The 67,555-nt window shown below is 37.7% G+C and overlaps 1 protein-coding gene across 1 annotated transcript; it reads right to left on the bottom strand.

Annotated features, from left to right (window-relative positions):
- Window positions 1-33,209: 33,209 nt before the first annotated feature.
- On the bottom strand, window positions 33,210-64,717 carry LOC119700464 (cytosolic beta-glucosidase-like). Its single transcript, XM_038135633.1, has 3 exons — window positions 64,648-64,717; window positions 60,259-60,486; window positions 33,210-33,316 (listed from the first exon to the last, which is right to left on the bottom strand). The coding sequence occupies exons 1-3, from the start codon at window positions 64,715-64,717 to the stop codon at window positions 33,210-33,212; spliced, it is 405 nt and encodes a 134-aa protein (XP_037991561.1).
- Window positions 64,718-67,555: the final 2,838 nt, after the last annotated feature.

The raw sequence follows: 67,555 nt of genomic DNA, 5'->3' as shown, positions 1-67,555 counted from the left end.
CCTGATTCAAATATAAAATAGATAGAAATATTTCTTATTTTTCTTGCTTCAGAATGATTGCTTCATTTAGAAATATTAATAATCTGATAACTTAGTCTCTTCATTATAACATAATGCTCAGTTGCATAGGGAGCTATTCTTTATTCAGTGGGTTACACTGCAGGGTATCATGGGGAGAGAAGATGTATTAGCCTGTATTCAGAGTTTATATAAAAAAATGAAACTGCCGAATAATAGAATTGCATCTTTTATATAGCGCTGCTATTTGAAAACAGAAGGACAAGTTTTAAATGGGAAATTCTAATCACTGTCTGCTAGAAAAGTCACATGTGCCTTTACCCATGTGCCTGTCTGCCTTGCCACACAGTTGGAGTATGTCAGGTAACCAGTTCCTAATAACAATCATTCAAAACAGAGGAGCCACTAGAAATTGTTCTTGTCTATACAATTTTATGGCTTCTGTCACATGTTTCTCATACCCCAAATATTTTTCATGTATTTCAGAGGGAGAATTTGTTCTGCTAAACAGGTTTGAGTATTATAGTATATATGATGAACAAAGGCAGAGATAGAATGATGAAAGGGATGAACCAAAAAAACAGACCAACCACAAATTTACTGCAGTTAAACACACCCATATCGTACATTTTCAGAGCATAGGGATGGTCTGCACTGAGGAATGCTGCATCCAGAGGTCTACACATTAGACTCAGAACTACACAGGTACTGCAGATGTGAACGGCAGAAATAGTAGCTGAATATAAGAAGCAGCCGCTCGCTGCTCTTCCAGAGTTAATTAGCTCTTCTCTTCAAATGAGCTAATTAGCCCGGGCACAGCCCTGCACCAACATAACCATACCAGTCCTAGAGCTGACTCATTATCTGGCTTGATATCCTCTTCATTCATTTATGTGAATTCTTGCACAGCTCTGAAGAAAAGTGTGCCTTGGTAGTTAGGTGCCAACTTCTGCACTAATTAGTGTCTGAACATTTCATGAAATGTGGAACAATTTCAAAAGGGAAAAAAATTCAATGTCTCAATACTTAGTGGTTAGAACACTCACTTATAAGGAGAGAGGAAAGCAGAGCAAATTATTGTTTTCAGAAGCAAGTGTAGGTAACACCCTTTTAGGTTCTTTTTTTCATGGTTAACAAAAATGCTCTCAAAAGAGACAGAATCATAGAATCTAAAATAAAGGGAGTTATGGGGCGTTTGTTTTGTTTTGTTTTGTTTTGAATTTTTTTATTTTTCTTTGAAATTGTTGGTTCTTCCACTAAACAAATATTCAATTACTAGCAGAGCCCTAATAGCAAATGCAGATTATTGACTGCACTTGAGGCCAACCACAATGAACTACTGCCTGAGGGTTAAAGCCATTCCTGGGATTAGGTAATATTACCTGAAGCCAATTGTAAAGAGCATTTTAATACTTTTGAGCAATAGTTTGCTGCAATTTCCCTCAGACACAGTCAGTGATTAATTAACCTTTTAGAATCTTCTGGGTTAATGGAAAGTTTGCTCTGGAAAGCTCCACAGATTGAAACAGGAACCAAGATCATCTGCAATACCAGAATATACATGATCTTGGAAGAGGAACCACAGTCGTCAATGCTTGTTAGGCTCTTGCTTCAGCCTGAGGGCAGTAATATCCCCTGTTTGTAGTCAAATATCTTATGGGACATTATCTCAAATACTAAGAAGGGTTTTGCATGTATAAAATAACCACTGTTTATCTTATAACAGATAATTATCTAAAATATGTCAGCTCAAATTCTACATGTTTTTAATCAACACAGGAATAAGAGGGTCAGAAAATAGCTTCATGAGAGATACACAGTGGAGGCAGGAAGCTCAAATGAATGATCATCCATACTTCTACCCACCTCAAATACTGTGGATGTTTGGGTGTGGATTTGTGCTGTGTCCAAGACAAGGAAAGATGTTTGTGAGTTGTATTTGATCAATTGTGTGCCTTCCAAATCCTAGGTTTATCTGTGTAAATAAGGTTTTGAGGTAAAACCAAACTCCAAGCATGTGTTGGGAAAATAACTGTACTCCTTAATAACAGCATCCTTAAAAGATTATCAGCTCAACAAGTGTCAAGAATAAGTAAAACAATGCAATCCTACCAGATGCCTGCTTGTCAGTAGCATGCTTATTGAAGATTTCAGTATTCCTGAGTTCTGAATTGGCTGCAAGTTAAGAGCCTGTATTAAATGCAGATCATTTCCGAATCCCTAACTCCAGCACTGCAGCAAGACATTTCAATGATGACACAATGAGTTACAGTCTGCCAGCTTGGCACAGATTCAAAGTGGCAGCAGCTGAGGTGTGCTTTAAAAATTGGAATTTTTAAATTGGATTCAAAATCAATTAAAATCCCATTACAAACATAATTTTAGTGATACAAATCATGAAATAATATCTTTTACAATAAACTATAAAACTGAGGAAGCTTACATAATTAATACTGTCTATTGCACAGATAGACCCATACCTTTCAATCATGTACAACCTACATGTCAAGAGAATGCCTTTGGAAAGTACAGAGTGCATTTTCAACAGGAGGTCAACATGTATTTCATAGGATTTTGAGTAGGTATCACTAGGTAGATTTGATTTCCCTCCCCTCCTCAAAGTTCCATATTAACCATTGCTTTTGGAGATTAAATGCCAGCATATCTAGACTGTAAAACAATGAGACATGCAACATGATGGTCAGCAACTCAGTAAAGCTACTGGCCATACATCGCATTTTTGATCCCTGAATGAGAAAATAATCAGCCAATTTTCTGCTGGTGCAAAGTCAGTGCATGTCTTAAACAATGAAATCACATCCTTTTTTATTGTGCAAGAATGTGCTTTAGTTGCTTTCTGAGGTGAAAATAAGGAAGCAGGTAAAGAAAAAGCAAACATCTCTTATATCAAATAGCAATATTAAATTTTTAGTCTATTCCATCATTAATTCCAGTTTTTCTGAGCTGTCAGACTTATTTGGCCTCTTCTAGTAAAACCACCCCCATAGTTTTACGTGCTGGCATTCAGTTCTTACACAGCATGCTCCAGTCAAAGAGGGATAATTTTCTGTTTATTTTTGCGGTCTTGTAGATCTTTATGCTAATGTTTGTACTATGGCGAGGAAATTAATGACTCAGCCATTTTCCAAAAAGGTAAAATGAGACAGACACCTTTAAATACAACTCTTCAAATTTATAGTCAACTTAGCTTTTCAGTTTCTTCCTCACTAATCTTGTTTAATACAGCATTTTTAAAAACAATATTGCATTAGTAAAAGCTGCCAGTCACAATAAATTATCAAATTTTCATTTTTAATATTTTGCGATGATGCTTTAAATACATATTCCTGTAAAGATTAGGCATATAATTTAATTGTCCTTGTATCAGATGAAAAAAACCATGATTCCCCACAGCAGCCTATTGACTCCTTCAACCTTGCCTCTTGAAACCTTACTGAACACAGAAGCTGATACTGCAGGTTTTATATTTATAATGATTAATTAATTCTGCACTAAGCAATGTTCCTGACTGCAAGAACAAAATCCACTTTAGAAAACATAAATGACAGCTTGCCTAAAATAATTAACACCAGTGCTGATAGAATTGGGATGTTCTCCCTCTGCTTTACACTAGCGTATTTGAGAGAATTTAATTACTAATATTTCTGACTAGCAGAAGAATTGCATTAAAAAAGCACTTGATGTGGCAGGATTGAAAGCTCATTCAAAATATGTTACAGAAATATAATGGGGATGGGATAAACCCTGGATAAAAATGGAGATATAATTAACCCACAGTTAAACATACTAGACTATTTCTAGTTTTTCAAGGAAAGCAGATCGCATTAAAAATAACCTGCGTGGAAGTATCATCTCATTTCTCTGCTAGCCAAACAGCCAGGTTGGGTTTGGCTGTGCTGCACAGCAACCTTGAACCCTGTTACCTCTGTGCAGAGTAAGTCAGGTAAGGTCTGTCCTGGTAACAGGATGGTTCCACCCGTGAGCAAAGCATGCTTGGATTCACAGCCTGGGAAGGACCATCCTTCCTCCATAGCTGCAGCAGGAGCTCTGTTCTCCCTTTTCATTAGGGAGGGAGTTTTGCCTTTAGCATGCTGAAAAATGTTAACCTACATGTTATTTTATATGGAGTCTTGAAACAGAACAACTCTTCCCTGGAAGGGGGCAGTGGGTGTTTTTTGTGGGTGAAATGGCCTTATCCACCAATTTTAGCATTGTGAAACTGCTTACAGAATTTATTAAGTTGCAAGCTCAAGTGACTGGTTCCTGTGATATAAACAAATGAGTTAGGAACACAGGAGATTGCTGTATTTCCCTTCAAATTTCTGGAAAGATTACATAAAATTATGGTGAAAATGCAGACTCTCAGCCAGAGAAACTAACACAGGGTTGTTGTCACATACTCTCACTCAAAGTTAGGACTACTGTGGGTAAAATATGTGATTGTCCCATCATGGCTTCCTGCTTGTCAATCTTTACCACACTACAACCTCCCTATTTCACATGTTTATGGTTTAAAAATAGGAGGATGGTCAATGAAATTCCTGTGAGTCCATCATTATCCTTTTGTGCAAACCCATATGGGTGATTGTTGATGAGGACTGACATACATTTCCACATTACCACATTTGTACCAAGAGCTACTTGTTCCCTGGATGGGGCTCAGGAACTGCAACATCAGAAGGACAAGGTTATGAACATGTGAATACACAAAGCATGCCCAGTTCTTTTTTCTTAGATATTTTCTTCCTCGGTAGATGAAGGTCCTGAGAGGTGAGGAAATCAGATATTGTAGTGTGTCCTTCCTGCCACAGGTAGATTTTTACCACAAATGTCATCCTTTCCTCTTTTATTGGTTACAGCTATCACAGAAAATCTCATAAAGAGTGAATGGGCAGCCAGCTGGCCTATTTTCCAACATGTTCCATCTCCTCTAGTGCCTTGTAGGAAAATGTTTTGCCTGCACACAGCCTTGCTTAAAGGTGCAATTTTGCATTGCCTGTAAACTCATCCCTCTCACTTGTGAGTAGAAAAAGGGAGAACCAGAAGGCTTGATTTACTGAAACAAATGCAGGCAGATATAAATTGTCTTCCTAAGGCAGGACATTCTCTACACCGTGGGTGGGATTCCTCCTAATGAGCAGTAGGGATTGGAAAGGGCATAAGAAGCAATCTGTAACCTCTCTTTAGCTATTCCTGCTTAATACTAATTATTACTTAATAATGCAAAGCACTTGTATTTCCTTTTAAATGTTAAAAGTGCTGTAAAAGAATTAACTGTTTAATTCTCAGGACACCCTTAAGAGGCGGGCATATGAGTATCATCTCCATTCCATACTTCTTTCCATAATAAGGGAACAATTAAAATTAAATTGATCAGCTAACTTTATAGAGACCCTAATTCCTACAAATAGGAAATAATAGTCCTAAATGAGTATACTTCTGCGTGTTTAAAAGCAGTATTCATCAGATGGATTACAGCTGATTTTTCAATGTAATTAACTTTGAATCCAAAAATCAACTTTATTGGTTCACTTCTAGTATATTAAGCACAATAGGAGGGATGCCCCATTTTCTCTGGCAATAATCAGGTTCCCTTCAGCCTTGTAATTGATTCAAGCAGGAACCATATTATTGTCTAGTAAAACAGAGCATCCCTCCTATTATCCCTTAAGTAGCAGTCAGTCTGGGAAGAAAACAGTTACAATGATATATGAAGTTAAGACAGATGCCAACTAAATAGATATCTGAGTAAGCTAAAAAGAAAGAATTAAATAGTTTGAAAAATCAATAAAAGGTACTACTTCAGCTAACCGCTGTGCATCTCATCAACTAAACTCTCATTATTGTTCATATCCTGACTGCCCCAATAACATTATACCCTGCACAAACATAGCAAGCCCAATGGCCTCACAATCTAATTTGTCAGCTTTCACTTCTTTCTCACCGTTTTTTGTATTCTCTCTCCTGTACTCTCTGTACTCTCCACTTCCCTCTATTTTGAAGTCTCCACACCATTATGCTAGTGCACCCTGCTGCCAAAGGATCAGAGGAGAAAAGAACTGATCCCACTGCACCCTCTGTTACAGAGGCTCAGGTGCAGAGTTCTGGCAGAACCAGCTTGGTCAGTATTATTTACATCTTTTTGGCTTTAATTAAATTATAAGTGCATGGTGATGCTGATAAGAATACTGCAGTTCTGCTGGGAAATAAGCATAAGGGTACATTTCTGCCAGGCAAACGGATCTCTGATGGATGATGGGTGTTACGTGTAGCTAACAGAGCTTGGACACAGCAAGAAGAATGAGGGAAATGTGTCTCTTCTGGACATGAATCTTGTAAGTGGCTCATTTTCAATATCTACAGTGCAGTCTCTGAAAATTGAATCCATAGCAGTGAGTGACTCCTTTAAGAATTTCCAGGACTACCTAGGCTAGCACTGACAAAGAAAAACAGGAATCTGACAAGTACTGTTTTAGCCAGAACATAAGGATGCCTGTTTCTTAATAGTGGAATGAACTTTTCTGACATAAGAACAGGCAGTACATGTTTCTAATTTTGAGTTTGTTCCTGATCAAGTTTGGACAACAGACTCAGAGGAGAGGAGAGGTAAGTGACCTGCCGGAGTTGCTCTGGTCAGCAGAGAAACCTGTGCTACATATTCTGGTACTGAGCTTGTGCTTGAAATTGTCACATCTTCACACAAGATAAGTCATAAGCCTAAGTTATGTTTCAACATATGTATTGTCTAATTAGACCCCTGTGGCTTACAGGTTAAAAAAATTCCATCTTTCTGGAGAACCTGGAAGCTCAGGCTGTAATTGGTGAACAACTCTCTATGGGACGTAGCTAAAGCACACCACATCCCAAGTGAGATAGTGCTGTCTTCACATGTGGTTCTCTTATGATGCGGTCTGGTAAGAAATAAAGCCCATGAACCCTCCCCTCCCAAGCCTTCAGCCAGGTCACACCACTTAACATGAAGAGAGGGCACCCCCCTGAGACACTCTGCTTGCATCACTGAACAGGAGCAGGGCACAGTAAGCTTGTAACACCAGCCACTGCCAGACATGAAACACATTCTCCACTTCCCATGTGAAGACAAGCAGGTTAGGATAAGTCATGTGCAACATCAGTTGTCTCATTTCATTGTTTTGGAAAATCCGGGGAAAACCCAGGGATAGACACTGCACCCAGCTGGGAAACACCAGCTTTCTTCCCTGTCTGAGCTGGGGGTGTGAATGTCTCTGTCCTAATTTGGATACAGCAGAAGGCTCTCAGTGCCAAAGCCCACAGCTCAGACCCTGCCATGCACAAGGTGCACATATACTTAATGCAACTTCTAGTGGAGAGGAGGGAGAAAAATACTCCCTTTTCAGCAGATTTGGCAACATTGCATTTATACTTATTCTGATCTGTCCCTGAGTAGCTTTTATGCTTTTCTTTCTTCTTTGTCCCTTACAATCCCCTCTTTGAAAGAAAAATCTTCATCTGTTCATTCTCAAAACAGACTTAAGAGCCATTATTTGTGGGAACCAGATGTTAATGATTCCAGGGCAGTTATTTTACTTTGCTAAATCTTAAGTAAGAGCATGACATGTAAAGTGGGGAGGAGTGAGGCCTGTTATTTTCTTGCAGCTAAATGTGATGCACTTGACTTTTGTAACTGCCATCACTATTTGGCAGAGTTGCACATTTAGGAGGACATTTGAAATATTTACGAGCTTCCCTTTCACTCTCTCCAAGCCACCAGTTTGCAGCAAATAATCAAAGGGATGAGTTAAAAGACAATTGAATAATGCCAGTTCAGTTCAGTACTGTTCTGCAGCTTGCATAATTCAAATATAGCTACTAAATTTGCTTAACACAATCCCTACTGTCTTCTCCTTTAGACATGGTGTGATAGCTGCAGTCATTCAGCCTTCTAATTTCCCTCACTTATCCATGAGAGCAGGAATATCAAGTCCATTCCATTTGTCAAAAAGGTTTATTTAGGATAATTTGGCCCCAAAAGTTCAGATCAAGCAGATGCACACAGCAGGGGGATTGCAAACCTAAAGCCAAAAGACTATTCTTGAAGGAACATAAGGCATTATTGTGCTTAATCTATCTAAAATTTCCTTTTTGCTTTACAATATTAAACATAATAAATGCTCCCCAGGAGGGTTATTGACCAGGGCAGAACATCAAGAACATTATCTCAGTCTTGTACCACAATTTAAGAATAAAGAATGATATTTCATTGTACCTTTCATCTTTTCTGTGAAACAGAAGGCCAAATCCTTTCCCATTTAATTTCAGAAGGAGGAAGTCTTTTCCACCCTTTATCTGAGATGCTTCTTAAAACCTTGATTATTATACTAAGCAACTCCATTTTATACTAGTTTTAAGGCATTATCTTACTGATTCTACCAAATCCTTTCAGGGATTCTCCTCTTGAAAGTTTTGAGGTGATGTTGTTACTCCTAATAAAGCTAGATGTAAATATAAAGAAAAAAATACAAATAACTCCTCAACATTTTGATTCTTATATTAAGAAGTTACATTTTATACATTTCTTTCTTTGGTTCTGCACTGCCCAAATTTTTCCAGATTAGTGATGAATGTTAATTCAAGCATGGAAAAGTTATTATTCCCGTGTACAAGTGAATAGGTACTTGGATAACAAAGTGACAGGCAAACCCTTTTCATTAGAGTGCATCATTTTCCTAGACAGGTCTGTGAAGAGTCCAACTGTGTAAAGTGTTACCAGGAGCATAATGGCTGTGTTGTTTCTTCATTTCATCTGTACAAAAGGTTCAGCCAAGAAATCAGGCCAGAAAAGCAGTCAATATCAATGAGACATCTTCTTTCCAAAAAAAACTGATCATTTTCTTTGTCAATGAGGTATAGGCAGGTATTTACTGAGTATCATTATCTGCATCTCCCAAAGCATTTTGGTGTAAAAATACAGAAAGCTTTCCTGTACTTAGTTTCCCACATTTTCTGAATCCTGCTTTAATTTTCAATGTCTAAATTATTTGGGAGCTGTTTCTTTAATGTTCAAAGGTGAATGTTACCTGTTACCATGTTTATAGCTTACCACAGCAGCATTAAAAGACAAGCTAATCATGTCAGATATTCAGATAGTGTTTATGTCTGAAAGATGTGGGGACACCTGATTAGGTGGGATCATCTGCTGAATATGACTGAAAGTTTGCACGTGATTTCTTTTTTTCTTTTCCTGCCAGAATTAGGGTTTTCTTCTGAAAGCAAGTTACTGGGATTCTTTTTAAATTTTGTTTTAAGGTGAATTTTTGAGCTTCAGTGAATACCAAAAAGGATGCTATTTTGTTACTAACAACAAATCAAAACACCTTTTCCCCAGATAGTTCATCTTTGCTACCATTAATTGTGACTTCATCAATGGCTGTCCTCTTACCCACAGTGGAAGCAATTAACCTGCTTTATGAACAAAGCCATTGGACAAGCAACTGAGAGACGTGGGCATCCAAGTAGTTCAAACAAAGCTACAAGGTTCTGTCCTGGAAGCAAAGGAAGTGACCTGGAATCTAAACTTAGCCTGCTGCAAGTAAAATCCTTATGAAAAGAGGTTGTAAGCTGGAAGAAAAGAGACTGAGCTTATTTGGTACAAAGTGATGTGAAGCTTCAAGGGTCAAGGAAACTGCTTGTGGTTTCTCTCCTTTCTTGAAGAACAGATGATATGTGCATGGGGCTAAATAAAACAGATTATACAAAGAATATATTTGAGTTTTAGCACTGATTTCTTAGCTCAGCAAAACTAAACCAGAACACCACAAATCCATAAGACCTTGGAAATGGGTAAAAGGGAGCAAAATTATTGTAACCTGTCTGCCCTCTTTTCACTGATGCAGCCAGAACTTAGCAAGCTTCAGACTCCATTTTGCTAAAAGCCTAGAGATTTAGAATCACAAAAATATGTGGAATTCAGACTAAAACACACTTAAGCAAGGCCATTGTAGTTTACTGGCCTTTGGTACACAGTAACCTTAGTATAAAGCACTGAAGTTTTATGAGATTTGACAGAATAAATAGATTTGTATCAGAGCATACCTCTCCTCTCCTTTCCTGTGAAGCTCAATTAATGGCAAAGGCAGTTAAATGCAGAGGAGCTCATTAATCTGTCTGTATGTGGAGTGTCTTACACAGATACCATGCTAATCAATGCCTGCGAGGTAGTTAGCATTGTGCTTATGTAAGCAGCACTATACAAGCACAAAGTCTACTGTTCTTTACTTGCACAGTGTTTGAACTAATATTTATTTAATTTTGTTTAATAGTGTCAGTAGGCAGTCAGAAACTGTTAGCCTTTTTTTGTAGGAGGTGAGTAAATTGAAATCATAAAACAACACAATTAACCGAAGATCATTTTACTCTGAAAATTTCTCACTCTGAATAGAGTTTAAATGCTGAAGAACAGTAATGCAGGAAAAAATATTGCACTTTACCCCCATTTCTGGTGCTGTGAGAAACCTATGTGAAGGAGACAAACTCTTACTGTTGCTTTTAATATGGTTAAATATTTTCTACCTTTCCAGTTTATAAGGCAGGAAATTGTAAGTGTATTTTTCATGGCATAAAATAAATGCTGTACATCTTTAATTAGCAGTGTCTATAAGTGTTGAGGGTAATGCAGACATAAATAAAAGCTACACATGCTGCTACATATTCAGCATAAAGCAGAGCCTAGATGTAAAGATTAATAAACGAAAGGAAATCAAAAAGTTTCTGCTGAGTGCCACAAACAACTGCACTGAGAACAGCTACTCGTTCACTGAGGCATTAAGCTCAAAGCATTACAAATATGACAAAAAATGAAAGATTTTTATACAGAACTAAGTATTGTTCAGTGATAAAAATAGCTTTCTTCATTCTTAGTTAAACAGAAGGGAAGCACCCTAACAGTAGTAAAGGTCCTTATCAGCAGAGAACAATAAAAAACTGATGGAGGGAAGTGATCTTTCTCATCTCAGAGGACTACTACAATTGTTATATTATGCTTCTTGCAAATTATCTATATGCAAGACTCTACAGTATCTTTCAGATTAATTTAGCAGTTTAGGAATCCATTACACCTTTTGGGGAAGTGACTCATTTTGGAGATTCCCAGTGAGTGGAAATAAAGGCAGTAGCTTTCATCTCAGTACAGCCTCCATGCCATAAACATTTGAATGATGTGATGCAGCTGTGAGTTTTTTATAAATATTTGACAGCAGCAGTTATATAAATCTCCAATATGATTTTGACACAAAAAATCAATAACATAAAAGAGTTGAATTTCATATTTGCGGAAGTGAAGGACTGAGAATCTCTCTCTCTGCTGCAGGCTGTCTACAAGGCTCCTATTGCCACAGACCCAGGCACAGGGACCCCACTTAGTGCCTCAGATGGGCTTCTGTCCCATTGCCTTTGAAGTCCAGGGGCACAAGCTGTACTGATTGTATCACATCAGGGTGAGGCAGCAGCTCTTGAGAGACTGAAGAGCAAGGCTTTCCTGCTCCAAACAGAATTGGGTCCCTCGGTGTCAGAGCCATGGGAAAATTTCTGAACACATTTGTATGAGTTCATCCTACACACGGCTACCATTGCTTCTGCTATCCAACCCAGAATAAGTGCTTTTAAGGCAGCAGGTGCTGCTTTGAGTTGCTTGCCAAACTTCACAGTTCAATTGAGGCATAGACATCCAGCTGTTTATACCTCTCTCTAAGAAATCTTTTATATTAACCTCACCATATTTGCCCTTAGCCCAAGATCTGATGTCCCTAAAACTTTATTTAAAGTCCATTGATCAAGTGGTAGATCAGAAACGTTGAGAATAATGGATTTATTGTGCTGCATGCAGAGTTTTGGACACAGCTTTGCCGTATATATTCCAAAGGGAAAGGTATGTGACATTTATAAATGTAATCTCCCAACAGACAGATCTAGACTAAATGTGCTATGATGATTATTGAGATAAATAATCAGAATTATTATAAAATGGAGAGTTGGTTTGCATACATGGAGGATGAATTTTATGTCAAATTAATGTAGAAGTAACTGTCTAAGGAGAGAAAGCAAATACTTTACTTGCACAGTGCATGGTGTTTTGTCTGTTGTTTAACTCTACAGTCATATATCAGACTGATTAGTGAATTTTAAATACAGAACCAGATACTGCTATAGCTTCTGAGAAATAATCCCCTAACTAAAGGAAGAGAGGCATTCAGACAACCAAAGCTATCAGTCATAAACTGGCAGCCAAACTGGGGCACTTCCCCAGCACTAATAAAAATGCTTCTGTTTCAACTGCATGGAGTTCTCTTTGCTCTGGACCCATACATACTTCTCAGGAGAAGATAAATTCATGTGTAATGTATCACTGGTTTTCAATTTCATCATGATGAACCCACAGGGTGAATTACATAGTCCATCCTGTGTTTTACAGAAAAGCTAAATTACAATGTGCCCTCTATGTGGTCCAGGGGATATTGATTAAACTGCTTCAGAGTTTGAAGAAGAAGAAAAAAATAATGTACTGACTATCCTCATCTACATCTTTTCTTCTCATCTTCCCATTTTATGGCAGTAATTAATTTGCAGTAGTCAACAAGACTTATTCTCTTGCTTGAAATACCACACTTCTGATATTATAAGAGACTTCAGGAGATCTGGGAGTGTATTCTTCACCTAACAGAATGACTTTGGGAATTCTTGTTCCTCATTCTTTTCTTACCTTGAATAGCAGACATCGTCTTAATGCCTGTTTGCTTGCAACTTGTAAGCACACAGATATGTGAAAAAAGAAAGCCCACAGAGGCACTCCAATATTGCAGGGTAAGCTGAAGTGAGAAATACTTAAGGCCATTCCAGAGATTCACTGGCAAAAAGCTGCAAATGAAAATTATTACAATGAGTATAAAATTATTATAAAACTGTCACATTTCTAATATTTCATATCACTTCTGACCATAAGCTCCACAGCTATAAAAGCAATATCTTTTGCTCTTCCATGTGCACAGATGATGGTTTGCATTCTTCAGGGCTTATCATGTTAAAATGCCTTTAATTATGTCCCAGACAGCTGTTCAGAATGTGCTCTTAAACCTCTTCAAGGTCAAAACCTTACTTCTTTCTGATCCTCTGATCATCATTCTATGATTTCTGTTTCATTCACACAATATCTCTACTGTTCTTGGGAATCACTGTGCAGCCCCATAGCTCACACTGCCATATGACTTCATCAACTGCCCCTGCAGGTTCAGATGCTGATGTGCTGATGTGCTGAGGATCCTCTGCTAATCCTTAAAGGTCAGATAGATTGAAAACTTATGCATGGTCTTATTTCATATTTGAAAAAGGTAGTAATATTGTTAAGGTACCCTTTCTCTTCCCCCTGTCTTCTCCTGCCCCTGGGGACATGAATATCAAACGTATGGTAAACAGAAGGAGCATCTTACAAACTTGGGTTTCAATGACATATTGCAATGAAAATGTGGAAGAAAGCATGGGTTCCAGAACCTTGTGAACCCCAGCCTGGGCATGGTTTGTGTTGAATTCAAAGAATTGCTAGCTTTGTGGCGCATGCTATTAGACTCTATTCCCAAACTATTAATTTAAACTCAGACACAAAAACTCAAGAATCTTCTTCATGGATCACTGCACTTGTTAACAAGTATCAAATAGGATAAATTGCGTGTTATAGCACTGTCTACTAGCTCTGCTATATTTAAGTCTTTCAGTGTTTCTATTATTATAACGCTCCTTTCTAAGGGATTGATAGCATCCATCAATTAAAAAAAAAGTGATATAAATTGATATTTTCCCTTTAAGTAGATATGCTCCTTATGAAATATCCTGACCTGTGTATATGCTAGGAACTTCAAGGAAGGAAACTTCTACAATCTGAAGCAATTCCAAACTTCCCCAGTCTTTAAAACCTCTCTTGCAGTGTCCTCAGATAGACACAGAGGCCCATTGTGAATAAATTACTGCAAATATGCTTCAGTTCATTAATTGTATCCATAATAAAATGAACTTCTTAAAAAGTGCAAGCTACTATACACAGTAAGATAAACAAATGCATTGACTCTCTTAAATATAAAATTAAGGGCTATCATTAAAACCAAACTGAATGTACGTCTAAATTTCATTCATATAGCTATGAGTCAGAAAAGGAACCGTGCCTTTGAAATTAATAAAAATTAGCATAACAATGAAATAAAATGCAGTCTTTGGAAAAAAATGACCTTAACTTTCATTTAATACAATAACTAAGTATAACAACCTTCCCAGTCCCAACAAACTTTCCAGTATGTATATCACATTCAAACAAATAACAAGTCATGTCTTATCAAATTCATCTTATACAAGCTTTATACCATTATTCAAAAAGAAAATTACTATTTTATTCTTCTGGTCGCTTAAAGGACAGTTTTCCCTACCAGAAATTTAAACAGGGCTGTAATTTTTAGTGTAATTTTTATACTGGGAGGAAATAAAAACATGTATTCTTGTATTCTTTAGAAAATGGAATTTTATAATTTCCTTTCTTGATAACAGTTACAGACTTACTTTTTTTTCCCTAAAAAAATTGGGTAATTCTACTAAAATTTGAATGCAATTTTATTTTAAGTGTTATCTTCAGAAGACAGATCTAATCCAAAAAGAAAAACACAAGCAGTATGCATGATGCAATGTCAATAAGAAAACATAATAGGTCACAATGGATAAGATAATAAATCATTGTTTAACTTGTTTATCAATGGCTTGGATGAAGGTCCAGATGCCTCCTCAGCAAGTTCTTCGATGACACAAAGTGGGTAGAAGCTTGGGCTGATCCCCCTGAGTGCTGTGCCACCCTTCAGGAGGACCTGGGCAGGTTGGAGAGATGGGCAGGAAGGGACCATTTGAAATTCAACAAAGACAAATATAGAGCCCTGCACCTGGGGAACAATAACCCCAGGCACCAACACATGCTTTGGGCCAAACTTCTGGAAAGCAGCTCTGCAAAGAAGAGTCTGGTGGACACCAAGGATTCATGAGCCAGCAGTGTCCTTGTGGCCAGGAGGGCCAGTGGTGCCCTGGGGTGCATTAGGGAGAGCATTGACAGTAGGTTGAGGGAGGTGATCCTGCCCCTCTATTCAGCCCTGGTGAGGTGCATCTGGAGTGCTGTGTCCAGTTCTGGGCTCCTCAGTACAAGGGAGACATGGAGCTCCTGGAACAGGCTCAGAGGAGGAGGACAAAGATGATGAAGGGACTGGAATATCTCTGTTATGAGGACAGGCTGAGGGAGCTGGGCCTGTTCAGCCTCAAGAAGACACAACTGAGAGGGGAGCTCATCAATGTCTGTCAGTACCTGAAGGGAGGGTGGCAGGAGGATGGAGCCAGGCTCTGCCCAGTGGAGCCAAGCAACAGGACAAGAGGCAATGGGCAGAAACTGATGCCCAGGAAGTTCTACCTGAGCATGGTGAAGACTTCTGTGCATGTGACTGCACATGAAACAGGTTGCCCAGAGAGGCTGTGGAGTCTCCCTCATTGGAAATATTCAAGAACCACCCCCGACACAACCCTGTGCCATGTGCTCTAGGATGGCCCTGCTTGAGCAGGTGGGCTGGATCAGATAACCAACACATTGTAATCCCTTCCAATCTGACTCATTCTGTGATTACTGAATTGGTGCATATATGGACACAAACATCAGCTAGATATACTTGTGAACTATTCCTGAGTTGACTATGACTTACTTTTGTATTTTTGTATATAATTTTTTTTGAAACCTTCATGGTCAGGTGTGACTGGTCCCCATCTATTAAACAATCCGAGAAATAAATCTAAAACATGAGTAAGTTCTTTTAAAACTCTGGTTATATAGGGTTTGTTAATTTACATTTTTGTGGTGTCAAGTTGAAAAGGATGGATCAATGATGCAGCTGATTACTCAAAAGACAGTAGTCTATTTTTACAATAATTCCCCCTTCTCTTCCTAACCTCCAGTAATATTAAATAATTAGATTTTAAATGTCCTTTGTGGTATTTTTTTCTAGATGATACCATGCCCTTTAAAACCAAACATTATTTATAGCACAAAAAGCACAAAGATTCCTGACCCAGAACTATATCATTAGAGGAGACTGAAAGAAGCTAGTCCATCAAAATGTAGGATATTAAACAGCTTTGTTTGTCTAGAAAATGCATAATCAGCCCTTCAAACTTTTGTTGTGTTACCTGTGATTAATACTAATTAAGGCTGAGGCTGTCAAATATGAAATGGTTGAGAAGATCTGCAGGGCTTGGTTTCCTATTTGTCAACTTTTATTTGAAAACAGCAGGTTAAATTCCGATCTGAGGAATGTTTAGCCTCAAACTATCACACAGATTGTTTTGTTTCTATGTAATTGCCGGACTGCTTTGGTCAAAACTCCTTAACATTTTTATTGCTAATTTTGGCAATAAACCTGTTAATTAGTTAATTGCAAAACATTAGTGAATCAAGTAAAAAGGATCCATCTGTTTATAAAATAAGATTTCTTCTGGGCATAACAATTACGAACCACAGTGGTAGACACCATACCTCTATTTTTTGATAAAGTCTCACTTCTTTTAGAGCTAAAATGTAACTTCAAAGGAGATTTGTAATACATCACACGGTTAATACCATCACAATCTTAATATCATCAGGGGGACTTGAGAGAGCAGTGAAGAGACAAAGTCCCTCTCCTCTTTATGTCACTGACGTGAACCTGGTGTAGACTGATAGCAGCCACAGAGGTGGCTGCATGAAAGGCTCAGTTCTCAGAGCACACTCACAATATATCCAGTTGGAGAAGAGTTTTAAGACTACAGCACACCTACCGTTGTCATAAGGATTATTTTCATGGGCAGACTTAGAAGCCAAATGAAGTACCATGTTTGAGGGAATTTTACTATTGACTTGAATGGGAGCAGGATCACAGATTTTTTCAGGTGAATGTGTAAGTAGTCTAGGAATCTTACACCGCTGCTACTTATCTCTTCCATGGCCAATTAAATAGGCTTCTTTTCTCAGAACTGTCAATGTGGCAGCTTTCATGAGCACTAAATTAATCCTTTAAAGGAAAAATATGTTAAAAAATTTAATATCTTTTCTGATTTAAAGATACTGTAAAAAAGACCTATTTTCAATAGAGAAAACAAATCTCTTGTATATTCATGTGGATTACAGAGTAGTTTCGTTACCAAAGTATTACATTTCTTTTATCAGAGCAAAGTAAAGATGATACAATATTCTCAACTGAGATTAAAATATGTAAGAATGGAATATTGATAGCAACATATAACATAAAGGAGGATTGGATGATGTACTATGGGAGCTGATAAGAATTATATGGCTTCTAGCAGAAAAGTAAAATGACATAAAAAGATACAGACTGATGGCAATAGGAAATGCATCTATAAGGGGATCACAGGAGTAAACAGAGAATAGTTTGTATAACAGCACACAGGCATTTAAGGGATAACGCTAATTGAATTATGCATTGTAGCCAGGTAGAGTAGACTCATGCTTCTAAATGCTAAAAAGAGTGCTGAGGCATCTCAGCCTGGAGTGGTAGCCCCCATTACCCTAGGTCTTTCCCCAAGAGTTTAACAACCCATATAAAATGCATTGCTAACAGCTGTTTTATTGGTGCCCATTGGGGCCCGCTAATTCCACTTTGCATGCAAGGAAGCTACAAATGGATCCTTAAGAAGATGGGTGAATAGACCAAGTATAAGAGTGGAAAATCCCCACTCCAGAAGCTGTGGGGAAACCTACTATACATTTCCCATGGAGAGAGAAAATGTTGCCTTAGCATGTGACTCATCTAAACCTCATCATCTAAAATCAGACACCTAATGAAAGCTATTCAGTCAGACACCCTGCAAGATTAAAAGAAAGATCTGAGGACACTTTTAAAGCATGCTTTAGGCTCTCCATCCTTCATTTCAGTCTTGGGGTGGATACGTTCTTCAGGCTGCTGTTCATGTTGAGGTAGAAACCAGTGGAGAAACCCGAGATCATGTATAAGAAATGACTGACATGATTTGAAATTAAGAGGCAGGTGCAGCTCACCTGCAGCTCACCCACGCTGACTATGCCCCAGAGAGTGGCTGGAGTGGGTTAGATGATACAGCCTGGGAGGTCCTGGCCACACCCCCTCAGTAACTCCCTCTCCTAGCTCATGAAAAAATTTACCCCTATCTTGGTTTAAAGCACTTCTCACTTCCCTGGTGAGATGCAGGATTAGTGGCACATTACTGCATGAAGGAGGTGATGGAAACACCCAGCAGCACACCGAGCCGTGTGCAGTTCTGGAGCAGGACCTGCAGCACGGAGACCTTGAGACAACTACCAAAATAAAGGAAGACCAGGCTGGCATTAAACAAATCCACAGAATAAGGGATGAACACCTTTCTGGCAGAAATTTCTTTACAAGCACTCAATCATTGAGACTGCTCCTCAGGTATGACCAGTCTTTGAACTAGGACATGAGACCCACTGCCATGAAGTTTCTGATGGAGAGCAAAATGAATTATTTGTGAGAAGAGGTAAGGAACAACTCACAGCCCGAATCTTAAGTTGGAAAAATGCTGTTTTCACAATGTCAGAATTTTAAATGGGGAAATATTAATTCGATCTTAAACCACTGATGTGCTTTTGAAACAGTCTGCAGGAGGCTGCAGTCATCCAGTGAGGCTGCAACTGCTACAGGTGGCTTGGGGAGTAGGGGCACAAGTAGATCTACAGAAAGTATGGGTAGCAGGATGGAGCTGAGAGGCTCATTTTTAAATTTCAGCTCTGGGAATGCACGGTCAGAATATGTTTCACTGACATTTGAAGTTAACTTTGGCTTCTCATATCTTCTTGAGCAATATTTCCCAGCTCAGGCTTTGTAAGAAGGGGGCACAGTATGCTGCTTTATTGCAGCTGCCTGGAATGGAACCTATTGTGTAAAAACAAAAGAAAAACCTCAACCAGAACACACACAAAATGTCACACTACATGATAGACTTGTTTCAGAGTGGAAAACCAAACCATTCTGTATTCATCAGTCAAGGAATTTTAGAAGTCACCTTAGGCACCTTAATTTGGAAGAACAGCAAGTAATACTTCTCCAAATATCATCGTTGTTTGTCAGCTTGAAATGCACATGTTTTACTAGCTACTTTTCCTGCAACTCCTGTTCCACTATATATAATTTACATTATTATATAACTTATAAAATTTGGTGACTGAGAGTCTTAGCTTTCAATATAAGCATCATTTAGTGCATTAATTTTTGAATATATTGGCTATTCTTTTTTAAACAAGTTAGTGATATTTTAGGACAGGTTGGGAAGCTACCATCCTTGACAAGACTAATTTAATAACTATCATAAAATTGGTGACAGAGTAAAAAGAATGGAATTACAGGAGGAGATTCACCAGTAAGAGCTATAGACTATTCAGAAATGTACTATGAAGAAATCAGGTCTATAAATTTCTGTCAATGTAGATTACCCATACAAGGTCTCATGCATCAGCCAAACTTAAACAGGGTCCTTGTACAGACCCTGTGAAAAGGAGTGAATTTCACCCTCAACAGTTGAAAAACTATCTTTCATTCTGATTGCATCAGAAAATTAATTTGCTCCTTTCTCCAGCAAAATGGAAACTGGCTCTGTCATCTATACAGTTGTTTGAATAACACAGTTTATACTACATTCACAAGTAATCTGCTTTCAGGCTAAATAGAGGATATTTACCATTTCCTTTGTAAAATCTGGTTAATAAAAGTATTGACACGCACAGTGCATTAACTGATATAAGTGGGAGTTATATAATGAAATAAGACTTTGACAATAACTTTTTTTAGACACGTGAAAACATGCTAGTGCAGAAGAAAATGAAGTAAAATGTCATGAAAATTACTGAAACCAAGAAACCAGAGATTTAGTAAAATGAACAGTAAAGAGAGAATGAATGAACATAGAAAATGCAGCATTCTGGAGTTTTTTGGGTAGCAACTGTAACAAAATGGCTAATACAAAGACATTTAGGCTACACAGAAATGGTACCAGATCACCAAAGAGAAAAAGCCAAGAAAAGCGAAGGAGAGAGACAGTAGAGCATTGATTTGGAAAAGTACTATTGAACAGTATTGAGTACTATATCCTTAGAAAGCCTTCCAGTGATGGGGATTGGAGTCCCATTCCTTGGCTAAAAAACCTTCCCACATGGAGCCCATATTCTTCAGCCTTCTGCAGGAGTGTTGATTTCACTCAATATGCATCTCGCATCCTTCTAATTATCCATCTCTTTGTATTAATGATGAAATAATACAATCTTCTATTTTCTCTAATTAAGTTTATTATGGAGACATTTTTATGGGCCTATTTTTGAAAAATGAAATTTCATTAAAAGTCAGTGTATCAGATCTTATTAATTCTATTACATTACAACATGAAACATTTCACCAGGAAAAAAAAAGGCTGAATCAAAACCAACCCCAGACTTTGATAATACAGATAAAAAAATCCAATGCATTCACTCTTCAATCTCATTTTAAATACTGCAAAACTTTCCTCATACGAAGTTTTAAAATCAATAGAGAATGACTTATCACATTCTCCTACAGAAATATAGGTTGTCTACTTTACTGGGGATTTTTTCCCCTGAAAACACTATGAAATGCCAATGCATCTCACTAGGCCATTTTTTCTTCTTCTTGTAATTAGGAAAAACTAGATAAATAAATTGATATCAATTACCTTTGGGAAAACCAGGTTGGACTAAGAGACCTTCTAATAATTGGAGTGGCAGTGCACTTTGCATGCTGTCAGTACTCAGTGACAATTGCTACGAGACAATTGATACACGGTGACGTTTTCTTTGTCATTGCTGGACAGTAGGGACTTTAGTGCCAATGATTTTCTGCCATCATCTGAAAGTGATAGGGGCCTATGAATGACTGCAGCAAGATAAAGGATCCCTTGATATCCTGTAGAGGAATTGCAATGTTTTGCTGCTTTCCTGACATGTTCCATGGCTGTGACTCCAGGGCACACACGGCTGAATGGTTTTGCTGAGGTTTGGAGTCTTCTTGCTCCCATGAAACTGCTGCTCAGCATCTCTGGTGCACTGCTAGCACCAAGGACAGACCACAGGGGGTGGCAGCAGCAGAAACACAGGGCTGCTGACACACAGTGAGAGACTCCTATTTCACTGCTCTAGAAAAGAGAGTCCTAACCCATTTGAACCGTTGTAGCAGAATATATTGACTGTGTCAGGAGACTGAAAATTTCACTTTTAAAGCACTCAGTAGAAGCACTTGTAGCACTAACTGACTACTTGCTTATTTTGGTTTTCTGTAATCTGCAAATATATGTCATATAATTTAATCCTTGTACAGCACTGTGTCACTCTAGAAGAAGTCACAGACACTAAAATTATATATATGAATAACACCTTTCAGCCTCATTTCTTGTGTTGGAGTGACTGAGATACTATTTTAGAGGTTTAGGGAGAATAAAGGGCTGTTTCTGGTGAAATTTGATCCTGCCTATCCCTTAAGTTGTATTGTTAATTACTGCAGCTAGGTTTCATAGTCCACATTTTTCCTCCCATGGCAATGTAGTTTGTCCAAATTCCACCCACAATGCTCCTCTCTCTTGCAGGCAACTCTGTGTTGAGGGCAGACAGATTGTCTGACCTTAACAGAAATTTGTTAAGGAGCATTTCACCCACCATTGCTCCTGAATTTGAAGAGGTGACAACAGGGGGCATTGATCTTTTCTCAGTATAGTAGCAAAATGAGCATACTGGAGACAGACCAGTGAAGATAATGAAAGTACTGGAGCATCTCTCCCATGAGGAGTGGCTGAGAGACTGGACTATTCTCCCTGGAGAATGCTAGTGTGGGATCTTATCCATGTGTGTAAATACCTGAAGAAAGAGTGCAAAGGCAACAGAGCCAAGCTGTTTTCAGTGGTTCAGGGCAAGAGACAATGGATAAAAACTCAAACACAAGAAATTCCATTTAAACATAAGGAACAACTTTTTCTCTGTGCAGGTGACTAAGCACTGGTACAGTTTGCCCATGGAATTTATGAACTCTCCATGTCTGGCAATATTTAAAAGCCATCTGGGCACAGTCCTAGTGTACTGACCCTAGGCATCCCTTCTTGAGGGAGGGCTGCTCGAGGTGACCTCCAGAGATCCCTTCCAACTATCTTCCCTGAGCTGCCCTTTGGAGAAAATCAATCCATTTTGGCACCTCCACTCCCACCTTTCCAAGGTGCATGGCAATAAAGGACAATATGAGTAAAAGTCTAGGAGCATGCCTAAAATAAATGCACATTTGAAAGATAAGTGATTTTTCAGAAGAATTGTCCAAATGAAAGAAAATTAAAAGGTAGCAATGTTCATGAGAGAGAAGCCCCAACAGACAAGCATGAAACATTTCCCTTGCCCTGCCAGCTCCAAGAAGATGCCGTGTGAATGGTGGCAGTCACATGCACAAAACCTGACCAAACAACAGGTTCTTGTGCACAGTTCTTCTTGGAAAATATGCATATGGATATTTCTGTCTGCTTGCTGTGAAAAAAGAACAGCTCAGCATATAATTCAACAAATTAAAATAAACAAACATATGGCCCAAACAATGCAGATCCAGGCTAGACCAGGAGAATAATTAAGCCTATAACATACCTGAGTGTGCTGGTTCTTCTGAGCTTTCATTATTCTTGCAAAAACTATCCTCACAGGCTATCTGTAGGCTATCTGTAAATATTTGTTTCTGTTGAAGGCAACATCAAACCACTTTTAAAGCTCTTTGCTACTAGGCCCTTCTATATAAGCAATGCTAGACAAACAATATCATCACAGGAGGGAAGAAATACAAGTGGAGTGCCAAGCTTGGTGCAACATGCAGTGAGACTGCAGTTACACAGCCTAAACTGAAGGCACACCTTTAGGCAACTCTATCACTTTCTTGAAGTTTTCTTCAATCCCTTGTTTTGCTCTAGTTTTGATCCAGAGGGGAAATGGTGACTGTGAAACTGCTCTTAAAATACAGCCTAGAGGTGGGCAAGGACATGCCTCTTCCTGTACTCCTGAGAACCCAAGAGGTGTAGACCCCTTCATCTCTGTCTCCTCTTCCAAGCTTTACTTTTTCTTAAGAAACTGAACACTGAAGCAAGAACTGTGCTGGATTTTGTATGGCCTAAACATGAGGATTCAAGGACCTGTCTCACTTGGGACATTCAAACGTTCCTTCAGTAATAGGGCACGGTATGAGAAAAGTGCCAAGTCCCTGACCCTCTGGATCAAGGTCTGACTACCTCTTTTTGCTTTCTTCATTACTTCTTTCTCCTTACTGTTTAAAAACACAATAAATCCCAGAAACACTCCCAGGGAAATTTACCTGCCTTGACATAGTGCCACTGCAATGATCTAGAGTGTTCTAGACATCTCTACAGAGGTGCCAAAAATTTAAGAGAATCTTTGACAGACTTGTGACTTTATAGAGTGACATTTGGGGGCCTCATGGATACCCCGTGGCATTTGAAATGCCATTGAGCATCTGTATTCATACACCTGAACAGCTCCCTCTTCTGGCCCTTCCAATGAGAGGGATAGAATATAAAGATACAGAAAAAAATTCTACTTATATTCCTTGATGTATCACTATTCACACCATCCAAATAATCCTATGAAAAGAAATATCACTCATTTAATTGTTCCACGTTTAGGGACTTTTCAGATGCCTTAAGAATTCTAGTTAAATTGTTAGTCTGGCTCTTTGGACTCAAGCTACGATGAGTGTCTCATGTATGATCCAAGTTCGAGTTTATTTTTTGGTAGGAAAAAATGCTATTCAAAAAGCTTTCAGCATTTACAACCAAAAAATCTGGGATAAAAGGCCCCTTCTCTTAAAGGCTGATAAAAGTACAGAGATTGCAAACTGCAGTTTCACTACAGTTGTCTGGTTGAAAAGTAGCTTTTTACACTATATGTAAGCTAAACATTTCACCTATTTTATAATATCAGTAATAGAAGAATTGCTCTTCCATTATAACCTCATTTTATGTTAAAAGCACAAAGCAGAACCTCTTTTTCATTATTGCTTAATGCCAAAACAAATGTTATCCTTTTCTTTTCGGAGAATTATAAACTGTGTCTTTATTTACTTTCATGGCACAATTTTCACACATTTGACAGATCATTGCTCATGTTCTTCATTGTCATGATACTAGTGAAATGTAGCATAAGCACTGAATTTGCAACTGCTGTCCAATCAATAAAAAGATCACACCATCTGAATAATGCTATGATATGTGACATTATCTATTCAACTGTTCTATTTCTTGGGACATGTGAATACTGTCACACTGAAAATGAACACCATTTATGCTGACAGATTTTTCACCATTCAACACTTTTAATGAATGTATTTCAAAATGAGGTACCAGATTAAATAAATTTCATGTCATATCAAAACAGAGATATTATTATTATTTGTAGCAGCAAAGTTCCAAGTAAATTACAGTAAACTTACATATGCAATGCATTCAACAATAATAGGGTTTTCAAGCAGCATAAATCTTGTTGGATGTCAACTTGCCACAGCAGTGAGATGTAGACCTTATTCTCCATATTTTCATGACAAGTACAAAAGTGTGCTTTGGTAGTTTTCCAATGCATCAAATTAGTATCCAACCCAGAATTTACTCCTAACACAAAAATATACCAAGGAAGCTCTGTAAACTTCAGTAACAGACTCCTATATCCTTCATTGCCTAAAGAGGGTTATTATCATACATTCTTGCCATAAAAATCTATCTTGAAATTTTTCCTCTGGCCATGTTATTTTAATGTGTGTGTTGGATCTAACAGTCTTTCCCCCTCAGTGCAGTGTCCTTTCTAACAGAACCACACCATTTCTGGAAGAATGGCTCAGGGATAGGTTCTCATTGGAATTACCAAGTTCTTGTCCTACATGGTACATAATGTTCTTACAGTGCAACAGGAATTAGTTACACAGTACAAACCACTACTGCTAACCAAGGCCTGCACAATGAAACTATAGGGAAATTTTTGTGGGAAAAATTTTAAAAACTGATCCATGTTTTTCTGAGTGTGATATCTTGGTGCATGAAGACTTTCAGTGTCTTCAGACAAGAGTTCCTTTGTCCTTTAGTAAAGACAGTCCTGAGAGGGTTAAATGAAATTTATGGACAATAAGGTAAAGACTGACAGTAGGAAAAACTATATGAGAATGGTTTATCAGAACTTGCATGATTTAGAAGTTTTTTGGTAACCTATTGTATAGTAAAAAGTGAAATTGCAATAAACCTCATTCTGAGACCTGATTATCTCCCTACTTCCATAGTGCAAGCAAATCAATTCACATTCCATTAAAATAATAAGTGTATGTCATAAAAATACACTTACAAAAAAAAAATGGGAATCTAATGCAGAGTTCCCACTACAGATCTATTTGTTTCTGCTGTAATAGTAAAACCTCCCATGTTTTTAGTTCTCTCTGACAATAGCTAACAAAGTTAGGTAAATCCTGCTGCATGAAAGGATCCTAGATTCCTAGAGTGAGCTCGTAGCTCCTATTATCCTAGCAGTAATATTTAGCGGAGATCTTCCTTGTGTCTGATTCTCTATGCTCTGTATGTACACTAGAACTTGTGAGATGTTCATTCTTTAGAACAGCATTCTTCCAGTTGTCAAGGCAAAATCTGGAAGGAAAGAGCTTCTCAGCAGAGGAAACCATGCTGTTCAAACACTTGCACAGAAAACATCATCAAAATTATCCTTCAGGACAAGTCTGAATATTTTCTCATTTGTAAAAGAGGTGAGCGTACTCTTTGTCACCTTCCTTCTCTTGTTTTGCAGACAGTCAGTTAAGCTTCCTCCCCTTCTTTGGATAGGTGTCCTTCTTTCTGAAGCTAAAAAAGCCCACGTAGCCATGGAGTGATCTCTGCATGTAGTGGAACAACTATCACAGAGATCACCTCTTACTTACTAGCCAAAAAGAAGTAAATGTCTGCAAAGATTAGAGCTGTACCCATATCAGAATTTCAGTGATTGGCAAGCCAATCACATCCCTAACTGCTGGACCATCTCTCCTAACAGAGCAATGAGTTTAGAAAGCTCTTCAGAAATTAATCTTTAAGCCTAGCCTGAGGAAGTGTTTTTATATCCTTAGTTTTAATGAAGAACAAGCAGAAACATTTTGCATTATAACTAATGTCGTCTCTCTCTGATTTTTTACACTTGTAAAACAGTCAGTTGGTACTTAGATATTAAGTGAAGGCCATAGAGAAATTGATTTTGATTACACATATAAGTAGGTAGACATTTCTCCACTGTAAAAATAGATAAAATAAGACACAGTTGTTAACTGAATCTCCTCACTGACATAACAAATTAGGAATTAACTTATCAATCTCTCAAGATGCACCATTTCAGTAAAAAATATTTTAAAATAAGTAATGTGCATTTTGTAAAGTCTTCAGGAATCCAGTGTCTCTATGTTTTAAGTCTTCAAGCATGATGTACCAATTATCCAGCATTTGGCAATATCTATTTGTAAGTTTGTAGCATTCCTCAACATCAGATTTTCTAAGCTGATTTATGTGACAGGTGAAGAAGAAACAGATTGTGTATACCTAGAGCAGTTTTAAATGAATGGAAAGATTTTTCTATTTCTTCCTTTTCAGCCAAAAAATCATGTTACAACACAAATAAGTCAAGTTAAAGATGCCATAGTGTGAAGAATTATTTTTTTAAATAAACTAATTTTTCAGGCAGACTTACTACCACATTCTCATAAAGTCACAACCCTGAAGGGAAAAAGAAATTAAAACATTTTAAGGCTACTTTTGCTTTTCATAGCTCAGCAGAATCTGTTTACACCAGTCACACAGTTAATTGTCTGAATATTCCTAAAAATACCATTCAAAGTGGTTACCTTGAACCTTGAATTTTTTATTCAAATATTTTAAAAAATACTGTTTTTACTCTCTATCTTTTTAATGGTTTTCTCTAAGGTTTATTGTACTTCAGACTCTGTATTATAAGCCATGAAGAGCAATTATATCCTAAAGTATGGTGATCACTGCTGAATATGATACTCCAGGTGAAGTATATAACTAGTAATCAGGCATTATTAATTCCATTTAGTTTGATTTATTATCTCTTTCTCCAGGAATTAAATATAGTGTTCTCTCTGACATGTGTACTGCAGTTAGAAATTCAACAGCATGTCAGAAGAGATTGGTATGATAATGCCTTGTTGGTCACTACATTGCAGCTTTCTTTAAAGCCTTAACTGTGAATAAACTATTTGCCTACTTATAGATATGTAAATATTAATAACTGAAACTTTTGACCTTGACAAACTGTGATCACTAGTACTTGAGCTATCTTGAATCACTTCATTTGCGATATTCTCATTAGATAGTCAAATTAGCTCTAAAATATACCTTCTAATTGCCTCTAAAAAAAAAAATCCTGGTCCTCTGATGAGTTGACACACTGTTTTGACACATGTAGCTGATTTTCTTTTTTGTGTGAAAGTTTTTTCAGCTAAAAAATCCTTTTCTATAATGAAAATTTTCAAATAAAATGTGGTTTCATTTTGCTTTACCAACGGTGAAAAATATAAAATTCTATTTTTATTTACCTAATCTAATTTTTTAATTTATTTTTCTTTGTCTTTTTCTGCCTTTGTTTTTCATCCTCCACTTTGTACTATTATCTAGTCAAAAGATGTAAAGCAGTTAGAAGCTAGGCAGCAGTTCCCTCATATTACACTTATTCTAGAATAGCTGGTATATAATTACTTACAACCTGCAATAATTTTTTCCTGTAAGAGTATGAGTTGAATGATGGGGTTGGTAAGGAGATGTGAATCAAATGGCAAGAGAAAGAGGAAGCACATGGAAGTCAGGACAATGTTGTCAGTTAGAACTGTGCTCTTTGTGACCATGCCCATCGTTACTGTAGTGGCAGGAGCCAGGTCCTCCTTGTGTTACATTCAAGATATATAAAAAAGGGGAACTAGAAAGATCTGAATTTCCAGCCAGACTTCAAGTCTGCCACTTGGCTGCTGCCTAAGCTGCAGACATCAATTTCCTGAGTGACACAAATTTTGATAGCCACTGAAGTTCTTCATGCATTGATAGCTGTACCTTTCTGCAGAACCCAGTGTGCAGCAGCTCTCTCTGGCACCTGTCCTGTGCTTAAGGCTAACAAGAATCTATGCTTAGATGATCTCTCAGCAAACTTGTTTCAGAGTTTCAATGCAGCAAAGGGACCAACACACCAACAGTAGCAAATTCCACTGGCTTTCAAAGCAGGAGCTGACATGGTGTGCCTGCCATATTCATAGGGTGATGATTACAATCCTCCGACCACGATAATCAGGCTGAAAAATAATTAGCCTGGTGGGAAAAGGAGAGTTCTTAGCTACATCAGTGGTTAAGATAATGCTGTTCAACAAAGTATGTGGCTGATAAGCCAAGTGAGCTGGGGGGACAAGGCACTGAGGAGAGAGCACTTTCTTAGACCAGCCCAAGAGCTGACAAAACAAATGTGGAACTACATGCTCCTCTCCATTTGTGGTCTGGCTCCAGTTCAGCAAAACTAAACACACATCCAAGTGATGCTAAGGAAGCAGACGTGTGCGTGCCTTGCGAGGAGCCAACGCTGCACATCAGCTCTGACTCTGCCCCATTGACTGTGCAACACACAAGAAAGTGCTTAAGGCCTACAGCCAAAATTATATAGTTGGAAAATATACCTCTCTCTTCCCAAATACAGCCAGAACTCAGGAACTACAGAACTAAATTTAGCTTACTACTGGAAGATGTCAGCTGTGTTTGCTGGCTTTTCCGTGTCCTGTTCTGAGGTCTCTGATCTGCCCTAGGCAGGACCTGGAAGTTGGGAATGAAGTAGCACAAGCCCTGTCTCAGGGCCAGCCTTTGAGACCCAGCAAACAGCTGCCATTTCCTGAATCGGGGTCTACAGAGGAAAACTCACAACAGCTTTAGGAGAAATTTCAGGTCTTGCCACTTTAATGACAAATTGAGAATTAACGAATCACTTTAAAGTTAAACAACTTCTAAAATTACTTTCTATAAACAGATGCACCATTAAAGCTGTTTTGTTTTTAGAGTGATTTGGAGATGCTAATTTGCATGATCAATTAATAGAGATCATGAGAAATACATGTGGCTATATGCTAACATTTTTAATTTTTACTTAAACAGAACAGAAAAATACCCTCTTTGATACTCAGATGACCTTCCAGATTTCTATGTACAGTATCTATGGATTTTTAAGCATAATTAACAACTTCCATTTCAGTATTTAAGAGCTGCAAGTTCTGTTTCTTTGACAGTCAAAAGCTAATCAATCTTGTTCTCAAATGCTAATACAAGCAATTAAAAATAACATTAATTGAAATACTGCAGGGGCTGTTAGTTTTTTTCTTAACCTCATGGCAATACTAATTTACAGTACTAATTAGTGAATTGCCCTTTGTATTATAAATCTTTAGAAGGGAGAACTGGCCTTTAAAGCCCAACAGAGAGATGCAGATGGTCACTGCACTTTCAGCAAACTTCCATACTATCAGGATATTCATTCCACCACATAAGCTAAACATGATGGATTACATTGTTTACAATGAAGAATATTAATTTCTCCAAAGAAAAATGTGTTGCGCATTTGTCCTGTTGTAAAACATGCAAATATTCTTTACAGAATAGAGTATATTCTTTCCAGTTGTCCTAATTAGAAGACTGTGACTGCCTCATATGAAACACAGGAGAGAAAGGTAAATGAGCAATATGTTATAAAATGGAACAAGACAATCTATGAAATGTGGATAAAAATATATAACATATTGACTGTAAACATAATTTAAAATGCCTTGCTGAGCAATTAAAAATTCAAAAGAACAAAAAATAAAATCAGAACTTACAAAGTAACAGTTACAAAATTATTCATATTTACCTTAATTAACGTTTTCCAGGAGATCTAGCTTAATTTGTGGTCATGGCCAGCTTAATTCTCTAAACCAAGGCAATTAGAATAGTTTCTTTTCCAGAGAATTACCAAAGGCTCAGGTGATTCCTTGATTTAGGAATAAGGTTGGTAGTTTTTAGCGTTCACACTATAATCTAGGCAAACAAGAATGCTGATTCCCCTTGGAAGTACAATTACAGCATCATTCTAACACACAAACACAAAAGTACACTTAGGTCCCTCTATAGTCCTGCAGGCTGATTTTTTTTCATGTTCTTTTCATGTATTGCTATTGTGGATTTTAGAAATCTGATTAGAATTTTTTGCTTTTTAGTAACAGCTGAATGGAAATTTTTCAAATTGAATTTTCCACAGAAGACATCCTCTGTGCCACGCAGAATATCTGCTATTATACTCCATATATTCACTGGGCTACAACAGTGGATGGGTAAGAAAGGGTATTGTTTGAAAGAGTAACATGAGAGGTGAGATGAACACAGATAACTACAGAAAGGTTTCATAAGCCAAATCAACCCCTGAGATTTTATGTCTGATATATAGGGGTTGCTATTGAAACTCCAACCTTCCAGAAATGCAAATATTCCTCTTAGACCAATGGAAACTGTCCTAAATGCCACCAGGAGAAACAGGTCCTAATTGCCACAAGGAGAATAATTGGTATGTTTGACTTCCTGATGATGTCATCCCTCACAAGCAGATGGCATACGTATAGGGAGATTCCCATTTAAAACATAACACTCTTACAGCTCTGGATTTGAAGCTACCAATAAAGCAGGCAGCCTGAGAAAAGAGAGTGAAAGTAGATTTTAGACCTTTACTGGGATGTCACTGTTTAAGCAGTAAGAAAATAGGATTGTAAAGACAGATAAGGTAATGTCTAGTTACTAATAAATGTTGCATTGAGTAACCTTTAATTTTAATTGATTCTATCCTGGAGATGAGTATTTCTTAGGATTCTCTCCTGTCAGCTTTGTTCCAGACAAACATGTATGTGAATAGCCACAAGTGGAAATCTGATGCTGGCTGCAAGTTTATGATCTGGTTCTTTGGCTGAAGCTGAAGTATTCAAAAGTAACATAGCAGAGCTTCTCTGCAGTGCAGGATGATGACGGCCTTAAGAGATCAGCATACCTGCACATTTTTAGTGCTGGGTGTATCCACATTAACAGGGATTGTGCTGTTAGCAAACACTCAGATTCCTGTCCACAAAGGCAACAGGATTCCCAGCATGGGCCCCATGGGCCGCTGAAGGTCTCCTAATGCTGAAAGCAGCCAGAGAACAAAACTTAAACAAACACAACATCATAAAGTGGTTGGGTTGGATGGGATCTCTCCCATTAGATCAAGTTGCTCAAAACCCTCTCCAGCCTGGCCTTGAACACTTTCAGGGATGGAGCATCCAGAGTTTTGTAGACTAACCTCTGTCCCAGAAAAATTCTGGGAAAATCAACTCTGCTCTCCATTGTATAAATTATCAGGAAGCTAACATTAGGACATAGGCTGGCCAAATATTGAAATATTCCTGCAGCTTGTATTCCTAGATCCTGAGAAATTCAACTGCATAGACGTGACATGTGCCAGCTACTGAAAGAGCAATTTTAAGACTAACCATCAGTGTAAGATCTGAATGTAAAGCACTCATATTTCATCTAGCTCCTTCCCCATCTGTAAAATGTGAGGCAATACTTAGCATCCTGGGTCTTAGAAAATCACATTAAAGAAGAAGCAATAAATACTCTCCTCAAAGTAAAAGCAAAATATTATTACTTTTTCCTTTTTTCCTCCCTTTCAAATGCCAAAATGAGAAAGTCTTGATTCAAGGACAACAACTTGATGTAACACTGCAAGAGGTAAAGCACATATGTCCTTTGTAAGAATAGAAAAGTACAAAGCCAACAACCTTACTTGTTTATATATTGTCTTCCTGTCTTTTGTGAACAGCTGCAGATTGAAAGCATTGTATATAAAGGTAAAACAACTTGTTTTTAATCTAAGCATCAGAGCTTTGTGATTTTTCCCACTGGTAAGTTGCAGACTTTACACATGACTTTTCATTTAAAAAAAAATAAATTGTTAAACTTTTCCTCTCCATTGTCAGAAGCAGGTTAGTTAGTGCAATGAACCTCTTGCAATTAGTGTTATAAGGCAAGGGACCTCTAACAAAAAATTTGAATTTATGTTACATTTTGGATGAGAGGAAATGGCCTCGAGTTGCTCTAGGGGAGGTTTAGATTGGATATTAGGAAAAAAATCTTCACTGAAGGAGTTGCCTAGCACTGGGACAGGCTGCTAGGGGAAATGGTTGTGTCCACCACCCCTGAGGATATTGAGAAGGAGTGTAAATGCACCAGGATGTGGTTCACTGGTGGACTCGGGAGTTATAAATTAATAGCTGGACTCAATGATCTTAGAGGTCTTTTCTAACCAAGATGTTTCTGTGATTCCATGATCTTATGGGAATGGAATGTCAACTTTCTACATTAATTTTGTCTGAAAACTTTTCACCTACTCCAGCTCAGGCTGTGCCCTTCTAAGTCAAGGGTAATTTGGACTGCACCTAAGATAGGCTGGTGCTCTATGAAATTAAATAGTTCTGATATACTCATCTAAGAGATACTTTGTTTCTTCTTCATTTCATTCTTCTTTGAAGAAAGTGAGGAGCTAGTGAGGAGGCAGTGATGTGCTGCTGGTGCTACAAGGCTCCACATCAGCTCCACCTTGGCATTTCAAAGAGGTGGGGGTTTGTTCCAATCTTCTGCTGCTCTTTCTCACAGAATTCCTCTGGGGATGGGGGAGCATTTATTCAAATTTATCAGAGGGATCACATAAAATATACCGTAAGTTGGACAACATCACAAAAAATCGTTAAAATTTTAATACAACACGTAAATTCAATGTGAAATGTGTATGGGTCCACATTTTTGTATTCGAGTTTTAAATGAGTCAATGCTCCAAAATGCAACACTTATGCTTTATAACCTGTCTTTCTATGTAAATCGGGGATTAGTCTTTCCCTGCTGGTCATGAAGAATTGGCAGTAAGGTTGGCAGACTCAATTACAATACTGTTTTAGTCATGGAGGTTGTTCAACTCCCCTTCTCTATACTTACACAAGTTCTGGAGGACCATAGTAGGACATTAAGCTTCTGTAGTGTGTTGACCCTGGCTGGATGCCAGCACCCACCAAAGCCACTCTATCACTCTCTTCTGAAGCTGAGCAGGGAAAGAAAATATAATGAAGGAGTCATGGGTTGAGATAAGGACAGGAAGAGATCACTCACCAATTAAATTACCAATATGGGTAAAACAGACTCAAGTTCAGTATATTAATTGAACTTATTACTAACAAAATCAGAGCAGGATAATGAGAAGTAAAATAAATCTTAAAAACACCTTTCTCTCATTTCTCCCTCCTTCCCAAGCTCTTCTTCCTCCCCACAGCTGGCAGGCACATGGGGACTGGGGTTACACTCAGTTCATCACACCTTGTTCCTGCTGCTGCTCAGAGGAGTCCTCTGCTCCAGAGTGGGGTCCCTGCTATGGGAGACAGTTCTCCACAAACTGCTGCAGCCTGAGTCCATCTCACAGGCAACAGGTCCCCACAAACTGCTGCAGTGTGGGTCACTCTGCCATGGGTGCAGTCCTTCAGGCACAGCCTGCTCCAGTGTGGGTCCCCTCAGGATCACAAGTCCTACCAGGAAATCTGCTCCAGCATGGGCTCTTCTCCCCATGTGTCTGTGGGTCCTGGCCAGGAGCCTGCTCCAGCACGGGTTTCTCAGGGTCTCACAGCCCTCTCTTGGGCATCCACCTGCTCTGGCTTGAATCTCCTCCACACCTCTGCATCCCCGTGGTCCTCCATGGGTTGCAGGGGCACAGCTGCTTCACCAAGGGCTGCACCTCGGGCTGCAGGGGAGTCCCAGCTCTGGTGCCCAGAGCACCTCCTCCCCCTCCTTCTGCACTGATCTTGGTGCCTGCAGAGTTATTCCTCTCACATATTCTCAACCCACTCTTCTCTGGATGCAATTACATCTGCACAATAACATTTTTCCTTCTGAAATATGTTGCCACAGAGGCATTACTGTCATTCCTGATGGGCTCGGCCTTGCCCAGCATCAGGTCTATCCTGGAGCTGGCTGGCATTGGCTCTGTGGGGCGTGGGAGAAGCCTCTGGCAACTGAGCACAGAAGCCACCCCAATAGCCTCCCCACTACCAAAACCTGGCCACACAAACCCAACACAGTTTCTCACCCTTTCCTTCAGCTTTATCTTTTAAAACCAATCTATGCAGCATCCTTTTGCCTCTGTCCTGTAAGCTAATGAGTACAAGACAGAATTTCTTTCTCCTCCCAGCTGCAATTTTTTGAAGACATTTGGGAACCTAATTTGGGTGATGGCTTAGTGTTGTGAAATTCAAGCTGAGTTGAGCAGATAATTTAGAATTTTTAAAGTGTAACTTTTTACAATTTTCTCTCAACATGAGAAACTTTCTTATATCCCTATCTGAAGTGCACTGTGTGTATATTAAGTATAAGGCCACACACCAATTCCCAGTTACATTCTGCAGTACAGTAGGCAAGCAGCCTGTGTGATTTAGCCCCCACACAAACTCTAATATCAAATTATTTTTTAAGTAATATGCATATGCCATGAAACAAATTAGTATAACCATATTAGTGTTTGACTTCTCTATGTCACAAATGTTGTGGTACAGATTATGTTAGATAAGTAAAGGTCTTATTCAGGTCTTTGTTCTTTCGTTAATACCAGACTGTATTGCACTTCCCTGTATCATGTCAGAGACTTGGCCATACCTGGATTTGTCTATCTACATAAATATGAAGGTGGATGTGAGACAAGAGTAGCAAAAATGATCAAGGAACAATTGCCTGCATAGTTGTTGGGAGATTTTCTTGGGAAAAGTATTAAGAGAAATTGCAAGAAACTTTACAACGCTCATACAACCTGGATAATCAAAACCAGCTAAAAATTAAGAGAAGACATCCTGGATTCTTTTGACTGGTTTAACTAAGATGATAAACCAAATATAAAAGGCTTACTTCTTCCATATTCCTAGAAATATAAGCCTGCATGTCACTTATTATACATATGCTCAATTTTTTAAAAACAGAAATGTAAGAGCAAAAACCTTTCTCTGAAGATTACAGGATTCTGCTACTATAAGGCAAAGGGAGAAACAGAAAAAAAATTAGTCCCTAAAAACACCACTGAGGCCACAGATGCTACATTTATGTGGATTCAGTAGTGGAAATATGACTCTGGTTTTGTGACAGAAAAATATTTCCTGGTAAAACAGACAAAATTCCTGCTGTAATGTGTGAACTGCACAACATTATGCTTTTATTAGAAAATAAGCCATTGAGGAACCTGCAGTACACTGCTGTCTGTGCTCAATAGACTAGACAGGGAAACAAGTGGTCTGTTTGATTTATGGTATGCCTAAATCTTGAGGGAAAAAACTTCCACACATCAAATCTCTGTTCAAAAGAGTGTTGCATGGAAACATAAGTGAGACTGACAGGAATGTCTGTTGGTCCAAGGAAGTTGGAACAGATGTGATAAGCATTTTTCCTCTCTTGTTTGTACTGCTTTTAACTTAAAACCATTAAAAAGGAGGGGCAAAAGCAAATCAAATTCAAAGATGAGACACAAAAATCATATCCACAGTGAACTTGCTGCCTTGGTAATAGAATGGTCTCCAAATACAGTTAATTTCCTGCTGACACTTTGATTAGAAAAACACATTAGGAGTTCATTATTTCTAAGCAGGATTTTCTAACACTACTTGTTACATTCTGCATTAGTTCTTGTCTGCATTGGCTAGTCAAGTCATCCCATTTTTTTATTTCTTCAGGAAGTGGACCAACATTAAAATTTCTGTAAAAGGTGTTCTTTCAGCTTCAAAGAATGAATGCTTCCTATCCAGAAGATGTACATAGTACATTACAATAAACAAGCCTTCTCTGCTTTGTCATCCTTGATAAAATTTTGGTTATTTGGGATATGTTTTTATACCAAACACATCTAACCATAACAGAAGAAATATTCCACTACTGGATAGTGACTATCTTCTTTTGACTGGCTGCCATGATATCTGGATACTTTGATGACAGGCACATTATAAATAGGCATAGATCTCCCTGCCTCTACCAGGCCATTTATCACTTTGTTTGGAAGACCTTCTAATTACTCTGCCAATGTAGGTGGTCACAGTAGCTGAAGGAGTTGCTTTAGGTAGACTGCCAAATATCTAATTTGTCTTGTCATCCTTCACATTAAGTGCCTATTTCTTGTAGGGTCATTTCTCTGTGCTCATTCTTCCTTGATAGCTCTGTTACCTTTGACACCATAGGGCACCCACTACTCCATAAGGAACTCCCATCCTTAGGTTTATGCGGCACCAGCTCACTGTTTCTTCATCTGGCTGACAGCATTAGAGAGTTAGTGCTGATGGATCCTTTATTTCTTCCCTGTCTCTGCTGGCATCTCTCAAGGCTCTGTCATTATTCCCCTGTCCCTCTTCCCAGTCACTGTCTGGATGTCTTTGCCAGCTGTCCTGGACCCACTTATTTCCCAGTATTAATGACTCTTAAATTTGCTCTTCTGCCTGCAGCCTTGCTTCTGTGGTGTCTTGCTGGACTCCTCATGGCTTCCTTAGATGCTGCAGGCCTAAGGATGAATAGGCAACTTTCTTCATGGCAGCTGTGCCCTTAATCACCAGTTAATGCATGTGCCTCATGGTTATTCTGACTATTCCTTTGGTTCTATCTTCTTCCAAACATTTCCTTCTAAAATACTGTTGCCTCCATCATTGTTCTTCCATTTACTCTGCCTAATTTTACCAAAATTCTTTTGCAATGGACTGAATTGAACTTGAACTCTAACCTTTATACTCCTCTGGTATGAGCTCCTGTTGTATTTTTATAACACTTGTTCCTTAAGGCAATGTCCTACCTCCTTACTAAATCAGCAAATCTAGCATATGTGTATTCTAAAGTATTTTGAGACTAAATCTGAAAAAATGTAGAAGAGTTTATTTGTTTAAAATAAAGTATACTTTTAAGCCATTATGGTAAAAAACTTTGACACCATGAATATTTGTAACACTATCAAAAATATTTACTTTATACCATGGCGGTAAACTGTGTCTCTGTGGCAGTATAGTTTATATATTCATGAACATGATATAAGATTTTCTAGTGCAATGTATTATACAGTAATTTCTAATTCTTTTCATCCAAAAATGTACAGCTGTAGCAAGCTGTAACATGGGAATGTTGCTTTCCAGACTGAAGCAAAGCTGGTATCTCTATCTAGTTGCCCCCAAACTGATGAAAGAACAGAGGTGAATTTTGAACCTGATAAACACATAGAGTAGGGACATATTCTCAGAGGCTACATCTGACAATTCTTCCAGTTCTGTGATGGTAGATACAAGGAATGTTTTATTTTACAAATTACAACAGTCACTGTATCAGATAGGCAAAAAAAAATCATTTTAATTCCATTTTATGCAGTTATATAGCTTCATAGGAATGAAAACATTTGAATAATTTACTTATCTGACAGACAACAAGTACATTTAGGCAGGTAAGAAGGAGTTTTGTATTTGGTGGTACTGAGTAAATGTTAGGCCATTTTAAGCACATTGAGTCAGATTTAAATCATCATGTTAGCAGTTCATTCAGCAACCAGCTGATCTCTCCTTTGTGGCTATGAAATACTGGAAGTCTACTGGTGATTGCTTATAGATTTCAAACAGTGGTACTGCTAAGTATTGTCCACTTTCCTCTATTTTTCTTTTCATATGAAAGTTGCACTGTAAAGTGAAACACTGAAGATCTTCAAGACGTGTAGTGAAAAATTGTGAAAATTTCCCAAGAACAGCATTTTTAAAGGGTTGTTCTGAAAGTGACAGCTTTATAGCATTAAAATCTGCAGGGCAAAAAGATTTGTAAGTATCAAAGCAAACATTATCAACTAACTACTTGGCATATTAATAATGGAAATAATGGAGGGAACCCCTGGATGTAATGTAATAAACCTGTTTATCATAAGACTGCGGGTTTTATCTTCTCCACGTCTTCACTGGAAAGTGCACCAGATATGGCCATTGATGGCCAGGATGATGAATATTCAGAACAGGTATGTAGCTGCCCTTTATCCAGCATGGGTAAAGAGATTGACCTCAAGCTCTGACTGTGCAGAAATCAATAGTAGAGCTCACAGCTGTGAAAAAAAACCTCCAAAACAAAACTCTTGACATGTCCATTAATGAGTACCAGCATGGAGGGTTAATTTATGAGAGACAGGGTAGGAATGCTCTCAGTTGAACTGTGTCCCACCATGGCAACCTGATTGTCATTATTCTGTAAAAAACACCTTCTGCTCTCCCTGCCTTAGACTGTCCACAGAAGTTTTCCCAGCTTTTAAGATGTTACTACTAACACTGGACACAATCCAACCCGAGTTCATCTGCTTTAGCTCTTTAATCTGAGAGAAGGTTATAATCTCCCTTGCCTAGTGTGACATAAGTATAATAATCAAAATGGTAGTATGTGGTATTTGCTGAGAATACTTGTTTCCTGTTGATCTCTTCTTGTCCCTTTGGGGTCTTTTTAAGGAGATATTGCTATTCCTTACCAATACAGATGGCAATACTGAATTGTATACTCACAGAAATTGAAATTTCACAGAAATTTGTGAGGACAAGAAACCCATAGAAAGTGTCCCATCTTAAAATGAAAATGTCAAATCTTGGTTTTCATGTTGATTTTACAGAAGTCATTGCACATAAACATTTGCCCTTACCTAATTTTAGAATGAGGACAATTACTAAGTTGCATGTGTTGGGGTACCCTTTCCTACTGGTTTGCCATTCATGCTGTTGTTCATTGTCAGCCATGTTTATTCTTCCTGAATAAAATAAACTTTTATTTCTTTTATGAGCTTGCACATTTGTACTATGCAATCAATACTTATTCAAAAAAAATAAGATTCCTCATAGACTACAAAATGAGAACTGTGAAATACACTTGTCTGAAAAGTTCTGGAATTGACATATTACAATATACAGAATCTGTCTGACTACCAAAAAACATTCAATCATGCAAATGGCACGTACAGGCAAATGATATATATGGATTTAAAGAGATGTTTAATAATCCAGAGAATAAAAAAGAACATTAAATTAATATCATGTGCACGACTGTGACTCATACCTGGACTGAGTCAGCAAATTTTACAGAAACACAAAGGGGAAAAAAATTGACCTGACCAATGGAATTAGATTAGACTTAGGCTTAGATTGCAACAGCATAAACAAAAAAAGCTCAAGAGAAAGACTAAAGAAAGGTAATCAAAATTCTAGTAATATGAGTGGCAATTTGGGTCGCTAACAGAGATGTATGACATAAAGATGCCATACAGCATCACGATTTTTAGACTTTATGAAAGTCTAAATACTTGAATTATGTTTCTCTGTATGGAAATATGCAGATAGGATGAGGAAATACTATCAAAAAACACCTAAAGAGGTTTTCTGTACAACCACTGAGATTCCAAACATGAATTCCTTTTTGTGAAGGATAACGGGACTCAGAACCTCTGACTCAATGGAATGTATTTTCATATGTAATTAGGTTTTGGTCACATTGACATTAAAAGTAAATCTACTACTGATTTTGGAATATGGAATTTTATCTATGTGGTATGTTCAGTCATCTTCAGACAAAAATTCTTGTGTGCAGTTCTGGTCACTGCAACATGAGAAAGACATTAAGCTGTTAGAGAGCATCCAGAAGAGGACAACAAAGATGGTGAAGGGGAATATGAGGAGCAGCTGAGGTCACTTTGTTTTTTCCACCTGGAGAAGACTGAGAGGAGACCTCATTGCATTCTACAACTTCCTCACAAGGGGAAGAGGAAGGACAGACATTGTTCTTTTCTTCCTGGTGACTAGTGACGGGACCCAAGGGAATGGCCTGAAGTGGTGTCAGGGGAGGTTTAGGCTGGATGTCAGGAAAGGGGTTCTTTGCCTAGAGGGAGTCTGGGCACTGGAACAGGCTCCCCAGGGAAGTGGTCACAGCACCAATCCTGACAGAGTTCAAGAAGCCTCTGGATGATGTTGGTGTGACTCCTGGAGATGACACTGTGCAGGGCTGGAGTTGGACTCAATGACCTTTGTGATGCTTCCAACTCAGCGTAATCTGTGATTGCTTTCTAACAATGCCACTCACGAAATGTCAAATACACAATTAGGTAAACTAGAAAATTTGTCCCAGCTATACAGATTCCATCTTAATGGAGACTCCAAGGTTGCACTTGTGTAACAGAAGGGCAGATTTACCATATCACACTCAGAGATCCAACCGGCACTACACAAACCACACTCTAATCAGCTGTCTGAACTAACAAAAGGGCTCAACTTCAGTTCTAATTTCCAATTTCTCATTGTAAAAAAAAACATTTGAATTTGAGTGTAATTTTTCCTCATCATCAATCAAACACACACTTTTTTTTTCTTAAAGCAAGCTAGGTACAGGACAAGGAGAAGCACAATTACCGGTCCAGCAGCACATGCACTGGCTTCCCCAAAATAGATGGATTAGGACAAGAAGAAAAAATTTTTTGGTATAGAAACAGATTTTTGGTTAAAGCTTCTAAGGAATTATTAAAACCCTAATGAATCTTTTAAATTAACATCCACAGTGTCCTTTTAAGTGAAATAATTTCAGAGTTGCTGTGCGAACTGGTTAAACAAATGGCTAGTTGGGAAAAAAATCCAAGTCTCTTGGCAGCTCTTCTGTTTCAGATGCCTACACAGACACACAGACAGATATATATATATATATATATATATATATATGGCAACCGGTGGTGGAAGATTTAAGCAATATTAGGTTATTTTAAGGAGAAGGGTGGTTTAAATTTACACCCAGATGGCGAAAACTTATGGCTGTAGTGCAGATATGCCAGTATGCCAGGCTCCACTAGCAAATAGATGTCTCTCTGCACCCCAGACTAGCAGAGAATAGATACTTTAAATAGATCATTTTCTGTAATAGATCAATACTCTGTTGTTTTACAGATTCAGATACAGTGGTTTGGCTGTTAAAAAAATAATAAAAAAAAAATCAATACAAATATAGTGCCATCTTTGCAGCTGGGACCAGTGCAAGGGAGTAGGATGCTATAGCAAAGTTTTTTCTTCAGCTCACCTCCAGCCACTCCACTGCTTCTCTAAAATCTCTCAAATTTCATGAAATTCTGCAGGACAAGAAAAGTGTTCACTGCTCCACAGAGTGAACTGCTTCTCACCCTTGGAAAGTAAAAAAATCAACTCTTCAGCAAGGCTGTCATTATTACTGGTAGGAGGCTAAAACAAGGGGCTGGTTTCACAGTGTCCAGCTTGCTTTTTTTTAAATCTGAAATCTTCTGCATATCTATAGCAACCATGCAGCATAGTCACATTGCAGCTATCTGTGACAAAGAGGGATGTCTCTACTGTTACCTGATTTGTTTTTGTTGCACACAGAACTGATGCTATCCCACTGTACGTTTTGTATGTAATTTATAAACATTGCTTATAAATGAATAAAACTAGGGTTCTGGAAAACCTTTCTGTTTAAGTAAAGACATTTTTCATATCATATTAATCTTCTCTATTACAACTCTCATACAGGTGCACACAGTTTACTTATTTAAAAGCATAGATTAGGACTGAGAGAATTAAAATGGACTTTCCATGATAAAACTGACTGTGGAAAGGATGTAGCAGAACACTGCCACCTCCAGTTACAGACCATGCACAGAATATACTGAGTGTATTATTCTGTCACTTATTCAGAATTAATGGTAAACAGGCATGAGCTCTGGCAAAAGGCTCAGGCTGACTGCCAGTGCAGAGGCACACACACATTTTAGCCTTTGATTACAGCAGATTTATTTAAAAAAAACCACCAAAAAACTGATACCACATAAACAAATAAACCATCACTCCCCACATACTATTATGATCAAGTTGCAATGTCAGAAAAATTCTTATTACTAGGGACATTCAATTAAGGACTCTGATTTCTAACTTCAGGGCTTTCCCTGCTCAGCTTACATTGGGTACGAGGAAAGGGAGTCTACCTTCGTGTTTTCCTATGTCCTTGCTTTCCACTTGTCTAGGATGGACTTCTTGAATAGTTCTAAAATTCTATAGATAGCTATGACGGGCAAAAATGAGTGGGGTGGGGAACATCCAGGATGAATCATGAGTGCTCATGACCCAACAAAGGTGGAGGTTTAGACTGAAAGGCTGCACTAATGTGGGATGCTTTTTTAGGCCAATGTGAAGAGATAAGTGTCATCCAAATACTGTAAAAGAAGGAGAGCAGATTTACTGCAGATTAGGTGGAGAGGACGATGATGTCTGCTGCTATCCACTATAAAGGGGGTGAAAAGACATGAGATAACACCAGTATAACATATGAAGTGTGAGAATACATCTCCTGAGTTCCAGGTGAAAAAAAACCTCATAAAGTTTCTGTACCTAATATCTCATGATAGCTAGAGCAGAGTTTCTAACTTAGGTTCCAGCTAAGGCTTATTGCCGGCACCCTGTCCTCCTTACCTCTCCTTTCCATCTCACCTGCCTTGGCCACACTCGAGACCTTCTGCCTTCCTGCTTCAGCCACTAAGCCATGCCATTTACAACTCTGCTTTCTACATGGGATTGATATTTTTTCCTCTGTCACTTTTCCAGTCTTAGGTCTGTGCTCCTTGCCTTTTCCTTGGCTAAAATTGCATCAGAGTTTACATGAAACATGCATTACCTGTCAGATCAGCACCAAGATGTAACACTTGTTATTAGCACAGTCTCATGTTCTGGGTATGATTTGTTTGGAGAGAAAGTCAGAAATTGAATGAAGCTGAAAGAAAAGCAAAAGATACCAAGAGATGAAAAAAAAATAAATTATGATTTGAGACCAAGGGAAAAGATAAATATGCATGGCCTGACTAAGTGATATCTTGCTGGAGGAGAGGAAACAGATACCCACAGGTGTATGAATAAACACAAAAGAAAAACAAATACCTAGCACAGCACTTGGAAACAGTAGTAATAGGGAAGAAAAGAAGGAATAATATTGAGATTAAATGATATATATTAGATAGGGAAATTGCCTTCCAAGTTGGAGTCTTAGAATAATATTAACATTCTACTTTTAAAACAATTTGTGGAATATAATTAACCTTTTAAAAAATCTTTATCTTTAAAGACAAAGCCATTACCATTTTGCACCAATATATGATTACATCATTTAAAACCCTATCACTGCCTGCATAAATGAGAATTATTCTCAGAGAGGAGAACAAGTAAGAACAACCAATGAGCTAATAGTACGGAATAGGTTTCCCTGTGTCTCTGGAAGAACCTCAGGTGGTTTTCTCATTGAAAATAAGCAACAAGCATACTGTAAATGCAATTATGGCAAAAGGAGGGCAGAATTCTTTCAGCCAGAAAAAAATATTTGGGGGAAAATATAAATATTTAAATTTAAAATCTCCCCAAAGTAACATTTGACTTTTCTTTACAAAATGAGGTATATATTTTCAAATTTTCCTGACTTCAAAAATTGCAATAACTTAAAATTACCTAAATATTGAAATCATATACTCTAGATCACATCATTCCTTGTTATTTGTTTGTTTGTTTTAGCTTTGTCTTTAGGCTAATAAAACAATTATTTATGCAAATTTACTTCTAGAAAACCAGTGCCTAATACTGCCAGAGTACACCTCTTACCAGATTTCTTTTAATTATTCATGAACAGTTGTTGCAGACAGCACTCCTATATTTATAGAATTAAAAACCAAGAGATCATAAGGTCATCTAGGTTTATCTTCAGTGAATCACAGGCTCTTAAATTTCAATAGCTTCCCTGGTATATATCCAAAACTCGTATTTGAGTAAGGTGTATCTTCCAAACTACACTGAGCACTGATGTGAAGGCAAGAGGTGCAGAATCCAGACCTCCTGGTAATCTGTGCCAATATTTAATTGCTTGCACTGTTAAAAAATGTGTCTGATTTCTCACTTGAAAATGGCTCTTTTTATGCTTCTCTTCACCAATTAAAGAGCTCTTTGGTACCTGGTATATTTTTCCCATGAAGGTACCTGTACACTGTAATCAAGACACCTCTCAATCTTCTTGTTGATAAGGTAGGCAGATTGAGCTCTTTTAGAGTCCCCCAGTAAGACATTTTCTCCAGCCCTCAAATCATTTTTGCAGCTCCTTCCTGAGCTCTCTGTCATTTTTCACTGTCCTTTTAAAGAAGTGGACACTAGCACTGATGAAATATTCCAGTAGCTGTCTCACCAGCTCCTTATGCTCTTTGCCACACTTATTCATCCTCTGAAGAAAGGCAGAGCTAGTCAGAGGCACCATCTGGTGAGGAAGTCTGACTGGTAGGGGGCAGATTTAAATACTTAAAGAGTAGCAGAGGGGAGGGTGGAATGGGCAAAGGACATTTAAAGACTGACTTGCTAGACTATGATCATTTTTAGTTTCCCCAGGAGGTTAGTGAATTCTTCTCCCTTGGACTGCTATTGCCTGTGTTTAAAAAGGTGAACAGCAGCAGACTATAAAATATGGAAAATGAAAATTTCATTTGGATTACACATGGATGAGAAAAATCAGCATCTGCCTGCTGGAAAACACAGGATTAATGGGGAGAAGGCAAGGAGGGAAAAGAGGAAAAAAATAAAAAGGAAATGCCATGATAGCCAAATAGGAACAGAAAAAACTGCACAAAAGATTATAAATGAGAAGGGGATTCCATGGCCCTGATTGATGTTGTAACCTATATCAAAAAAGCACTGGATTACTGAAGCCTCAGAATGCAGGTCCAGTACTGAAGCTAATGCCCATTCTGCAAAGCCAACACCGCAGAGGGGACACTAAAGACTTTGCCCCACTCAGCTCTGCAAATTTCTTAGTGAAAGATCCTTCTTAGAAGCTTATAAAGGTGTTGAGTGAAGAACAGTATGTAGAACCTGGAGACTGTTTACTTATGCACCCAGCAGCTCCTAACTGCTGGGGTAGCTCATAAGAATAAGACTGCCAGACAAGCATAAAGCTGGCTGTTGAGATCAGAGGCAACAGTCTGAGCTGCAGCTATAAAAGGCATGCAAGTCCAAGAGAGAGCTTTTGAATGACTTGCAGAAGCCAAAAGCACTCTTTTCTCTCCTTCTGCAAGGACTTAGGAATTTGTCTCTGGCTCTTCATCCAGCCATGCTTATTCATTCCTTTAGGATCTGTAGATTTGGTTTTTGCAATGAATGGTGACTGAAGAATAAACTTGAAAAGTGCATGACAGTTCCAGTTTTTGCAGCATGATCCTGCTTACTACGGTGAAGATATTAGTCCAGGCAAAAATATACAGTGAAGAGCCTGAGCTCTTCACTGACCCTGTATCTGCAGCAACACAAACCATGGTTTGTCTCTTCTTTAAAAATCATCCAAGCAATCAGTAAGAATCCATGCTAAAGGATACACAGTATATAAAAACATGGTTTTGAACTCTCTTTGTAAAATTATGTTTCATATAATTTCTTATACTTTCAAGAAAGAAGAGTGCAAACTACTGTAATACTGCTGTTGGTTTCTGACTTATTTATAGAAACATTGAAGCACCTAAGGCACATACAGTTGATTCTTTCTGAAAAATCAAAGCTTTTCTTTGTTGCCTAAGCCCTTTACTAAAGTTCCCATAGCAGCTGTCCATACAAACTTTATAATTTCACACCAACAAATTAGGCAACACAAAGAACATCAATAAAAAATTACACTTTAGCTGTGAAGGCAGTGAGCATTTCTAAGAGTTCAAAAGTCTTTCTAGGCCTAACCCAATGGTGCTACTGAGGCAATAAAAAAGGAAGACTCACATGGCAGTGTCTTAAAGGCTTCTAAAAGACAGAAGAGGCAAAAAAGAAGAGGAGACATGGTGTGAGATGCAAGAGAAGGAACCTTTGCAGACATTTATTGCAAACAGCCGCTGCAGAGGAATTTTTTCTCTTTTGATTGACAATTAATCCCTTGAGCCTAACACTAGCACATACTTGCCATACAAGTCCAATTCCCACCAGATTTTCTCTCTAATTCAAGATAGTTGCAAAAGCCCTATATTCTCATACTTCCAAGTCATTGTTTCACTGTATAAATGTTCCAGGATGCACAATTTGAAAACAGAAAACAGAATTACTATAAATATTAGGAAGGTCTTTACTTGCAGGTGTTACTTTTGCAAAGTAAAATAGTGACAGCAACAGAGGACTCCTTTTTCAGGGAATAACAAGGAAATACACTTAACTGTTACAATATTGTAAGAAAATGAAATGTAAATTTTTGAGCATTTATCATGAATATGATAAAATCGATTCTTCTTTCAAGAACTTCATTTTCTTATATTTCCTTTTTTCTGAAAATAAATTGTTAGGGAACTCTAAAAAACTTAATGTAGCTGGTCTTCTGTTATTCTAGCATGAAGAAGTAAAAGCTGTGGGATTTTTTCCAATTTATATATTCTATCTTGTGTTATATCTAAACAGATGCAGCATTCTTACAGAGGTATAATGCTTTGCACTTATTTTACTACTTGATAATTTGATTTTTTATTTCCAAGAAATATAATCATCCATCTTTTTTTCTGGGCAAATTATTCCACCGTGTAATAGAATTATTAACTCCTCAAAAACCTTCTGCTCAAACATCAGACTTGCTTCAATAGGGATAAGTGTCCTTAATATGTTTGAAATAGTAACATTTTGTATTTAACTTACAGCTACCATACATGTTCACCAGATGACTTTCTCATTAGAGGTTTTGAAAGATGCAAGCCATGCATTCAGGTACATATTCATATCCTCTAATATGAATGTTTATTTCAAAATGTCTGTTAGCAGCAGGAATGTGACATTGCACATACAGAGTAAGAACAGGAGAGCAGACAAATCCAGGTACTGTTCCTGTTATTATCCCATCTGCATTTTGACCTTAGCTAAATTACACTGAACTCATTTTCCCTAGCTACCTCAATTTCCCTAGTTTAACACTGATATCAAGATATTTCATTCCCTGTGTAACAAAGCTAAGTACTTCTTTATATAAAAATGTGAGAACCCTTAGCAAAATTGATTCAATGCAAATAAGCTAATGCAATGCTATGGTTGAGAATCTGAACAGAGAACTCTCAAAAAATGCAAAGGCAAACTCCCACAGCAATTATAAAGTAGGTCATATTGAACGTATGTGTTAATGCATGAAGGGGCATAAACTTCCTCAGTAAAAATTGCAGTGGCTTTTAACAATCAGGCACACATGAGTTTGAATCCAATGCACTGTTTTCATAGCCTGAAAGTTGTATTTTCATTTAACAAGACTGTGCAAGAGATAATGCACTGTTTGCATTATATCCAATCACTTCTGATACTTTGCTCTATTGATCAATGTTTTCTTTCCTTTTATATTGACATTGTGGGAGCATATACGTAAATCTGCAATGACACTACTTCGTTTGACATTGTCATATTCCCTGTACAGCTGCATTTATATCATTTGCAGCCCTTTAGAATGACAATAACTCCCATGAAATCAAATGATGAGCTATTATTATCACAGAAACATAATGAAAAATAACTAGCTTGGAAGCCGGAGAGTAATATATTAGCTACCAACCCAAGCACTTCAAAACATAGTTGTTGTTTTTTTAGCACAGTATATCCTAACTAAGTTTATCTTCTCATTTTTTCTTCTATTTGCAGTTATAAAAATGTGTCTTGGAAGAGATCCATTTGTCAGTAATTGTCAAATGAACATAAGGATCATCATATCACAGGTCTATCTACTTAAATGGTCAACAGCAGACACTTAGCCAGATGAGAAGCAGAGCATTAATACATCCCATGGAAAGTACTCAGGAACATATGACCATCTTGGGATAAAAGTTGTACCATCACTACAACATTTAATAGCTTTCTCTCAAATTTTGTAATACCCTTTGAACAAATTTTCATAATTTTTTGGTAATATGCTGTGCCCTAAGAAGAAATATGTTTCCTGTTGTAAATTAAAAGAAAAATCTCTTTTTCTGGAATATAAATCCATGATTAAGAAGTGATAGATATCTAAATACAGATGTTTATTCTAATAAACGGAATTTATCTCTCAATTATAGGAAAGATATATGTGTATGTGGAAAAGCTTAGCCAAACTGTATTACATATTAACTTAGTTTTTGCTAACGGTGATCCTGAAAATAATCCTAAGAAAGCATTTAGAATGTACTTAAGGGGCCTGAGTTTTTTAAAGCTGTATTATCTTAAAAAAGAGGAGATTTAAATTAAAAGCTGTCTCAAAGACACAACACCACCACAGCATCTTTTAATGATGTGCCTCTGTGGATTCAGTACATTTGCTTCTGAAAGGCAACTCCATATGAAGCATGTGGCTTAGAACTGATATCAAACTCAGTGATGTTATGTGATATCCACATCTGATGAATTTAAATTCACTATTTTCATGAAAGACTGTTTATTCATCATAAAGGCCAAAATCCCTCCTTTTTATTAGTGAATTTTTTTTCCAGTGGAGTTGTCATTGTCTTTCATCTTGTACAATAAGAAAAAAAAAACTAACCAGAATCAAAAAACTACAGTAGCTACTTCTGATGTGGGGATTACATTGTACGTGTAAAAATCATTTCCTGCAGGAACTCTCTAAAGTGCCAGTGAGCAATAATTGCCTGTAACTCTTTGGCCACCTAGGTGTGATTTGGAGGTTAGACACTGGTTAGCTGTTGAGATCACCAGTTTTTGCTTGCACAGCTAAGGCAAACAGCAGCACAGCTGAAAACTCCTGAATTCTACTTCAACAGGGCTGTAGTACTGCCAAGCAAAGAAAATAGTATGTCTGTAACAAAACTGATCCTCTGAAGAGGTTTCTAGCAGGGACTTAATCATGAGCTATCTAGCACTAGGAAAACATCTACAGTGCCTAATTACTGAGGTTATCCTCTCTGAGGGAACTAAAGCCTCCCACACTGTGTCTCTCCTCTACAGAGCAGGAGCTATTCTTGCTCTGCAGTTGCTAATGCTTTTGAAAACTAACAGCTCACCGGGGGCTGGCTACTTCTGAATCAAAGCACATCCCAGGTACTGTGTGAGGATGTAAAATATTGGCTAGATCCCAGTTCCCCAAAACTTGAACAAGCTGCTGCACCACTCAGCCTAGCTCTCCTCTTTCTAACGCTGCACACAAAGCTCTGTGTATTACAGTCCTTTCCCCTGGGGAGAGCTGATCCATCCAGAGACAGCTAGCAGCTAATGCATACATCTGTCTTTTAATTTCTTTGGTTTTAGTCAAAATCAAGAGAGTGGCAATGAAGAAATTCACTCACATATCTTTGTTGCAGAGATCCCCTTCTGTTGTTGTACTGGCCAGGCTTGCCATAACTCTAATTATTAGGGTATGAATTATTACCCTCATTCCAATAGAAAGTTTCCCAACACAAGCTCACAACTGTGGAATATTTTTTCCCTGAAGATAATTTTGATGGCAGATTGCAGGACATTTTGGAGAAAGAAAATGTTCTTCCATAAATTTGCATTGAAAACTGCTGGTTAAGAGTTACAAAAAAAAAAAAAAAAAACAACCCCCCCCCAAAAAAAAAAAAAAAAAGAAAAAGCTTATTTCACAGGTTAAACCATTCAGATTAAAGGATTAATGTGGAAAAAAATATTTATAAACTTTGACTAACAAGCAAATATTGCTACAAAGTGGTAACTGTAACTTCTATTGTCTAAACTGTCTCAGATATTTTTTCTAACCAAATATACCTGCTCTTGTTATAATGGGGACATATAGTACTGGCATTTAACTGGAACTTTATGGAATCATACTTGTGTCTTCTGGACCTTTTAAAATTACACTAAAAACAGAATATTGTACTATCCCAGTTATATCTTTGTGATTTTAGGAGTTTCTCTGTTGTTTATTTTGTTTGTGTTGGTTTGGGTTTTTAAAAGCTTTGAATCCCTCATGGTATTCACAACAAATTCAGCTTGATTTTAATGCTTCTGCAGTGACTACTGCAAAGCTTCTTAACTTTTACACTATAATGCAGTCAATGTATTTATAGTTCTTGAAAATGTCACATGGCAATGTTATGCCAGGGACAGCACATCTCAGAGACTCCTTAATATGTCTGCATTGTTGTATTCTATTTGTAGAGGCATTTTTGTCAGCAGCAATGAAGAAACAGAGCTGCTGCTGCAGCTCTTTCAATAACATTCAAGCTTATAGTTGACCCAAGGGGCTCACATTATGACATCCATATTTAATTTAACAATAAATCATATTTTCATGGACTAGAGTATTGCATTATAGCCTCACTGTTTTATGTGCAAGGCAATGCAGCAAAAGCAGGCTTGTACCTATCTACAACGCAGACTAAATGGTTAGTTCATGAGAGCAAGGTTGGAGTGTACAGTGACAATAAATAAAAGATTTTATAACAATTCTTAGAAGTCTGAGGGGAAAAGGACACAAAAAGCTATCCAGAAAAGACTGCATTTAACTGAGGTTGAATTTTTAAAATCTTAACTGCACCACCTTGCTTACTGTCAGTTCTAGTTCTGCTCTGCACTTCCCATTGGAGTCAGCATTCTCTGTATCTCATTTTCTCTTCTGCTTCATTCAAGCATATTTAAGGAGAAAATTAACACCATCTGAATCTTAAGCTTTACCCATCCTTTTCTCCTCACAATAATTTCTCCTTTTTGCCCTGCATCTTTTACTGTTGACCTTCTAGCTGAATCTAAATTAAATGTTCATATGTTTCCTATTTACTTCCAAATCTAGTCCTGCTTGTTCACATTTATTATTGCTCAATCTCCCTCTTATTTGCCTCTGCTCATTTCACATCACATCATCCTCAATTTCTTTACTTTCTATTTCTACTAACTTCCAGGACCTACTTCTTGCAGCACTCTGCAACCTAAAATTCATTTAATTCATTTTTTCCTCCCCATCAGCATTATTAGTAATCTTTTACCAGCCAGACTATGGAATACCTTCATTGCTCTTCTCCATCAGCTGGCAATAGTTTACCCATATTTGCACTGCTCTCCTCCACAGACATTATAAAACTACATTATCTTTCTTAGAAGGCTCCACTTTTCAAAACTAAGTACTTTAAAATACCTTTTTTTTTCTCTCTCTTTTGGCAGCCATGATCTTTGGCCAAGATGTCATCCTTAACATACATTACATAAAATTAAGAAAGAGAAACTGTAGTAAAAAGCATTTGACTACTCTGACCCATGTTCTCTTTTTACCTCTCATCCAGATTTTTGTTCGTCATCTCTTCATGCATTGTATCTAAATTAGATTTTCAGCTCCTTGGGGTAAGAAGACATCACTTTCATTTATCTGTAAAACACCATGCATGCTTATGGCTCTGTTGAGGTGCTAAATATGTATATCCACATTTTGTAAAATATTGATGTTTTTATCTATTCATATATTGCAGAAGCAACATGGCAGCAGTTGTACACATTAATAATAGCAATGATATGATTTATAGTAGCTGCATGCTCCTCTCTATTTCCTAGTTTGTATTTAGATTGCTCATTCTGGTTTTTTAAACTAACAAAAAAAATTAAAATCTCAATTTTCTCTGACGTTGTTGATTTACCAATTCGGGACAGCTCCTGCCCTCCAAAATCATGTAATTTAAAGGGTCCTGATGACAGCAAAAATTTCAGGAATCTGGGACATGTAGCTTGAGAAGCACTGAAGTGCTCTGATTTTCAGAGTACTACAGCACAACTCTTTCCAAAACACAAGATCTTGAAAATGGAAAATGTTTCTTATTTTGAAAATTTTGGATGACAAAACTAGGATAACAAGTGTAAATATATATCTTAAAAGTTAGGAAGGTTTTTAATTTAAAAAAAAAGATTAAATGGTGATAGTATTAATCTAATTACAGCATACTAAAATATTTCTAATAATAACTGCAGTAACAAACTGTAGATACACTCTCCTTTGTAGTCAAGTATGTTTATTTCTTGGTTAGTCAAAAAAGTAAGTAGGTGTTTAAGTCCCACAGCAGAATCTGCCCAGTCTCCTGCCATGACTCAAAGGCCCTTGCATGAATGAGTCTGTACTAATAATTTCAAAATTTATCTCAAAAGATAAGGAATTATCACAGAGTAGACCCTGTATGCAAAGCAATTAAACTGTTATGCTTCATGTAACACTTAATAAATGGTTAAGCATTTAAGCACTGAATAAAGTGAACATCTTTAAGTATCCTGCTTTGCATCAATCTGAGCTGAAAACTTGAAATGGGTTGTTCATTCGTGGGTCATTACATGTGGAGTGGCCTTGACAAACTGTTTACTCAGAGTGGTGGGCACAAAGTCACATGGGGATAATGTTACTGACATTTCTTCATAGAGTGCCTGCAGCTGAGGGTTTAAGAGCTAAATTATCTTCAGACAGAGGGACCCATTTCAGCCAGCATTCCACCATGCTATTTCACTGGATAAAATGATTAACTTAATGTCAACCTGCATATGTAACCAAACCTGTGTAAGGCTGCACTGATTAGACTCAGACCACATACACATTTAAAAATATTTTTCAACTGAAAAAATGGCAAAGGCAAATTTTACTCAACTCCTGATGTCTTCCAATAGGCATCTACCTCCAAGCTAGTCCCATTTATTTGCTACTATGCATAAAAAGAACCGTGTCAACAAATGCATTGCAGTGGGATTCATCAGACCTACCCTAAATATTTACTTCAGGAAAAGCCGTTGCTCATTCTAAAACATTGTCAAAACAACTAGATTTGGTAAATGAATTCCATTTCATCGAACAGTGAGAATTCTGTGTTTCTTCATTTCTTTGCATCTGCAGAGAAAGTAAAGTCCAGATATCTTGTCTACAAACCTAAAAGTAACCAAAACTCCTTGATAAAACTGTTGTCCAATGCCAACTGGTTTCCAGACATGGCTTGGGGTCAGATATGGAACAGCCCAGGAGGTGCTCTCCAAAGACAGCTGGAAGATGACCAGTCTGCTTCCAATAGAAAGAGAGCCTATCAATTGTTTTCAGTGCTGGAAAAATGTCCTGTGCATCTTCTACTTAGTTGTAGAAAAGAGGTCCTTGGCATGGATTTTTGCATAATTGCAACTCTAAATTAAAGGAAGAAGATAGAATGACAGCTTCTAAGTGAAGCAGTTTTTTTTAGCAAAAGTAAGGATAAAACAGATAAAACAAATAATTCAAACAGCAAAAGTAAAAATTAAGCATGACAATGTAAAAGTGGCCACAAAAATTAACTGAACTATGATATGACTTTCATGACTGTGATCACTTTGGACAAATACAATAGGGATACTAGCTGTTGTCTAAATGAGCTGACATCTTAAAATGCATTTCACTTGCTACATAGGGAGAAGATCTACGTCCAGTAAATTACTATAGGGAATACTACCAAAAGAAGAAAGGTAAGGAAGGAATTTCCAGAAGGTTGGAAATGAGGCCAATACAAAACCTATAGTTAAAGCATAAAAACAGAGCTTTGCAGTGCTGAGCAGATTTGACCACCTCAACACAAAGGCAGAAGCTGAGTTATAATGACTTAACGGCTGTGTACAGGAATTAGTTGTTACACAGACCTCACTGTGTGTGGGAGGTTGTATTCTGTAAGGATATAATGAGATGCAATGGTCAGATTTTTAGGTGCACTCAACTTTACATCCTGCACAATAAGAAGCATTAATAATAAGCACTTTTAACGTGTTTGCTCTGCTCAATGAAGAACTTTGACCTTACAAAATAAGTTTAGGAACAATGTATATAGGGACCACCTTTTCTTTTGCTTCCACACCAAGATTAAAACTACTTGTTTTCCTCTCAGCTAAACATTTTTTTTTAATCACACCGCTTTACTCTGATTTACATAAGTTTTAGTTTCAAGAATCATTGGTCATTGCTGAATGCAAATAAGCACAGAATAAAATTATATCAGGTTTACACAACTGGTCTTTGATAATTTTAAATGTTGGCTTTTAAAATTTTCTGTAAAATCAGTCTGAAATACTTCCATCGTTGACTGGCATCAAGTAGAGCAGGGTCACTTTGTAAAAGCCTATTCTCAGTGATGTAAATTATAGGGTTATTATATGTATCCTAGAACAAGTGAGAGCAAAAGTTTTATTCAGAACAGATGTAAGAAAGCCCATAAAATCAGATGCATTACCCTCTATTTTTTCTAAGCTTCAAACTAAAACTAGTTTTCATCAAATTGCACTGACCCTATTAACTTAATTTTCCATGAAGTGACCTTTTATGACTAACAATGGAAAAGCAAAACTGTGCAAATACCCATGAAGACAGTGAAATGACTTATTTTAATGAGAAGACTAAAATATCTTTCCTGCATTAGCATCTGCTTATTGTCACTGCTCCTTAACCCTTGGTACTGGCAGTAACCACATGTCTCCTTGCCAGGAGTAGATGTACGCCAGGAAAGCCTTACTGCTAGCATCAGAAAGATAATTTCTGGAGTTCAAAAGATGACATAACACTGGTGTGTCATTTCAAATAATAAAACAGATATCAAATAAAAAGGTAATAGGAAAACACTTAGGCTCCTACTCTCCATAGCCAGCATGAAAAAACTAAATTACAAATCCCAAGGTGACTTGTTTATTTATATCTTGTACAATATCTTATGCCATCCAGATGGGCTCCTAAAATATCTTCTGCAGAACTGATAGAGGTTCTATTATTCTGAGCTATAGACACAAGTCCACAATGTTTTCTCCAAATGTTACCACAACTGCATCAGGGTTTAGCAGTAGATTTTACACATTAAAACTGCCTTGTAAGCTCTGGTACCAATACTGGGGCTATACCTTTTAAACAACCATCTAAAGCAACATTAGGCCCATTAGTAATGATCACTCAATCTCCAAATGTGATGAAGCAATAATTTACATGAATATTGATGGTGTCAATGATACTTTCAGATTTCCAGTCACCTCTGTTTTTTAAGGATTAAGGCAAACCAAACTGATACAGGGAGTAGGATGGCATTTCCCAGGTCCATAGTGGTTTTACAGTAGGAATTGACTCCTGAAAATATTAAAGGAAACAAAAAAGGGTTAATAATAATTTTGTTACATTTTAACACTTGAAACAACCTCACTGCACATTTTCTCTATTATGAGATGCAAATATTTTCTCTCAAGTGCATGCTGACTACTGTTACAAGACCCCAGAGTTGGCAAAAATGCTCAGCACACAAAATCTTCCAGCCAGGCACATAAAATGAAATGAGGATGCAAATTGTCAAAATAGATCAGTGGACAGCAACTCCCCAGGAATGATGGGTGCTGGTCACATGCAAATATAATCCTTTCATTTAAATGCCTGAATGGCAGCCTGACTGCATGTGCAAGATACAAGCATGTTGGAAAAAGCCTGATGCTTGAGAGCCTCCCAGGTAGATTTGTTCTAATGAAAGCATTTTTCTCCTTGAGAACTGTGTCTTTTAAAAACTTCAGTGCCACATTCAGCAAGGTAACTAAGCTGATATTTTATGTTTTGAACTTGGTCAGCTGGATTAACTGTTTCCTCCAGAATGTTCCATTCTCCATCACTGGGCCAGCATCAGGACAAAGACACTGTCAGTGTATTCAACATTTTGCAGTGGTGTGAATTCAACATTTCACTCATTAGATCTATATTATATTTAATGCTTTTCCTTGGGTTCTACGAGATTTTAGACGGAGTTTGAGGGACTGGTCTCTTTAGCCACCAGCCTGGATGGCTTGACAATAGCCTGTGTGAGAAACCATCTCTTACCCTTTACACTGCCCCTGCTGCACACTGCTCAGTCCTTCTAACTGCAAGAAGGAATTAGCTCACCTCTCTAAAAGCTCATGACTTCTAACCTTTCTTGTCCCTTCTTGCTAAGACAGAGATCAACTTTAATTTCCTGGATGTGTTGTTAAAGCTGGCCAGTACTGGTGATGTATTTCTAGAGGCTTAAAAGGAATTCACCTTCTGTACAGATTTAGCAGTGGCTGACATGAATACGTTTCCTAAAGGACGATTTTTACACTGCTGAGAGGTCACTGTAAGTTTAAATATCAGGATACTTTAAGCTCTCAAATAGGCATTTTTAATTTTGCTTACATGCAAACACAACTGTATTGCTTTTAAACCTTCTGAAAACACTAGATATTGAAATACACATCATAAGCTCTGGTTCAAAGAGTATCAATTAGCTTGCTCTTTTACTTGAACTATCTGGTTTACTGCAGTAATTGGAAAAGGCCAACAGTGGCCTTGAATTATTATTTGCTAAGCTAAGAGGCTCCAGACAGGAATAGGTCTCTCTCATGCTGGTGGAATGTAGAAATCAGGCAGTCTTTGCTTCAGAGACTTGGGCTAAAATAACAAAGTGTTTAATAACCTCAGAAACCTAAATGTCATAAAATTTTTGTGGGTCTTAGACTACCACATATCATTAATAATACACGGATGTGAAATATCTATCCCAAGGCCTTGCTGTGTTGAAACATAGAACTGGGAAATGGCTAGAGAAGTAGAAAACACAGCAAAAAGTAGTAGGAGGAAGACTAGATTGCAAAGGTTAATAAAAGGTATGCTTAGGGGCTTATGTATGGCTTTGATCATTATTCTTAACAGTTTCTGAACCAGAGATTTTGTTTAATCCAAAGCAGGAAATTTGTTCTATACTTCTATTATATATTCCTTGGTATTTTCAGGTTCAGCTTACTGTGTATTGATGTTTGAAAATGCCAACACAGAATGCCACACTACCTTCTTAAAAGGACAGTATTAGACTTCAACTTAACCCAACTTCAAATGACTGATCTTAGGGATTCCTGCCAAATACCTTTTTTTAAGACAACATTTACTGCAGCAATCAATTATGAACCCCAGATTTAGACAGTGACTTCCTCTAAACAAACAAGTACATACACATCCCTTAGCACAGCAAGACTCAATAAGATTGTTTACAAAGTAATTCACAATAAATCTCACATGTAGTTTGCTTTTCCTTCTGAATGCAGCACCAGAAAAACTCATTAAATTCAGAGGAGATGTGTGCCTGTGCCTGAGAATGCACCCATGCAAAAGACAAAGGACTATACTAGAACTTAAATTTTGAAAAGCAAATTCTTGCATTTTGCAAAAGCAATTAGCAGCAAATGCATCTTGATTCTCCAACTTTTGAATGGGGTTCTATTTGTCTTCAGAGGGACTGGGTGTGTGTTAACTCTTTGCTGATGAGACTACAAGGTTTACTGCATAAGCTTAAACTGGGAAAAAAGAGCTCCCTTGCTGCTATGGGATCCTGTCCTCTCATATTCAACCCCTATGTAGAAGACACTAGCATTTCTCATCCTAATTTTCAGATTATAAATTATACAGTACCATTTATAAAATCTAAGTGCAACCAGCTATAATTTGTTTTTTACATCTCAATTAAACACCTATATTGGAAAAGATTTATGTCTTTTGTTAGAAAATGAAGAGAAATAGAACTGCGTCCTGAAAAATGTGAATGTCAAGTCAAATTTCCAGCTTGTCTCATACCTTCCAGAGCAGGCTGACTTAGTTTGTCTGGATGTATCTGTGGGTCAGGTAGTAGCAGAAATAAAATAGTAGCAGAAGAAAACGTTCTTCTGAGGAAGTGAATATATAAGGGTTTTGTGGAGAAAACCCTGAATTTTGGGGTTACATATATTAAGGAGCAGCAGAAAGTGAAGAATTGTCCTTTTTTTCTTTCTGTCATCTTCTCCTTCTGATTCCCTACCTTCATGCTGAAGTGAGGCATAACATCAAATTCTCAGACTCAATATCCCCTTGCCTACAACTTCTGTCTTCTGCACTGACACCTAATGTTTAGCAGCTCACTAGTTCTTCTCAGGGCACCTTCTAGGGTAAAAACAATTGTACAAAAACACTTTAAAAACTTGGTGTAAGCTTTAAGCTAAAGCCTAATACATCTTAGGAACAATACATCTACAACATCACTGCTTTAAAAGACCCTACCTCCACCAAGTCAGAAACAGAATGCTTTTAAAGGTTTTCAAATGTCCTACATCTTAGGTGTGAAATTGGTAGTGAATCAGTTGGTGTGAATGATTTTATTTGAAAGGACATTGCTTTAAGCTTTCTAATTCTTCACATGCTCTTTGCAAAAATGTTTATATAGAAGATGATGGCCTTTCCATGCTATGCAGTTACAATTGCTTCAACAGATCACTGCACAGGAGAAGTGAACTCCTGCCTAATGAAAGTTGGCCTACTTGGAGTTCTGCCAATGCCCTTTCGTTAAATGTAAAGTTCATAATATTAATCAGGCAACTGCTTATACTGGGGATCAAGTGAACATTTTCTGAAATTACAGCTGAGTTTTGTCAAAATGTTAGCTTTCCTTACCAAGTGCATTCAGAATGTCTGCTTGCTATCTCCCACTCTGACAACTAAATAACGAAGCCCATTCAGTAGGCAGCTTGCTGAGGTTTTACAGTGCCTGCAGCCCCAGCTGAAGGAATATCAGCTCAGGAAAGGAACCACAACTACTCAGCCAAATTTAAATTCAACACACCACAAAAAGCATTCTGAGGGAAAGACAAGCTGTGCCAGTGAAAGTGGGCCACGTATTGTAAATTTTGGTGGCAAAGAAAAAGCTTCAATTCAAGCCTCTCTGGGATACTGGCACATGTATCTGGCATGCTCTGCAGGGAAAAAATGGCTGGTTGGTCTGTTTACAGCAGATTTACCAGCCCCTCTTTTCTGAAATCTTGAAACAAAGGCTCCTTCACTCTCTGGTGAAAACCTTGATCTGCAGGATGCAGAGGATAGGCTGCTGTCTACTGAACAGCCAAGCTCTACATGACCAAAATTCTGCAGAAAAAGATTGCTTCTGTTGGTACCACCAGTACAGATAAGGATAACCTGAGGAGTATTTTCTAAGAAGTCCTATCCTTTGTAGCCTTCCATCTTTGCAGTCTTCAAACCAGAAGAAAGGGATTGCCAAGGCAAATACTGCCCTAGAAGTATAAAGATATATATCTTCTTGGTTGAACCAAGGTGCAGAAGAGCAGGAAGCAGAATTGAGATTCAGAAGTTCATTCAAATATACTTTTCTTTTTTTCCCCTTGGAACATTATCCTCCCAGCATACAAGAAATCCCAGCCAGCTTCTTTGATTCTCCCATTGTTTCTGGTTCAGCTTCAGTTGCTTTTATTCTTCACAATTCTCTTTACTTATTCTTTTTTCCATTCCCTCTGTTTTGTAGGCACAACTGCCCTTTCCTGTCTTTTCCTAGTGAGTGACCTTAAGCTCTTCCCCAGTCCACACCAATGGAATTAAAATAAATTAATCAGAAGTGAAACAAATTTTATATCTGACTTCTAGCAATCTGATCAGTTTATTTATGTGCTGTATCCCTTTACACATATACACTGCCTGCTGAAACTGTGGAAACTCTTCTTTTCAGAGCTTCTGTTTGCCAGAGAACTAAGCATAGTTCCTATCAGTCTGAAGAATCCTCTCTAATATGCTAAAGAAAAATGTCTGCAGAAAGCATGTCCCTTAGTGCAAAATAGTCAATGTGAAGTTCAGCACATTGGAGTATACTGATAAGCTATCTAAATGCACTTGCCAAATGAGATAACTTGTCTATTGTAAGCCATCCAAAAATATTCTCATGGCTAGGATCCCAGTAAGTATAAACATTCTGATGAAGCAAAATGATTTAGAGTTACAATTAAAAAAACTGGAGTAAGCAAAAAGATACATAGGAAACATAATAATAATCCTATCCCAAAAGATTGTGCTATCCAAGGGGATCTAGAATATTAATTAGTAAGTTGTTGCAAACCTATAAAAAATCATCCTATAATTACTCTGAAAAAAAGTTGCAATTTCAAAGCTACACTGCAGAATAGCATACTGGATTAATTATGCCAGACTGCAGCAATAACCTTGAATTAAAGCTGCAACCTTCTATTTTTAAGAAACAATTGCCTTTCTGGTTGATGAAACCTGTCGTCCCATCAGGTAACAGACGTGACCAGGAAAGAGAAAAGCAATAATGAGTCAATCCAAGCTGTTTGATACATTTCAAATCTTCCTCCCACAGAGTGTAGCTGCCACAAGCTACATCACCAGTCTGGTTCTTGAAAACTCGATCTCCTCCCTGATGAGTGAATATGTCCCAGACATTAGAGCCCTTTCCATCTGCATTCCAGCCTTCTGCTTGAAAAACAAAACTTGGTCATTACACTTTTGACATCAAAAGACATATGTTGCGAGTAAATAATTTATCACAAAGTAGGTGCAAATCCCATGGGCAAATTGAGAAGTATTCTCTACCCACTCCTTATATTATTTAAAGTAACTAGGAACTTTCAAGCATTAATATACATTTGCATTAGGTTTTGCATTTATTCATATTTTTACTTGCTGCTAATGATTTAAAAATTATGTTTTAAAAAACATTCAAACTTCTAACACTCTTCATACTTCCATAGCCAAAAATCAGATGTTTGCCACTCTTGAGATATTACAGGTTTTCACAAAGGGCATTTTCTAATGCAACTTCCATCCATAAATGTAAAAGATCAGTCCATATCAAAGAAAGCCTTTAGGGTATGAGAAATACATCCAACAAATAGGCACTTATGGCTTTCAGGATGTCCTTTGAAAATCTTGACAGTTTGTTAAAAAGAAAGGAATGCCATTATGAGCCATGGCCCTAGGCATATACAAGCTGAATTAATAACACAGCTCTAAAAAACTTCAGCTTTTTGTTTAGCCAGACATTCACAGAAATTAATTTTGAATGTTCAAAAGCACTGCACCATTTTCCCCAAACTTTCAGAGTTTTAGGATATTTCTTCACAACTCTAAAATTGAGATACCCAGATTACCATTAAAATATTCAAAGTTTAGCTGTTGTCTGAGATCTAACAACATATAATATTTAATTTGAATAAATGCACCTCTCTTCATTACAAGTTTCTTTGTCTTTCCTGAGCCATGGTATAGCTGAGGCAAACATTACTTCTTTTTTTTGTGAAGAGATCTGTAAACTTACTTTCCTCTGTAAACCCCTGTAAAGTGTAATTTAATCATTAAATTGCAATTAACCTCAAAATTGCGAACCTCATTTACCACCAAGATTTTTTCAGAGTCCCAGTGAATGCACTGTTCCAGGGTTATTCTTTAAAAACTAAAATGACATTGTGTGTTAAAATTATGTATAAATTAAATATCAGTTGGGTTATAAGATTAATAACTATATAATAGCTACATATCCATCCTCAATAAAAGTGTTTTAATAATCAATTAGTATCATAGAAATTAGAGATGAAGAAGAACTATTAGGAGGTCATTGAGTCCATCCCCTGCCAATGCAATATTGCTCCCTTAAGTATATTCAGTACTTAATATACATCTGTCTTATTAAATCTAAGTTTAATGCAAGGTTAAGCATATTGAAGACACTTAATTTAAAGCATTACTAAAATCTGTAATATCGCTTCTATAACCTAGCTTTTCAGAGATCATTGTCACATTTCATGGTCTTTACAGAATTTTATTGCAGGACACGAACACCCATACATCTACATTTGGTTGGTCAGTAAATTAAATTTTACATGGGACAACCTTCAAAGTAGGTCAAATTTTAGATCCAGAGAGTTTGAGTTTTTCTTAACCTCAGATTTTATAACAGACTTGGTGCTCTGTCTGTATGCTCCTCAGAAAAATACAATACTACAAATTTTCTATATCCTGCTTCAAATTTCAAACATGACCGCTGAAATAAATAGTCATCTGAGAGAAATGCAGGAAATAACAAATAACAGTCATTCTTTGATGGTACCTAGCATTTTGAAGCCTTTAAGAGCAGGCTTCCTGCACCACATTGATTTGATACCGCTCTTTTTTCAGGACTGGAATGAAGGGAAGAAAAACCTGCCATAGCAGGCAGTTAACACACCTTTGGTTAATAATTGTCATGTAGAGCCCAGGCTGAATGATTCCTCTTTTCTGTCTGCCTTCCTCCAGCAAAGGTAGTGGGAGGGAGGAGGAGAAGCATTTGATTTTTAGCAGAGGCTAACAGTATTACTGCAGTGGTCGTTGGCCACTGTAAAGCCCTGGTGGGGCTGCAGCAAACAGACCCACTTTCCAGCATTCCTGACACTGCTCAAGGAGCTGCTCTGTACAGCTCCTGAGCCACCTGATGGAGCGTAGGAAAGAACCCAGCCGAGGCAACGGGAAGCTCTAGATACACTAACACATCCTGCTGAGCCACAGTTAGTCTGCAGAGAGCTCTGCTCCGCGTCCATGAACCAAGCTAGCGCCTCTAAGCTTGCTCAGAAACTTCCATGCCACACAGCACTCCATAGTGTAGGCATAACTGGAGTTGTAGTGAGCTTTGGGGCCAGGAAAGAACAGTGATGAGGAACTGATTTTACGCTTGAAGTACTTAGGTGTGAATTGGATACCAAATCAGCACATGACGTGCCATCAAATGAATAATCTAAATTATTATTATACATGTTTCCCATACTCTGCAACTATTACAAGAGAAAGAAATGTAATGCTTTTCCAACTTGTGAAGCTCCTAAAGCAGGAATATTACTGATAAGAGTATGTAAGTATGTAAGTTTTCACATACTTTTCCAAGTACACTTTTCCTCTAATTCAGCTGTCATTTAACCTTTGGGAGTGAAAATTTCTTGACCTGGTCTCTGACCAAAAAGTGCAATTTTGTTTGAATTAATGCAGTTCCATTATTTGGCATATGAAAGAAGTGAAGAAAACCACTTTTACCATTACAAGATTTTTTTTGCAACTTTTCCCCAAAAAAATAAAAAAAAAAGAAGAAAAAAAATCAAGCAGAGAGTTAGAATTTAGCATAGAAATGGCCCTCAGTAAGAAGAAGTGCTTTTGAATGTTCTGGTGCAAATTGGTTTTGATTTGACTGAGTCATGAACCTTTGAAATCTGCACTTTGAGCATGCAGAGTACAATTGGTATGATTTTTTACCGCTTTGAAATATACAGAGTGGAGAAGGTTGTGCTGTGCATAAATACATAGCTGACAGTAAAAAATAAAGTAGCCTGTCAGCTTGTGCCTCCTCCACTGTGTATCTTCCACTGATATGCACAGCAACTGAGTTTGGACTCTATAAGAACTATTGCTTCAATCATTCTGCCTCTAAGTCGGAAGCTGCACAGCCTCTGAAGCTTTCAGGAGAAGGAATTCCCTGTTGAGTTTCTTACTTCTGCACTTCTGCAGGAAAAGGGTCATTTGAGTAGTGTCTAGACCATATTATAGATTTTTTTTTTATGTTTTCCCCACTCAGAAGCCTTAAGAAAGTTCATTAAAAATACATTAAGAGAACATTAAAGTTGCACATCTAGCCATTCAAAAGGCAGGAAATTATAATGCACACACAATTCACATTTTAAAAATTATTTAGAAGATCTATGTGCATTGCAGGACTGGAGTTAGAATCTGGCCCAGAATATTGATTCCCTGGGAACTGAGAGCTGTGCAGTCTATTAGGTGAAGTGAACAGAGCTCGTTAAAAGGTACTGAGCATGGGCAAGTACTCTCAATTTCAGCAATAACCAAGAAATAAAGGCTACATCCTCAAAGACAATTTAGGATCTACAACTCCCATTTAGGTACTGAAATCAATGGGAGTTAAGTGTCTGTATGCTGCAGGGTATAATATGAGAAAATCAGGTCTGTATGTATTTTGAAGGTTTATAAAGACAGTTTTATGAAAGGATAAAGTTTGGAGGGATTATGGCTGTAGGTGTCCCTGTGTTCATGTGTTTACATTTCCTAATCTGCAACATATTTTCATATTGTGCTGGGCAAATCCCTTCATCAGTCCCTCTATTCAGTTGGGAACATGACACATGTCCCTGGGGGCCAGCCCCCACAAGTTCAACTGTTAACCTCTCAGTTCATTGCTTTTCATAATCTTTGGAGTTCCTAACTGAAGATTTCTTGTGAGTGTCAATGTCTGATGAGGTAGTTCTCCCACTGAGTTTCAAAATAGCCAATAGCAATCTACTTGAACTAGCTCTACAGAAATGATATATGCAATAAGTAGATGAAAAAAATACTTACGTCTGCTTCCTCCTCTCCCCAGCCCTCTCCCCCCAGTAACTAGCTCCATGTCCATTACCTAGCCATATTTCTGAGATTTGAAACATCTTTTACCTTCTTCTTACTCCTCAAGTCAGAAGTGTTTGTACAGAAGTGCTACATGGATTTGCATCAGAAGTAGTGTCTACATTACAAGGCAAAGATCAAACACTCTGCTTCCTGGGTCCAGACTTCTTGTTCACTTAAAACTTCTTTAACACTTTGATACCTAAAAATTGACACCTTCAATTTGATATGCTGCTGTGGCTGCACCCCAAGCAAATCCAACTGGAAAAGCAATATCCTCCAGCATTGGCTGCTGAGCACAGGTGAATACACAGCATTATGTGTGCTGTGGAGATGCTGGTTTCCTTTGCAGACAACACTTCCTGGCTTGATCACTCTTCCACTTGTTACAAGCAGATTCTATATGGAAGACAAAAATAAACCCTGTGCAGCTTTACACACTGAAGGGTAATCCATGCACTTTGCATATCTTGGGATTAAAGCGGAGAGGTTCAGTCAGTGGAGTCAAAGTGGAAAAGGCAGCAGTGGAAAAGACTAGGGTGGTCACAGTAAAATGGCTCCTCCTAATACAAAGAATTAACATGCAAAACAGATCCCTCTTTCCCTTCACTTGCCTCTCACTTCCCCATACAGAGAACTTTTTGGACCCTTCATTCAATATAATTCCTTTAGCCACCAGGCAAAGCATCAAAAACCAGCAGCCCCTCTTCTTTTCTGGCATCAATTTTTTTTTCTCTCCCAACACCAAGAAAATGTGCCTGCAGTAGATGAAAAAGGCTATTTTAGCCATTACTTGTTTTGCAGTGGAAACCAATGAGTAGACACGCAAGACTGGTATGGGAGTACAGACAGAACAGCTATCTTTCTCCTTCCTTAAAACCCCGTGGATGCTCATTTTTTTAGAGCAGCAATGACAACCTTATGGCATGTGTGCCAGAATCAGCATCTGCAAAACAGCCCTCAGGTCTCTTCCTCTACCTTCTGTCAATGCTGTTACTGCTCTCCTGTCAGCAGACTGAAAAGGGAGCAGTAGCAGGAGGAAAGTCAGGTAACAAGTGGGATGGGATGAAAGTAGTTTTCTGTCCCTCTCCAGAAAACTGCAACACCTGGCACACTAGATGGCACTACTGCAAATTTTTTTTTTTTAACTTACTGTTGCTTTTCCCCCATTTATTGAACACTACACCCGCACTGCTTTTGCCAAGGTCAGTATCAGCACATATTGGACTGGTGTAATATATCACTGCTATTCTTCTTCTTTACTCCACTTAACTCTCTTGACTCTGAAATCTTTCTGGGTGAAGACCTATTTCTGCAAAGCATTACACAGGTAACTGACATTTTCTTTGATCATGAAAATAAGAAACCTTACTATGAATAGGAAAACCACTAATACAGTCAATGCACATACTTTTGCCAAGAATACACACAATAAAAGAATGAACTTCTTAGAAAAAAATAAATTCCTTTGTAGAGACACAGGGAAGCTGATTTAATTCCAAAACGAACATTGCAGAACCAGACAGTGCAGATGCAATGCAAAATAATTTGGGCTTTCACAGCAGGCATATATTTCCTCAAGTATCTTTCATAGGAAAGGTAAAAGCCCCTTGAATACAAAGGAACAAAGGGGGAAATGAGGCACAACATACTAATTTGTTCCCAAAACACATGCTGACACATAGTCTAGGCAAACATGCATATCCTTCATGTGTATTATACAGGTGATCAAAACCTGATAAAATGAAATAGTCAATGTTCTCTTGTTGATGCTGCATACTCAGGCTTTCATCTGCAAGATAAGGAAAGTTACCAATAAAACTCACCAGGGCCACCTTAAATTATGATTAATAAGTATTAATGGACCAGAGTAATAATGCTTATTTTTTACATCATTAAATGTTACTGGTAGGCACCTTTGAAAATGTAATTAACATTAAATTTTTTCCCTGAGAATAACACAATTCAATTTCACAAGAGATATAATAAAAATGTAACTCAATAATAGGGGGAGAGGGGCAGACAGGATATAGTGACAATAAAAATCCAATAAAAACGTTTCTAAAAATGCTTAAGCATAAAAACAAGGCTAAAAAGCGTCACTGCTGATTCCCTATCAGGAATCAACAGAGATAGGTTTTGAGAAAGATTGAGCAGGAGAAAAATATTCCATAAGCAGTCTGGGGGAGAGTGAACAAAATTTGCCTCAGAGGTTAAGACAGATTCACTGTAATGAGATGCCAGCTTACGTCAGGTAAGTAGGAGATTCTGAAAGATGCAGGGCTTCAAAATTCAGAGAAGATGCACTGATAGCAGCTAAGAAGAAACATTTATGGCAACCCAGATTCTACATTTGTGATCCCACTTCTGGATTCAAAAGCCATTCCTTACTGCAGTGGTGTGACATGAAATTACATCTTCATTAGACCCTCTGCGTGGCTTCTAGGATGCACTCACCTTCTTACTCTGATAATTCTCCCTACATCTAACAAATAATCTGGCCCCAATGTGAATTTCAGTATTTCATTGTCCCATGCTTTTTTTCAGTCCATATAGGTATAAAACTTAAAGAGAACTATTAAGGTCTGTCTACAGGCAATAGTTTTCCACACTACATTTAAGGCCTTTACATTTGCACTGGCACATATGTAACCAAATGAGCTCAAGCCAAGTATGCATAAGAAAAAACAAGCAGCATCCAAATGTATTTGGACAAAGATATCTTTGTCAAGTCAATAAAAAGCAGGACTAATCAGCCCTGATAATACAGGCTAGCAACTAACTTTACAAAATGCAAGATACTTTGTTAAAGTGAAAGAAGAATATATTTTGGTGTTGGACTTCAAGTCATGTGGGGTTAATTATTATCAGAAGAATTGTATCTTGTCAAAAGGAGATTTTCCTGATTGAATTGATGTTTCCTATTATAAATATCCTATTCCTATTATTAATAGTATTTACTATGGAGTTTAGAAATTAAATTTTGAAGGGCTGGTGGAAATTAAAATCTTGTTCCTGAAATTTTACACCATGCATGGACCAGTAGAAAGATATACCTTCTTTGGAAGCAAGACTCTATGTCCCTGAAACAGCCAAAGACAGAAGTTCATATCTTCTGTGAGTT

Source organism: Motacilla alba, chromosome 4, assembly GCF_015832195.1.
Source record: "Motacilla alba alba isolate MOTALB_02 chromosome 4, Motacilla_alba_V1.0_pri, whole genome shotgun sequence".
NCBI lineage: Eukaryota > Metazoa > Chordata > Aves > Passeriformes > Motacillidae > Motacilla > Motacilla alba.
The sequence above is the reverse complement of the archived record's forward strand: the minus strand, read 5'-3'. Positions and strand labels throughout refer to the sequence as shown.

Bases quoted from the DNA above. Each gene is read 5' to 3' on its own strand.
- LOC119700464 (XM_038135633.1), bottom strand. From the start codon at position 64,717: ATGCTGGAGGATATTGCTTTTCCAGTTGGATTTGCTTGGGGTGCAGCC. The intron at 60,487-64,647 runs GTGTCAATTTTT...TTTTTCAAGCAG, and splicing joins AGCAGCATATCAAATTGAAG to AAGGCTGGAATGCAGATGGA. The intron at 33,317-60,258 runs GCAATTGTTTCT...TTCCCTGCTCAG, and splicing joins AGGTTTCATCAACCAGAAAG to CTTCAGAAGAGAGTGATAGA.